The 71,126-nt window shown below is 47.3% G+C and overlaps 2 protein-coding genes across 5 annotated transcripts in view; one reads left to right on the top strand and one right to left on the bottom strand.

The window, feature by feature from the left end:
• The first annotated feature begins 1,566 nt into the window (after positions 1–1,566).
• On the top strand, positions 1,567–31,553 carry ZC3H12D (zinc finger CCCH-type containing 12D). 2 transcript variants are annotated; one of them, XM_046006489.1, is made up of 7 exons: positions 1,567–1,713; positions 1,897–2,088; positions 10,319–10,675; positions 20,060–20,199; positions 24,302–24,536; positions 27,055–27,161; positions 28,172–31,553. In XM_046006489.1, the coding sequence occupies exons 3-7, from the start codon at positions 10,371–10,373 to the stop codon at positions 28,975–28,977; spliced, it is 1,593 nt and encodes a 530-aa protein (XP_045862445.1). In that variant the 5' UTR covers positions 1,567–1,713; positions 1,897–2,088; positions 10,319–10,370; the 3' UTR covers positions 28,978–31,553. The 2 variants fall into 2 exon arrangements, with proteins under 2 accessions (XP_045862445.1, XP_045862446.1); XM_046006490.1 differs by lacking the exons at positions 1,567–1,713; positions 1,897–2,088 and having other exon boundaries at positions 9,759–10,675.
• Positions 31,554–66,392: 34,839 nt separating this feature from the next.
• TAB2 (TGF-beta activated kinase 1 (MAP3K7) binding protein 2) overlaps positions 66,393–71,126 on the bottom strand; it is an 89,734-nt gene continuing 85,000 nt past the window's right edge. For all 3 annotated transcript variants that reach the window (XM_046005553.1, XM_046005552.1, XM_046005554.1), the window contains one exon: positions 66,393–68,433. In XM_046005553.1, coding sequence (XP_045861509.1) covers positions 68,291–68,433 — 143 coding nt within the window. In that variant the 3' untranslated portion in view covers positions 66,393–68,290. The remainder of the gene's footprint in view (positions 68,434–71,126) is intronic.

Consider the following 71,126-nt stretch of genomic DNA (forward strand, 5'->3'; position numbering starts at 1 on the left):
TGATTAGTCGAGCAGGTTCAAACATCTTTCTTTCCATGGTGGGGGCGCCTCCGGTCCCTCTCCCCGGCACAGGCACTACTCTCCTGAGGTTGAGCACAAATAGGGATCTTTGTTTCATTGCCCAGGCTGAGCTGGTGGTCCGTGCACAGCAGGGTGGCCCTCGGCCCGATTCTCAGAGAATTCCCTCCTGGGTTGGCCTCCCCACCATGACCTCTGAGCTTTTATAGGACTTGAATAGAAAATCCCGTCTCATGTGTTACTCAGCATAAGGATTTTTAGATTTCTCCTAAAGTGTAATACCAGGAAAATGTTTCTTTCATGGGGAAAGCCCGCATACTTTATTCAGGATCTGACAGCGGAGAGGCCCCGGGTGACGGTGTAGAGAGAGTTCTTGGGGAGCTCTGCGGGCCTGGATTTCAGTCCTGACCCAACCCCTTACTGAGTGAACTCGGGCCAGTCGAGTTACCCTTTCTCACCCCAATGATCCTGTCTCAAAGCGGGAATAATGACCTCGAGGCCATCAGTGGTTGTGGGGCTAGGACGCAGCAATGGAAGGCTCCCAATACAATACTAATACCAGCCGTGGTTGTCCTTAGGAAGCGCGTTGTGCCAGGAAACTCAAAGCTGGAGCTAGTGCCCAGAGGAAGTGACTCTTTAAACCTAGGTTCTGATACCATGTTCAATTTTGTTCTAATCATTCTAAGTCATCTCTACCCTCAGTGTGGGGCTGGAACCTGCAGTCCTGAGATCAAGGGTCATGGAATCTACCGACTAAGCCAGGCAGGCACCCCCTGTTCTAATCATTTCTGATTGTACTTTGGTGGTGATGATCCCATTCCATCCATGTTTTAATATTCTAGACTGCCTCACATCTTCCATGGGAGACAGAAGGGGGATAAAGAAAGAAGAGTAGTAGGGGCGCCAGGGTGGCCCAGTCGGTTAAGCATCTGTCTTCAGCTCAGGTCAGATCCTGGGGTCCTGGGATCGAGCCCCACATCAGGGTCCCTGCTTGGCAGGGTGTCTCTTTGTCCCTCTCCCTCTGTCCCTCCCCCTACTTGCTCTGTCTCTGTCTCTTGGATAAATAAATAAAATCTTAAAAAAAAAGAAAAAGAAGAGCAGCAAATTCCAGTCAACTTGTACCATTCCTGAACTCTCAGATTCTAAACCCAGCTTGACCAGTTTATCCACTGGGCGTCCTCAGTCAAGTCACTTTAGAGACCTGTCACTGTTGGGAGTGGAGGTGGGCCACTTGTGGTGTGTGTTTTCTGCTCTCACTCTGACCCCATCGGGTCTCCCCTGATGCAGAAAACAGACGCCAAGTTCAGAGTGTGCTGCCCCTGGCCGCTGGCTGCAGATGCCCTAGTCAGGTGGGCCCCCGGTCAGGCTCCCCGCTCCGTGACTGGAGAAGCTGGTGCCACCCCATCCAGAGCCACATTGTGGACACTCCCCATCCTGATGCAGACGGAGGCCCATGCCCCGAGCCTGAAGGCTTCTGTGACTCATGTGGGACTCTGACATTAGGGCCAGGGTCCTCCTCCGCGCCCAGGTGCCTGAGCACCCCGAGCTGGTAGGCATTCCTGTTCTCTCCTGGACGCTCGTCACTCCTGCATGCTTTAGTTCTGTGAAGTCAGGAGCACTGACCCTCCTTGGGAGCACCTCGGAGCAGATGCTCTTCTCCGATGAAGGCCTGAGTGGAAATGTGGAACGGAAACTGTGAGCGCATTTGTTCTCTGAGTCTCTCCTGGCTTTCCTGTGCAGCCTGCCCGTGCCCTCAGAGAGATTGTTTTGCATGTGGTTGTTAAACTTTGATTCGGTGACTCATGCTGGGGCGAAGGCTTCACATCTGCCTCCCTCATTTGATTGCTTTTTTCTTTTCCTTTTTTTTTTTTTTTAAAGCTCAAAGCAAAACTACCTTGGCAGCTGAACGTGACTCTGGGGAGCTTTGGCGTGAAGTGCCTCCTTCTGGCTGCGTAGCCCAGCCTGGCTGCACTCCCCCAGCTTCAGTGACGCCTGGCTAACTGGGAGGACAGCTGGGGTGCAGAGGGGAACTCGAGCCCACCGTGGGGGCTGGAGCAACGCGTTCTGCCGGTGAGTGCCTGCCCAGCCATCAGTCATTGTGACAGGCCCTTTGCAGACTCGGGTCCAGGGGCGGAGGAGAGAGACAGTACTGGGGACAAGGGGCAGGTTGGAGGGCTGTTCTTGGATTAGCATTATTTTGAGTGATTTGATTTCCTGTGTCTTACATGATGTTAAGTATGCAGATAAAAAAAATTAGATGAAATCCTTGCTCATTTTAGCACAATTGTATTTAATTTCAAGAGGGCTTTCATAGGAGAAAGACTAATTGGAGGAACTCCTCAGTTTAAGGAAAAACTCCCGCTGGGATCTTTTTATTATTTTTTTAAATTTTTATTAAGATTTTATTTGTTTATTTGACAAAGAGAGAGAGAGAGAGATCACGAGTTGGCAGAGAGGCAGGCAGAGAGAGAGGGGGAAACAGGCTCCCTGCTGAGCAGAGAGCCCGAAGTGGGGCATGATCTTGAGATCATGACCTGAGGAGAAGGCAGAGGCTTAATCCACTGAGCCACCCAGCTGCCCATCCTGCTGGGATCTTTGAAGATATTTTAATTTTATGAAATCAGAAGATCTAGAATTTTCAGGCACATTTTCAAACTGTCTCAAGGCTCTTTAAAGCAAGTCTTAGACTAAATACTGATTTGTGGGTGTCTAGTTTCCTGGCTGATCAGGAAGATCTGGAGCAGCCCCAAGCCCCATCTCCCCCTAAAGGATGGCTCTGTGGTTTTCGAGAAGGCCCATGAGGATATGGAAATAAATAGTAATGGCAGGCACTGAAGACAATTTTAGCTAATTCCCTGTGGCTGCGAGAAACCTTAGCCATGCCTCTGGGATTATGAAGTGCCCTCCAAGTCCAGGTGATGCCAGCCCAGGAGTTCGGACACCTGACACGTGAATAGGGTGCGTGTGGAAGATAGTAGAGGGTGGTTTTGGGAAAAACTTTGGTTCAGAGCTGCCCTGGGGTATGGATCAGGGCTTGTGTGTATATACTTGTGTGTCTATCCAAAGTAACCTGTAGCAGTACAGAAGAGCAAGGGACAAGTTCAAGGAGAAAACAAAAGGCCAGTCCCCCCAGGCTCACAGCAGCGCTACTCACAATGGCCAAAAGGTGGCAGCACTCCAAGCATCCATCCACAGGTGAATGGGAGAAACACAAGGTGGTCTCTATACACGATGGAAAATTATTCAGCCTTAAAAAGGAAGAAAACTCTGACATATGCTTGCAACAGAGTGAACCTCGAAAACATTATGCTGAATGAAATAAACCAGTTAGAAAATGACAAATACTGTATGATTACACTTCTAGAAGGTACCCGGAGTAGTCAGAGTCATAGAGACAGAGTAGTTGTGGTTCCCAGAGGCAGGTGGGGGAGAGAGGGTGGCGTGTTAGTGTCTAATGGGGACAGGGTTTCAGTCTTACGAGATGAGAAAGTTCTGGAAATGGATGGTGGGTGATGGTTGCTTCATGCCACTGAACTGCACTCCTAGAAATAGTTCCTATGGTAAATTTTATGTTATGTATAATTTACCACAATTAAAAAAATTATAATGCCCTTTAAAAATCCCCCAAAATCCAGGCCCAGAACACAAATCTTGTGGGCTGAAGTTTTCGCCTGTGACTTCCCCAAAAATCTAACTGACGACTCCACTGACCAGAGCTGAACTAGAACACTGCACAGACTGTGTTCACAAGAGCTTTGTCCTCACCATGGGGGTGACTTCTGGTGGTTGTAATGTGCTGGACTGGTCTGGGGCTCACAGAGGTGAACGGAAACGCATTTGAGGGTCTAGGGCAACGTGATGAACGCACACACCCCGGGGCCCATGCGTGGGCTTGCCTTGTTCTGTGGCCCCCTGAGCAGCCCCCCGCAGCACCCTCTGGGCCAGGCCGTAACAGGAATCACTACCCTTGGGAGTCCAGTCCCTTCCATTAATTAGCTACAGGACCCTGGGTAAACTGGCAAGACTTCTCTTTTCTTTAGTTTTTTTATTTGCAGCATGAATCATGAAGTAGCCCATTTCCGTCTCCCACAGAGGTCAAGATCTCCAAAGTTAACATGTAAGAAAGCACCTTTTCACTATAAAACACTGGGTGCCTGTGAGCTGCCGGCTCTCTTCGCGTCTGATCTCTCTAACGTCCCTTCCTTCTCTCCTTCTTCAGTTACTTGTGCATTCTCCTCCTCATGGGCTCTTCCAGTCAGAGGTTAAGGACCTCAGCTTGAGCTGGCTGATTCTGGGAGGAACAGTTCTGCTCTGATTCCCATCCTTAGAAAGTTCTCCCACTCCTCCCTCCCTCTTCCTTCCTTCCTTTCCTGCTCTTTTGCGAGTCCACCTCCAATGCTGGATTCAAGGCGAACCCATCTCCATGGCTGCCTTGACCATGAATCACAAGGAAGTGCTGAGAGCACGTAAGAGCTCCTGAGGAGACTGAAGATTTTCACACTGTTACTGACTAATCATCTGTGCTGTTTGTGACTTCCAGTCAAGCTTGAGGAAGAAAACTGAAATGAAATTGTTCATACTTTCAGGACTTAAAAATAGAAAGGAGTAAGAAGCTGCTGGCAGTGTTGTAGCTCAAAGACCGGAGCATCTCAAGAGAAGGGTGGTGGCCTGAGGGCTGGGGGAGGCTCCTGAGGACAGACGCCACTACCCCCCTTCACCCCCACCTCAGGTTTCTTATTTAGAAAATTTAAAAGGAAATGAAGTTGGTTTTAAAATCTCAAGGGGGCAAAGAAAGCCTCTGAAGTAGGTGGATTCTTTCAGTTAATTTTGTGTGAAAACAGCTGCCTGTCCCACCCATAACCTTTCAAAAGTCTCCTTGGAAAAGGAGCTCTTTTGGGGCGCCTGGCTGGCTCAGTGGGTGGAGCGTGCAACTCTTGATCTTGGGGCTGTGGGTTCGAGCCCCACGTTGGGTGTGCAGGTTACTTCCAAAAATAAAATCTTAAAAAAAAAAATAAAAAGAAAATGAGCTCTTTTGGAACCTATGGGTGCTGTGGAGAGCTGCTGAGGACGGGGCCTCAATACGCCGCTCTCATTCCCTCAGCGCGGGTAAAAGCCCCAGGTCTCTTCCTTTTGAAAATGTTTATGATGCTGTCATACCAGACCACAGAGTTTAAAACAAACATGGACTATCCTTGCGGCTGTTACTTTGTGACTAAAGAGAAGTCACCCAGCTCAGCTATATTTTGTTTTTTCCACTTCGGTAGTAGTAAGATATTACCTCCATCCTGAACAGCTCTAAGTAACATGTCACTTTCGGCATCTACGTATTGTCAGTCTCTGCCTCTTACTGTATAACCTTGACCCTGGGCCATTCGGAGCCTTAGTTTCTTCACCTGTGAAAAGGGAAGGCTGTTCTCTCTCGTCTCCCTCCAGGCGTGGTAGGAAGTTGAAGGAAGAGTCTGTACACGAAGGCAATGTGGAAACACCGAACACGAACTGCTGTGTTCATGCTGCCTGGGAAGCCTTTTTTCTTTTTCCCTCTCTCTCACTTTCATTCCCTCTCTCTCTTCTTTCTCCCAGCCTTCCTCTCTCTTCCCTTCTCTGTCCTCTGGATCAAAAGAAGTGCCACCTGCACGCATAAGCAGGGAGGCGTGCAGGCGTGCAGGTGGGGGTGTAGCTGGGCTAGCAGGATTGGGAAGGACGGAGATGACAGCGGGTCAGGTCCGGGGCAGGAAGGGGCAGGCCTCCAGAAAGAGGGAGGAAGGGTCCGGATGAAACCTATGGGTCTTTCAGCGACAGTGAGCAATGCCTGGTGTGAGGCTAGCCTGCTAGGCTGGGTGAGGGTCCTCTTCCTCCGTGGAAAGACCAAAGCTAGACCCCAGTCTAAGAGAACTACTGTCCCGAGGGGAAGGACTGGTCCCGAGGGGAAGGACAGGTTGCTGTTCAAGGAGCAGAAGGTGAAGATGGACTAGAAGATCATGGCCAAGGGGGATGGGGAGAGGGCCAGGACTGGTGGAGAGGACCGTGACTCTTCTTCTTTTTTTTTTTTTTTAAGATTTTATTTATTTATTTGACAGAAAGAGAGATCACAAGTAGGCAGAGAGGCAGGCAGAGAGAGAGGAGGAAGCAGTCTCCCTGCAGAGCAGAGAGCCCGATGCGGGGCTCGATCCCAGGACCCTGAGATCATGACCTGAGCCGAAGGCAGCGGCTTAATCCACTGAGCCACCCAGGCGCCCCGACCGTGACTCTTCTGATTGAGAGCTATGACATTTAGTCTGTACAAGATGAAGGGATAGAAATCTCAGTCCGTGGACTAGCTGGATTAGTGTTGCGGTGGGTGGGAGTGTGGTGAGGAGGCCTCCCCAGGATCCCTTGGGAGAGATGCCACAGCTCTTCCCCAACTGGGAAAGCCAGCTGGTCCTTCATTGTCCAGTTCTGTGAAGGACTTTCTGGCCTTTCTTTTCCCCTCAAAAGAAGATAAGTCCTTTCTCACTTGAGTTGTTTTTTTGTTGTTGTTTGTTTGTTTGTTTTTAAGATTTTATTTATTTATTTGACACAGAGAGATCACAAGTAGGCAGAGAGGCAGGCAGAGAGGGAGAAGAGGAAGCAGGCTCCCTGCTGAGCAGAGAGCTTGGTGCGGGGCTTGATCCCAGGACCCTGAGATCATGACCTGAGCGGAAGGCAGAGGCTTAACCCATTGAGCCACCCAGGCGCCCCCTCACCTGAGTCTTGAAAGCACATTTTTTTTTCTATTTGAAAGGATTGTGCTTATTGTCATGATTTATGGCATGTTATTTACATTTTTGGTCTGTTTTCCTGAAAAGGTCAAGAACAAACTGAAATTGGACTGTATATTAGTTTTCATGGAACTGGGTCCCACCACAGTTCCTAGTGCCTAGAAGGTGATCAGGAAGTGTTTATGACATGAATGAATGCATGATGGATGGATGAATGGATGATCTAGGGTGCTGTGATGTAAAGCAGAGGCGGTACTTGTGAAAAACGTGCAAAAAGTAGAAATTGTCCAGTTGGGTGTAGAAGGGAGGGAAAGGGAAGAGTGAGAGGTGACCTTGAGATTCCTTCTTGGGGTCTGCGGAATGCCATTCAATGAGATGGGGACCCAAGAAAAAATATTTGAGGAGGGAAGATTATTTTCAGTTTTGGGAATTAACTGAAGAAAACTCTGTTGAACTTCCCAGTATACTAGCACTGTGCCAGGTGCTGGTGATTCTGAAGCACATAGGTGGGAATGTAGTTCATAGTTTCTTGAGATACAGATAAATGACACATCAGTGTGTTCTAATAGAGATGTGAGCAAAGTGTCTGGTAGACAGATGACCAAGCCACTCATTCTGTTTGCGAACTCAGGGCTGATGAGCTGAATCTTAAGGTTTGCCAAACCATCAAGAGCATTCCAGGTAGAGAGGAAAGCATATGCAGAAGCACGGTGATGAGAACCTTCTGGAATGCTTGGGGAGTGGGGAGGGATTCAGCAGGCTCAAAACAAAGGGCCAGGTGGGCCAGTGGTGGGCGGCATGTGGACCAGGGTCAGCACTGCGTGGGGACAGCTAGCAGGCTGCTCATGAATTTGGTGTCTTTCTTGTTGTCAGCATGGGGTCTGAAGATGTTTCTGAGGAAGGGCATGATCAGACTTGTTCTAGAAATATACTGTGGGCTACAAATGGTGGCTGGGCCAGATGGGGTTGTGGAGGGGGCTCATAGGAGTCTAGCAGTGAGTTAGGTATGGGATGGAGAAGAAAGGAGGGGAGGGATAGGGTGGAAGGGGGGAGGAGGGAGGGGAGGTGGGCAGATGGCGGTGAGAGTGGCAGGCTGAAGGAGGGAAAGACACTGTGCCTCTGTCCCAGGGCCTTGGGTGACATGTCTATGTGTCACCTCCATGGAACCATCTTCTTGGAAATAGCTACTGGAAAGCTCTGGATTTAAGAAGAAACTTTTGGTTTCAGAACTCCTTTTCACTTTTAATAACTATTGGGGATGCCAAAGAGCTTTCGTTCTTGTGGGGTTCTAGCCATCCATTGATAGGCACCCTATGAGAAACTAAAATTAAGGAATTAAACAATATTCCTTTACCTAAAATAACCATAAATCATTACATTAATACAAATGATGCATTTTTATGAAAAATAACTCTATTTTCCCAAAACGGAAAATGTGTAAGGCGACTGGTACTGATTTATGCTGTGCAAATCTCTAATATGTGGCTTAACAGAAAGGGGCTGGGTTTGCCTCTTGCCTTCTGCGGCAACATCACACCACACGTGCTCTCAGGAACACTTACTTCATGGTGTACTGGTAAGGATGAGAGTGGGGGGAAAAAAAAGCAAATAACCTTAGTGTTACTATGAAAACAGTTTTTACTTTGAAGTCTCCATGAAAGGGTCTTAGGCCCTCCCTGAATTTCCACGGACCACACTTAGACAAGCACTGAAGTAGACTCCACAAATGTTTGGTGAGTGATTCTGAGCTCCCCGGACACTTCATTGAAATAGCACGCATGTCATTTGCCTCACAGATTAATAACTCGGTGGTGGGGAGGGAGATGCCTGGTGCTTAGCGAGGTCTCAGCCTGAAGTGCAGCTCTGGACAACCCTCCCCCCCCCCACACCTGCTCAGGGTCGGGGGTTGTGAGTATGTGTAAGGGCAATGTAAGGGCAAGTAGGGAGCATGACTGGGAAAGCAGACTGCCTGGGCAGGACCGCATTGTCAAACACATGAGCAGAGACCAGAGAAAGAGCTGGACAGACTTAGAAGACTCAGGCCAAGTTGTAGGGCGTCAGGGAGAAGAGTTTCAGGAAGAGGTGGTCCAAAATGTTGTCCAAAAGTTTTGATTTAAAATGACATGCGAGGGTGTGGTCCCGAGCAGTTGAGAGCAGCGGAGAGTTTGCTTAAGGCCCTGGAAGCTGTTGTTGGATTCAGCTTGGGAGCCATATTCCTGCCAGAGCCGGTGGGGGGCCACTGAGTTGGGGCTCCAGCCTCTGGGGAGTGGCCCTGCAGAGAACGGGGAGCCCTGCTGAGAACCTGGTTGCTGCCGAGGGTGCGGGCAGGAGACTAAGGAGGGGAGGTAGGGCACCTGTGCTGCTGGGAAGAGGGCAGGTGACAGGTCCGGTGCGCGCAGGGGTGCGTTGAGCCTGATCTGTAACAGGGGCAAAGGGAAGGCAAGCTCTGCTTCCATCATCTAGCCGACAGTTACTCGCCACGTTCACTGGCCAAATCTGCATGGAGAGTCCGCTGGGCCAGGCGCTGTCCTCGATGCAGGGCTTACAGCAAGCCCTGGAATAGATACACCGGCACAGAAAGGGTTCCCAGATGCATTTTTAATAAGAAAAGCAAGTGGCTGAATACTCATCTATTTATGGAAAAACAGCCCCGCTAAGACAGTGTATGTGTGGATCTATTGGATCCGCAAGTCAGGGCATCGGAAAAGCACGGGAAGGATATGAAGAGCAGGAGAGGCAAGTGGGATTTGGAGTTTGTACGAAGAGACATTGTATCTTTTTATTTTTATTTGAGCATTGTTTCATTTTTCTTCACAGGAACTATAATTTCATGACTATTTCTTTCCTTTTTAAGATCTACTTATTTTAGAGAGAGAATGTGCACACAGTGGCGGGGGGAGGGGCAGTGGGAAGGGGAGTGACAGACTCCCCACTGAGCGCAGAGCTGGCCTCAATCTCAAGACCCTGAGATCATGACCTGACCCAAAACCAAGAGTTCAAGGCTTAACCCACTGAGCCACCTAGCTGTCCCTAACTCTCCTCTTCTTATAAGGACACTAGTGATACCGGATCAGGGATCACCCTAATGACCTCATTTTAACTTAATCAACTCTTTGAAGACCCTATCCATAAACAGAGTCACAGTCTGAGGGACTGGGAGATAGGGCTTCAGCGTATGAATTTGTGGGGGTGGGGCTGCTGTTCAGCGCAGGATGGAGTGACGGAGCCTCAGGAACATTCCTCTGGCCTGTCTGAGCACAAATGTTCCCAGCGCTGGGTGGTCTGCTCAGCTGCCCTCGGTGTCTCCGACCAGAGGGTCCTTGGTGGGGGGGAGACTAAAAGGGGGGGCTGAAGGCCTCAGAAGGTGCTCTAGTAAAAGCAGCACGATTGCATCTGCAGCTCCCCAACCACACTGAGCAACTGAAAATCCCCAAGGGGACCAGGCAACATGATTTCCTGACAGATAAGGCGGGGAGGGAGTGTGCAGAATTTGCCCTCAGTAACCCGACAGTCTCCAAGCCAGGCGGCTCGCAAAACACCTGATGGAGGCTTTTTCTCTTTAGCTCATGACCACGTGGCCCTGCCAGAAGGAACCGGCGGCCCAGCTGCCGCAGCATGGAGCGCTCAAGCAAGATGGAGTTCTTCCAGAAGCTGGGCTACAGACGGGAGGATGTGGTCAGGGTGCTGGGCAAACTGGGGGAGGGCGCCCTGGTCAACGACGTGCTGCGGGAGCTGATCCAGACCGGCAGTCGCCCCGGGACCGGTGAGGGCAGCGGGGCGCCCCTGCTCGTTCCCAGGGGCTCCTGCGCCGCCCTGGACTCTGTCCAGCGTAGGCCGGCGGCGGAGCTGGAAGAGGACTGCGGAGGCCCCGCCGGTTCCTTGCGACCCATAGTGATCGATGGCAGCAACGTGGCAATGAGGTACTTCCCTTCATCTTGTAGCCTCAGGGTTGAGGACGGTTCCTCTGTCCGGTGGTTTGGTCCAAAGAATTTTGGGGCTAACGGATGGGCTTTGACCCTGTTCCATCCCCTTGGTAGCTGTGCGGCCTTTAGTAAGTCACTTAACCTCTCTGAGCCTCACTTTTTCCATCTGTACTGTGGGTAAAAAACCTCCCTAGCTGTAAGACTTGGAGCTGCACCCAGTGCCTAGGACAGTGCCTGACAAAGATTAAGCCTTCAGCAGGTAATTCCTGCTTTCATGTCAACCCAGGGAGAGGCTCTCTACTGAGAAGGGCTGTGGGTAACCAGGGAGGAGCCTGGCATTGGGGGGTGGCAGATTGTGGCTTCTCAGCTGGAGTCTCCCTGACCAGCTGTGGGACTGGGAAAGTCACAGCACCTCAAGCGTCTTCTGGGATACAGGCTAATAGAGAGATAGCTGTGCAGCTCTCTCTCAGAGTAACTAGAACCAGATGGGAAAAGGTGCCTGAGTGGGAAGCCTTCTCCTGGGGGCTGCTCCTCACGGGTGGCTGGTGGTGCTGCGGTTCCCCAGCTGGTTTGAGACACGCACCTGTGGCCTGTGAGCTACAGACACAGTGGTCTGGGCATCTTTGTGTGTTTCTGCGACAAGCGTCTGACGCCTGCATGGCTACATTCAGCTTAGAGACAATCTCACAGTCTCAGCCACACTCCACGTGGGGCAAGGAGGAGGCTGTATTCATACAAGGGCAGTTTTGTGCTACGGGCTTGAGTTACAGGCAGGCAAAGGGCAGATCTGTAGGAAATCGGTCCCTCGTAGCTATAAACAGATGACTTCTCCCTTCAAATGCTGAGCCACTGGCTGGAACTGACAGAAGCTGTGTGATCCACAGTGCTGAATGAGTCAGGAGGGTGTCCGTCCTTTGGCTGACAGATCCAGTGGCTTTCCCCCGGGAGGCTGGGGAACTTGGCACTGCAAGACAGAAGTTCGGAATGGTTCCACCCAGAATGGCCCAGCTCTAAGTACTGTCCCTAGGGGTCCCGCTCCACATGTCCTGAGAGTATTGGGTCAAGACTGAGCCAGCCTGGTCACCCTGGGCTGGTCCTGGGCTCTCTGGGACATCAGCACACATGCTTCCGTGTAGGGACCTGACAGGTCAGCCTATGAAATCCTGCTTAATTCGAGATATCAGGGAGAGTTGGATGGACTTTTAAGAATTTTTAAGGTTCTGAGTGTCCTGGAAAGTCTGAGGTTGTGAGGGGGACCTGGCCTCCAAGCAGGACGAGTCCCCTCTCCTTCTGGAGATCTGTAGAAAGGAAGCTTTAAAGGTAAAAGGGTATTTCTTTCTTTTTTTTTTTTTCAAGATTTTATTTTATTTATTTATTTGACAGACAGAGATCACAAGTAGGCAGAGAAGCAGGCAGAGAGAGAGGAGGAAGCAGGCTCCCTGCCGAGCAGAGAGCCCAACGCGGGGCTTGATCCCAGGACCCTGGGATCATGACCCGAGCCAAAGGCAGAGGCTTTAACCCACTGAGCCACTCAGGCGCCCCTAAAAGGGTATTTCTTAAAGTGAAGACCTTTCCAGGCCTAAGACTGTACTAGCTCTGTGATCCCAGATCAGAAGAACGGCTGTGGGCTAGAAGGACTATGTCAGGTGCTACAGGAAAAGTGTGGGCAGGCTCTCTTGGGGAACAGACAGTTTTTAGAAATTGTTTTGATAGGGTGGTGCTGGAGGATTTTCTATTGATGAAAATCTCTGTTGCTGCTTGGAATTCAAACTTGAACAGCATCTTCTCCTTGTGTGTGACCATGATGCATCCCAGATAAACCCATTTATTCCTACCCCCACCTCCCACTGCTGTCATCCATTTAACCCCTTCATGCTCCATATGTGTGGGTGACAAATGAAAGCCATCATTTAAGCTTGTTATAAAGAGTGTGTCAGAGCTCTAATGCTTTCACACACTTGCTGCCTAAACAGCATCTCAGTCAACGAGCACACGTGTGTCTTTGTGAGGTCTCAGCGTGTGGACATATCTGTGCACGCACACATGTGTCTATACGCACACAAACATCCCACCCCTTTCCCCAGCTCCCTGCATCCTTAATTAGGAAAAAAGATACATTGCACAACCACCAGCTGGTGGGTGGGACTTGGTTTGCTCAGGGGCAAGTCTGGGAGATGCTGGGGTCTGAGGTCCTGCCCCATTCCCTGCTCCTTCTCTGACGACAGTGTCCTCCTACTATGTCCTCCAACCAACTCCCACATGACCCATGACCTTCAGGCTCCACCCAGTCCCAGTTGCAAAGGACAGATTTCAGTGTGGGGCTCACCCTTTAGAGGCAATGGGTAGTTTGAAACCCAACATAGTGTCTAGTTATGATCTGCTGATCTCAAAACTCAGTTAACCTCAGAAACGTGGTTTCTGAAAATTCTCCTTTCCTGAGGTTTTGTAGCATCACAGATTTGCCCATTCTCTGCTTTTGAAGAGGTTACAGCTTCATCTGCTGTCTGGCCCTGGAAGAAGTGGGGAAGGACTTAAAAGGCAGATTGGAGCACATGTCCTTGATGTCCCCAGGAGCCGATGAGAGTCTGAAGCTCTCAGTCCTGACCTCTAACTGAGACCTGCCCAACAAAACTCCCTTTGATAATGGAAAGTTCTATACCTGCACTGTCCATTCCGATGGCCACTGGACACATGGGGCTGCTAAGCACTTGGAATGTGGCTATTGTGACCAAGGAGCTGAATTTTAAATTTTATTTCTTTTGAGTTAATTTGAATTTAAATGCAAATAGCCACCTGTGGTGATTGCCTATGTATTGGACAGTACAGATCTAGCTTTTCAGCTGTGTGACCTCGGAGTGGGTCACCTGACGTTTTTGAACCCTGTTTATACAATTAAAAGGTTGGATGAAATCATTATCATTATCAACATCATCTTCAGTGGCTTTCCACCAGTAACATTCCAGGATTCAAGGTGATTATTTTATGCATTAAATGCCTTCTTCTTACAAAAGAATTTCTCTTCTGCAGAGGTTCAGAGAGGATAGGTTACTTACCCAAGGTCACAGAGCTATTAAGTGCCAGGCTCTGCTTCCAGAGCTCTTCCCAAAGTCCTGCACTTTCTCCCGCGCTGTGCAGATTTGGCTTTCCAGCCTTTGAAAACGTCTCGGAGTGGGAGACTGACCCCATGGACTTCTACTCTGGCGCCAGAGGCTGCCTGGGCAGACCAGAGCCCTTCCCAGGCAGGATGAGCCCTGACTTGCCTGCTGCAGACAGGCTCTGCTGGGTGCCATCACTTCCACACCAGGGGGCAGGTGGTCTTTGCAGGACCGGTGCCCAGGAAGTCTCTCCTGCTGCCGCCAGCCTGTTGGGAATATGTACCGAGGTTTGCGCATGTGCACTGAGCCGTGGTTCTGGTGGAGCCGCGCATAGACTGACTTGCCTGCACAGTCCCCGCACCTTCGAGGGGGCGTGGATGGGCCTGTGCACATGCGCACTCATGTCCATACTGGAGAGAGGAGGGTGTGGGCTCAGTGTACTCGAGGGCGTCGCACTTGAGCCTGAGGACAGGGTCCAGCAGGCTTTGAACTAGACGGTGGCTTTCGTGGACTGTGTGTTAAGAGCTATGCGGCTTCTCAGGGGCTGACTGCTGCCTCCTGGGTGGTGCATTCTGTAGGCAAATGCCGGAAAAGAGAGATTGGAAGGACTTCAGCTTCGGCGAAAAACCACCTGATAATTTCACATCCTCTTGCTGCTCCCAGACGAGGGTTTCATGTAAATGTGCCCTCATTTTGGGGTGCACAGGGCTTTTTGTTTGGGTTCTTATGTACATTTTTAAACTCTTGGAAACCTCAATAGAATCTGACTTATTCCTGGAGTCACTAATCTTCAGTGATCAGACCTCAGGCCTGCAAGGGGGTGGGGGTTCTTCAGCCTCCCCCCTACCCCGGTGGGTTACTAGTGGAGGCTGTCCTCCAAGGCTGGGGGCCACATCTGCTATGGAGTTCCTGAGTTGCCTCTGACCTATGCTGGCTAGGTCTGCACCTGTTTTTCCTTCTCTGAGATGAAGGTGCCCCTTCTTCCGGAGGCCACCCTTTCTCTTCCCCCTGACATGAGCTGGGGAAAGATCTTTTGGGGCAAAGGCTATAAACTCCAGGTTCCAGGTGTTTGCAGTTTAACCCCAAATAAGAAACGGAATGGAAAGAGTGGTGTGCCTTCACAGCTCATGCTCCGAAGGGACCATCACTTCTCTTTTCCTTTCCTCCCACCCTGCCACTGCCACCACACGCTCTGAGGGACGGTTCTGTGAGCTGCTGACTTCTGCAGAACCTCCTGGGCAAGAGACTGCGACAGCGATGAGTCGTGAGGTGGACGCCTTCCCGTAAAGGGCTGCAGAACCTGGCTGCCGCAGGCGGGATTGTCCTGCAGACAAATTCTGCCACAGGCAGATGCCCATTTCCCCTTACCACCCTCCCTTTATTCAAAACCTCTCTCCTCTGTCTCCTTTTCCCAGGGCCTGGCTCTCAGCTGCCTGAGGAGCTGGTTTGCAGTGAACGTTAATAAGAGCTAAGGTCCTGGGGCACTGGAGTGGCTCAGTGGGTTAAGCCTCTGCCTTTTGCTCAGGTCGTGATCTCAGAGTCCTGGGATTGAGCCTTATGTCGGGCTGTCTGCTTGGTGGGAGCCTACTTCCTCCTCTCTCTCTGCCTGTGTACTTGATCTCTCTCTCTGTCAAATAAATAAATAAAATTTTTTTTTAAAAAAGAGCTAAGGTCCTTCCCCCCAACTCCAGCCTTGTAACAGCAGGTGACTTAAGCTCTGAAAGAATTACTGTCTTGCTTCCAGGGGCAGGGACGGGGAGGGGCAGGAACACTTGGGATAAGAGATGAAGTGGAGGAGTTTGCAACCCCACAGGTCAGGCTCTGAGACCTGTCATCAGATCAGGGAATTGGGCACATTTCTTTGCTTTAGTTTCCTCAAGGGTATGGTGGAAGGACGGTCACTTCCTCAGGGGCTCCTTGTAATGATTGGAGCGCCGAGTGCCAAGTGGCCCGGTACATATGACTCCACAAATATTAAACATGAGCTCCAGGACGCATGAATGAAGGCTGTCCTGGTCACTAGTCTCTGAGGATCCAGCACAGAGCCTTGCTCACAAATCAATGTTGAGTGAGTGGAGGGCTGCGCAAAGGAGCAGGTGTTTTCGGCTTCTGCATTTTCATCTGTGTGCCGAGCGGTGTGGTCCTAGGGCAACCGTGGGGCTTTCTTGCCTGACTGGGAGCTCTGCCAGCTCATAGAGAGAGACACCCCCCCCCCCCCCCGCCCAACGCGGCAAGAAGGTGGTCCCTGCTTGTGGCTTCAATCCTGTCATGGGGCTTTCTGTGGTCAAAAATAGGGCAGCCATAATGGGGTTTTGAGGTTGGTTTAAAAAATATATATATATATACGGCAAGGATTGAACAATAATAGTCTCCACATCTCAAAAGAGACCAGAAGGCTCAGAGGGGAGGTCGGGGTGGGGTGTGTGGGAATCCAGTCCTGCAGAACCACGGATCTGAATGAAAACCCTCCATTCCAGAGACAACAGCTTGAGTGACTCTAGGGTTTAGTCCCTGACTTCCCTTACCTGGAGTCAAAGCTGGAAGGGAGAATACTTCTTAGGGAGGGAAAAAAGGCTATGAGCTGATGTGTGCTTGTTCCATCTTCTCCTGGACTTCATGGTATTTGTTGTCCTTTTGAAACTCTTGGCTAAGGGTTCGCCATCTTGGAGTCTTGTGTGAAAGAGGCCGTGGGACCCGTTTTTGCTGCACGAATCGGATGGTAGCACCATTCCTCAGTTTTTCTCTTCCTGAACTCCTGAGCTACCATTTCTTCCCCTCCATGCCCCCAGGAGGGCCCCTGCAGGCTGCGGTCCTGCCCATCACCAGAACTCATTGCCTTGCTCACCTTTGCCTCTTTGGAGGGACTGGGCTCAGCCTCATCACTGAATGGGGCCCCTCCAGCACCCACCCACAAAGGTGTGCAGTCACAGAAACAGATGGGAAGTCACAGAAAAGAGAGAACTCGAGAAACCATTTTAAAAGAATTGTGGCAGTGATATGTTTACTAGGGAACTGATGGAGGGGAGACCTCGTTGCCACCGACAGAGGCATGTTTGGAGATGGAGTGTCTTTAGTTGTTCACATTTCTGCTTAATGTACACAGAAAATAGACCTTTTCTGGGGAAGATGCGATCTCTTCCCTACCTGTTTAGGTAGCAGAGAGAGCAAACCTAAACTTAACAGTTTGTGATATCTCAGTGTCTTCTGCCTTCTGGATGATTTGGGGTTCATTTTCCTCTCCCCTGCTCTTCTCACAAATGGCATCTGGGGGCTTAGAGACCCGATATTGGCTGGGAGAGGGGGGTCTGGGACCCTCATTGGTCTCTGCTAAAGGGTGACTGGTCTGGCCTGGCCTGGCTTCTAGAAGGGTCAGCAGAGAAAGGTCATTGGTCCTGTTTGGCCTTTTGGGATGCCATCCTGGCTTACAGTTCTGTCCCCCTCCAGGGGCCTGTTTGTCCATCCCCAGGCCTCAGACAATCCACCAGGCCTGCGGGCATGCAAGGGATCCAGAAATGTTGCTTCCAGCTCAACTGTCTGTCCCTTTCCTCCAACGTATCCCAGTAGCCCCCTGGGAGGCTGCATCTGCTAAAACCAGGATTTCTCTGAAAAGCCTTTGGCCTCCTCTTCGCACCCATCCTGAGGTTTCTACCCTCAGCCCTCTGCTTCTGGCTCAGGGGGTAGAACAGTTGGGGAATGCAGGGGTAAGGGCCCTGGAAACGACCCCTTCCTTCTCCCTCCATCGCCTTTCTTTTTTCAGCTTCCGCTGGGGCAGAGGGACGCGCTGTCCATTTCCTCTTCTTTTCACCACAGACGCTGACATTTTTTCTCCCTACTGTTTGCATCAGCCTCCCAGCGGAGCCTCCACGGCCAGAGGGCTATTTTCTCTAAACCGGAAGACACTACCGATGTAGGACGCAAGGCCTGGTTCCTGATCATCACTGGAACCCGAGCAGTTCCGAGTTCTCCTTTAGTCTCTCCACAAAATGGAGATCGTGTTTCCAGAGACTCCTGTTCTTCTCTTGTAAACCCGGAGCTCTCCTGACCCCTCGGAGGAAACAGCAGGGCCCAAGACAAACTGCAGCATGAAAATCGGGAGACTTGTCCTTGTCTGGATGTAGGCGGGTTGCTGGAGACCAGGCTTCTCAGCAGACGGGGGTCCCAGTGACCCTCGGCTCTTTGAGAACCCATACAACTCTCCCCTTTGCCCCCTCTCCATGCCCCCAGTCACTCTGTTCCCTCTTTGGTCCCTAGGCATGCCGAGCCTTCCCTGTGCTGAAGTCTTTCTTTCTTTTTTTTTTTTTTTTTAAAGATTTTATTTATTTATTTGACAGAGAGAAAGATCACAAGTAGGCAGAGAGGCAGGCAGAGAGAGAGAGAGGAAGGGAAGCAGGATCCCTGCTGAGCAGAAATCCCGATGCGGGGCTCGATCCCAGGACCCTGAGACCACGACCTGAGCTGAAGGCAGAGGCTTTAACCCACTGAGCCACACAGGCGCCCCTGCTGAAGTCTTTCTAGCTCTTCCCCTGGGGCTGTTCCTCCTCTAGCTGCTCAAAGGACCTGCGTCTTCTTAGCCGCTCATGTACTCAACACATCTTTACTGACCTGCTACCCATCACTGGGCACCATGCCATGTGCTGGGAATTCAGTAGGGAGCAAAAGGAGCTTGTGATCTAGGAGGGGGAGACCTGTTCCTCCTAGGGTGGATGTCATCCTTCAACTGGGATTAGTCCCCTGAGGACTCAGAATAAGGGTCCGGGGATGCTTTCTTGAGGAAGTAGAGATGAAGGTGAGATCTGAAGGAGAATGAGGCATGGACCAGGCCAAGAGTATAAGAAATATCCGGTTCAAAGGTCCTGTGGTAGGCGTGGAGAAGGTGCCTGCCAGGATACAGGGCTGCAGGCTGTGCAGGTGGCTGGGCGGGAAGCAGAGCAGAGAGTGACCTCCCCTTGAGGCCAGGCTGAGTGGCACCCAGAGCTAAGTCTGATTCTTCAGTCTCGTTATCTCAGGTCTATCTGCTTGTCTCCCTCGCCAGCAAAACATCACTGACCTGCACAGACTCAGTCTGAGGGATGTTTTCAGACTTCGTGGGTCCCTCTGAGAAGCACTGGGCTGCCTCTTTCCTGTGGCTTGCACAATGCTGGCCTCCTCTGGTTAACTTCCTTGTGACCTGGTTGACCCTTTCTGTCTGTCCTGTGAGATTGCCCCATCTCCCCGTAACCAGCTCCTGAGTCCCAGAGTGCCCCCAGACCCATCTTCCAGGCCAGGCCATTCTCGCCATGCCATGGCTCCAGCCGCTGTGTGAGCACATCGCCCAGGACTCTCTTCTGGACCCCAGCTGTGTCCTTAGCCTTTCCACCCAGACCTCGCAGAGGCTTCTCCCCCTTGCTGTGTGTCCATGACAGAACTCTTTCCCTCCACACCCTGTCCTCCTCCAGAACTCCCTGGGTCAACCGGGAGTCCACAGCTGCACAAGCCAGAGGTCCGGAGGCCTCCTCAGAGCCTTCTTCTCTATCATCCTTTATCCCGTCAGTCACCACATTCTAGAGATTTTTCTCTTCTAAATATCTCTCAGGTTCACCTCCCCTTCTCCCTTCTCCGACACCACCCGTGTGGCCCACGTCATTATCTAGTTTTGCTGTGATGACTGTGACAACTTCTTACCTGGGACCTCACCCCCACTTTGCTCCTTTCCAATTAAGTGTCTGCTGTGCTACAGCTTTGGGAAACATACCCAGGATTGGATCACGTCACATCATGTGGACCCCCCCGTCTTCAAATCCTTCTATGGCTTCTCATTGGTCTTAGGGGAAGAAAGCCTTCAGGAAGGCACGCAAGGCCCTGCCTGGTCTTGGGCCTCCTCTCATGCTGCTCTCTCTTTCCTGCCTCCATCGAGGAGCATTTGGGGAGCACATTGGCCTCCTTACTTGGACTTGGGGAGCCCCAAAACACACTGACACCCCTCTCTTAGGACAAGAGCATTCTGCAGATGGCCACTCTCCTCCATCCTGTCTAGATCCTTATCAGCTTCAGCTGAAAAGGGGGTTCTTGTCTATTCCTCCTCAGAACGCACGTCCCTTGGAGCCCAGTGCCCTCTCCACATACGAACCATCACATGCTGCACGGCGCCAGTTAAGGGATGAACTGTTTGCAAAGAACAAACTATTTTTAAAATGCAGATTTCCCTGATTCCCTTTGATGAGGAGACTGTGATTCAGGATACTCCCAGGGGAAATCATTCGGGAACCCTTCCTGTGACTCTACAGATTTCTTTGTTTTCCCTTTGTAGCCATGGAAATAAAGAAGCCTTCTCTTGCCGGGGAATCCAGCTGGCTGTGGACTGGTTCAGGGACAGAGGACATACCTACATCAAAGTTTTTGTCCCATCCTGGAGGAAAGACCCACCAAGATCCGACACCCCTATTAGAGGTAGGTGTAGCAGGGATATGCTCATGAAGTACTGTCCGACTTTCCTAGGAAGTACTCGGGACAGTTAAAGTCAATTACCTACTTAGCTATTGGTGTGATCATGTCTGTCTTCCTCCCTGGACTGTAAGCTCCCGAAAGCGCTGACTGTGGATACTCACTGCCATAGCGCTAGCACCTAGCACAGTACCTGCCCTCCAGCAGGTGCTCAGTGCATAGTTGTTGAATAGACGAATAAACAGGTTTTTTGTCTTTTAGTGTGAAGGATTCAGTCCCCCAAATTATTGTGTGCAGAGGGAGAGGGAGAAGCAGATTCCCCGCTGAGCAGGGAGCTCGGCGTGGGGCTTGATCCCTGGACTCTGGGATCATGACCTGAGCTGAAGGCAGATGCTTAACCGACTGAGCCCCCCAAGTGCCCCTCTTTCAACCTTTTAACCAAAAACTTTTGGTGTTGTGTTTAATTCTGTCCATGGTCACCAATTACCGATTCTTCTTCTCTTTCAGATTCTCCGCCTTTCTTTCTTAAATGAAATGACACTCCTGTCTTAGGGATGAAGTCTTCGTAGACTATTTCATTTGTAATATAGACTCTAAAAAGTTCTCTTCAGTTCTGTGAATGCTGTTTATTTTTGAGGGGCCACTTCTCTTTGTTCACCACCTCCCCCCGACCTCTTTCTCTCTCTCCCTTTATGTGTGTGTGCTGTTACGTCTTCTCAAAAGTCTGGTGATTTTTTGATTGCCAGTTTTTATTTGTGGATAAAGAGCCAGTTTGGTTAGAGCTTAGATCCATATCCATGTGATTTCCTTGTGTTTTCTCCCCTGGTGTGTGGCTCTTTCCCGGAGCTGCGGGGCGGGCCATCAGTGTTGACCGGCAGATCTCGCTCGGGCAGACCCAGCAGGCAGGAGTCTGGGCAGCCCAGCCCATGTTCACTGCAATGCCACAACCACGATGGTTTTACTCGAGGTCAAAGGCCACACGGCAAACTCCCCCTTCCTAGTGACACCTCAGTTTCTTTATGGTGGTAAGGGTAGGGAAAAGGTGGGTGCAGCAGCCCCAGGAGTAGCTCTCACCCTGACTTCTGCCCTCGTCTCACTCCCTCTCCCCTGGCCTGAACGCTCTGGCCTTTGCAGGGAGAATGGCGCCCAATCCACTTCAGCCTTCTTTTTAATAGTTTCTCTTCTTAAACATTATTTTTTTAAGATTATATTATTTATTAGAGAGAGAGAGAGAGAGAGAGATAGTGACAGAGATAATGAGAGAGTGCAAGGGCAGGGAGGAGTGGGAGAAGCAGACTCCCTGCTGAGTAGGGCACCCCAGTGCAGGGCTTGATCCCAGGACCCTGGGACCATGACCTGAGCCTAAGGCAGACGCTTAACCGACTGAGCCACCCAGGCATCCCCTTCAGCCTTCTACACACATTCTGGACTGTGGCTCCCAATGTGCTACGGGGTCAATTTTAGTATACTGTGCTACGGGGTCAATGTCGTTTCCTGGACTTGCTGCTCTCCTGGTTTCTCTGCTGTTATCCTGGGTTTGCTGCTATTCCTTGGCCCATTTTAATGTGATTATGGACCCCCGCCCCGTTGTGTACTTCTTCATTACTGCTTCAGTGGAACCATGAGAAGGAGGTGGCGGTAAATACTTGTGTTCAGTTCTCTACCAGGAGCCAGTTAGCCCCAATCATTCTTTAGTGTCTGAACATGGGGAATGGCGGTTCTCAACAGTTGTGTGATATTTAAATAGAGGATGGGTGAAGGGTAGGGAAATCACTTTGGGGTAGGGAAGGAATTTTTAAACAAGTCATGACAAGTGCAAATCTTCAGGGAAAGATTCATAAATTTGCCTGTATTAAAATAAAAGCTTCTGCTCATTAGTGGATACCACAAAAACAAAAAAAATGAAAAGACAAGCCTTGAACTGGGAGAGGCCATCTGTCACACATTCCTGATGAAGGGTTACTGTCCAGAATCTACAGAGAGCTTCTCCAAATGAATAAGACAAAGACAAAGGACCATCAGAAAGATGAACTAAAGCATGAATAGGCCTTTCACCCAGGGGAAAACATAAATGGCCAATAAACATATGAAAAGATGCTCAATCTCATTAGTATCCAAAAAAATGCAAAATAAAACCACAGTAAGAGGCCACTGTACACCCACCAGATTGGCAAGCATTCAGAAACCTGAAAATGCCAAGCATTGACAAAGTTTACTAAAATGCTATTAGGTTGTAACTTGATATACCCACTTTGGAAAACAACTCGGCATTGTCTTGTCGAAAGTGCCTTTCCTTGCGACTCAGCAGCATCGCTCTTAGAGGTACGCCCTAGAGAAATCCTTGTACCTCTGTCCCCCGGGAGACTTACATGCAGAACCGAGAGCAGTGAACCTGTGGACACGGCTCAACCTCCCTGACACGACGTTAAAGGAAGAAAGCAAGTGCAGGAGAATATGTATGCGTGATTCCATTGTGTAAAGTCTAGAGGGTCCTGATCACCTTGAACATAGTCATTTTGGGGAATGGAAACCTACACATTTTTGAAAATGAAAGGAAGGGAATTATAAACACAAAGTTCTACACTTTGGGCTACTTTGAGGGGAGCAGCAAAGTGGGGAGGCGCTCACGGGGTGGGTGACTTCTCTGAGGGAGTGCTGCGCAGGTGGCTTTTAAAAAAGGACCCTTTGTACCCTCTACGCATTATGTACTTCTTTTTAAAAGTCTGGAAACCATGTCATGTAGGAAACGATGTCGACTTGAGGGAAGAAACAATTTGTGAAGGAGACGCTGATGTTCTTCCAAGTTCTGAGTAACTGTTACCGGTAGAAGGGATTTTCTTTGGCATGCCCCCAAAGGCACAGCTAAGGTCAAAGAGTAAACTTTCCAGGAATGTGGATTTTAGCTCCCATAAGAGACCTTGTGCTACGTGATATGCGTTCACTTCCCCACCTGTCTACCTGGGAACTGGATGAGCTCATCCAGTCTGCTCACAGACACTGAGGATGTGAAGGAGGACTCACTATCCTCATTTTATAGGAAATGCAAAATCTGGGGTTCAGAGAGGGACGAGGTGCTTACGAGTGGGACTGGAGACAAGAATCCAGGTTATAGGTGTTTTGTTTTTTTTAAAAAAGATTTTATTTATTTATTTGACAGAGAGAGAGAGGTCACGAGTAGGCAGAGAGGCAGGCAGAGAGGTGCGGGGAAAGCAGGCTCCCCACTGAACAGAGAACCTGATGTGGGGCTCCATCATGGGACCCTGAGATCATGACCTGAGACGAAGGCAGAGGCTTAAACCACTGAGCCACCCAGGAGCCCCCAGGTTATAGATTCTTTTTTGTTTTGTTTTGTTTTTAAAGATTTTTTCTTATTTATTTGACAGTGAGAGAGGGAACACAAGCAGGGGGAGTGGGAGAGGGAGGAGCAGGCTCCCCGCAGAGCAAGGAGCCCCAACACAGGGACTTGATCCCAGGACCCAAGCTAAAGGCAGATGCTCAATGACTGGGCCACACAGGCTGCCCCCCAGGTTACAGATTCTTAATCCCAGATGCCTCCTATTACATTCTTGGGTCCCTCAGAGCTGTGGTATGGGAGGCTCTATCCCGAAGGTGTCCCAAGCAGACCCCTATACCATGGGGAAGATGGACAGTGGCTCTGAGCTGTGGGCCCAGGCAGGAACCTTTCAGGGAGATTGCAAGTCTTCTAGAAACTGGCATTGCCAGGATTCCAGTTAAAATTCCAACGTCTTTCTCCAGAAGGACTCTGGTGTCTAGTGTGGCAGGGCCTCATGTCATGTAACCATCAGAAGGACAAGAGCTATGGCTTCACTGTGCCTTCTGAAGTGACTCTGCCTTGTTGAGTACCGTTCTTGGGAATCCTGTCATGACTCGGGTCCCCTTGACCCCAGGCTGCTGGCACACGCCTCTTAGGACCCCCCAGGTCCTCACTGAGCTGCCAGGCCGGGCCGTGGGTGGGGGAGGAGGCAGCTGGCTCAGAGAGGCTCCCTGAGCGGCCGAGCATGCTGGGGGTGTGAGGATGGATTTGGGGGTGGGAGCCCTGCCCCGGAAGCCGCCACATTCTATCTCCTGCCCGCCCTGTGGCCCCCAGAGCAGCACGTGCTGGAGGCGCTGGAGAAGCAGGCCGTGCTTGTGTACACCCCGTCCCGCAAGGTGAACGGCAAACGGGTGGTCTGCTATGATGACCGCTACATCGTGAAGGTGGCCTACGAGCTGGACGGGGTCATAGTCTCCAACGACAATTACCGCGACCTTCAGAGTGAGAACCCCGAGTGGAAGTGGTTCATCGAGCAGAGGCTGCTCATGTTCTCCTTCGTCAACGACCGGTATGTGGCGGCACAGGGGGTCCTGGTCCCTGGGGTAGGGGGCTAGGGTGACCAGCACAAAGCCACTCCAACCAGCCTAAGCCCAGGGTGTGGGTGGGGCTTGCAGTCACAGGCACATCACGTCAAAGGAGAGGGCACTCAGCCCTGGAGACGGAGTCCCCCCGGAAGTCACCCACTCTCCCTCCTGGGCTGCATCATTTCTCCCTGTCCCTCTGGCTCTCCTCTCTTTCGTGACCGCCTTTCCCCAGCAGGACTATTTTGTCCCAACTGTCTATGACCTTTCTGTGTCCATGCCCGCACACAGCTGACCTGGCACCGAGTTGCCCACAGGTGGGCAAAGCAGGAGCTGGGACACCATCAACATGTTGCTTTTATTTTTAAAGCATTTACGATTGCAAGCAAGAGTCCCGAAACAGGCATCCTGGGGGAGATCTGAACTTCATCGCACTTCCATCCACTTATTTTATATTTCTGTCTTGTTTTGTTTTTTAACTTTTGAATTGCATGTGGGACTCGTCTCCCTGGGTTGTGAAAATCTTGGAATTGAATCTGTCTCATTACCTGTTGGTTGAAAATTTCAAAAGAATCTAGATGGTTCTTCTGTCCCTGAGATTGGTTCCCCTGGGTCAGGTGAACTACCCAGCTCTAGCTGGGGGAGGGCGATGTCGGGAACACATGGTGAGAACCCGTTAGCACGTGCTGGGCAGGGGCTCCTGGATGGAGCTAAGGTGAGGAGAAAGCAAGGCAGATGTCCTCAGGTGTGCTAAAGGCCAAGGCCAGGAGCCCGGCAAGGTGGGCATGGGTCTGTGGCTAGCCTCGGGTGGGGAGGGCACAGCAAGCTGGGACATCGCTCCCACTTCAGCAAAGAGCTAGGGCTTTGGAGGCAGCAGGTGTGGTTTCAAACAGAGGCTTTGCCATTTGTGGGCATGCCTGTCCCTACTCCCACCCTCCTAAGCCCCAGGGAAGACATTTGCAAGCAGCTACCCCCCAGTAGCCCCCATGGTCATGTCCACGTACTCAGGGCCAGCGGTTCCCTCCATCCAGTTCAGGCCCAGAGAAATCTGGCAAGTCTGATAACAGTGGGTTCCAGAAAATCCTCACTGAGGTCTGATGGATCATGGCTGCCCTTGGCCTGGTGACAGCCCAGGGCCCCAGCCAAGTCCTTTTGATGCACTGGGCCCTGGTAAGGGCCTGTCAGAAGGTTCCCCTGACTGTCAGGAGGCAGAGCCTTCCTGTAGGAGAGGACGCCTGCCCCAGTGCCCCAGGCACGTCCATAGGGCCCTCTTGGCGCAGCTGGCCGTGGCCAAGGCCCGGCGGAGAGCGGAGGTGAAGCCTTTGGGAACCTCTAATAACCGTAGCGGGCGGCTCCCTAAGATTCTTGGTCAGCGCCCAACTTGGAGAAGCTGGCTCTGTAGCTGGGAAGCTGGGATCTGAGCCACAGAGGCTGCCTGGGCCTGGGGATTGCCCCGAACTGGGCTGGCCTAGTGTACATGGTCTGCACAGTGGGACTCAGTATGACCCTTGACTCTCAGAGGGACTCCAACGTATTAAAAACAGGCCCCCCCTTCGCCCTGCCATTTAGGGTCCAGAAGTCCTCTGGTGGAAACTTTGTATGACCTGGAAGTGCCGCCTGGAAATAGAACTATTCATATAAAAAATGGATGGGGAGGGGAGTTTTCCTTCTGAGGACCCTTTCCCTCTCTGAGCCGTGGGCCCACTGAGGATGCATTCCCTTCGTTGGGAAACTACACGCCAGGAAGATGGGAAGGGGCAGAGAGGGGGCAGGCTGGTATCATCCAAGAACAGGGCTGGGGTCAGGGAGCCGCACAAGCTGAGACCAACCCCAGAGCTCCCTGAGTTTGCCGAGGAGGGGCTGGGCCTGTCACCGAGGCTCTGTGTGCCCACCCCCCCCCCCCCCCGCCCGAGTCTGCTTCCTCACTGGCTCCCTGCTAGCATTTCAAACTCTATTAATATTTACTCCCCCACGAGCCTATGTCCAGAGCTGTGGAGCAACATGGGAGAAGTGGGATCTGAGCCAGGGCTCACAGACCCAGGGCTGTCTGCTGCCCCGTGGAGGTCTCGGCCCTTCTGTTGAGGTCAGTGGGAAAGCAGTTTAGAGTTGCTTTCAGACTGGGGCCCAGGGAATCCCTAGAGCAATGAGTGTTCCATTTCAGTGGGTCAGAATCACCTAGAAAGTTGTTATAATGCAGACTCCAGAACCACCCGAGAGTCCCACTAAGTAGGACTTGTGTGAAGCCGGGAGCCTTCGGTGATTCTGCGAGCTGGGCTAGGCCTCTCCTAGGGTCCATGAGACGCAAGGGTGATTCTGCTTTCAAATGCTACACACCCTCTGGGGAGTTCTCTAGAAGCAGCCCTGCATGGGGATCCCAGGCCAGCGCCATGCCTGGTGCTGCCATTCTTGCACCGGCTGGCTGGGGCCCACTCCCCATACAGGTGCCAGGGGTGAGTGCCTGGGGGGGGGGGGGTCCAGCAGTTGGCCCCTTGTGCTTGTTTACAGGTTCATGCCCCCCGATGACCCCCTGGGCCGCCGGGGACCCACTCTGAGCAACTTCCTGAGCCGGAAGCCAAAGCCCCCCGAGCCATCCTGGCAGCACTGCCCCTATGGTGAGTAGCTCCCCATGCCCCATCCTCCTGGGTCAGGTCCCATATCGAGGCAGCAGCCCGGGTTCTAGTCCGGGGTCCACGCCTACCCAGCTGTGTGACACTGCAGAGCTAATTCAACCTGTCTGGCCCGCGCACGCTGGCCTGGTTATTACAAGGATGGACAGACGTCATGGGTGCCGGTGGCACTGGAGGATTTGCGAGGGCCAGAGGCGGGGGTCCTCCACAGGTTAAGTCGCATCCAGGAAGCAAGGAAGCTATGTGTACCCCCAAACTCCTCCTCCTCAGTCCCTCCCCCTGGCACCCTGGCACCGTGTGTGGACAGCCTGCCCCACCATTTCACGGACTTCGGTCAATGCTATCCATTAAGAATTAAGGACTTTATCCCACAGCGCTTCTAGCCAGCTTTCACTAACTTGCTTTGGCAAGACTGTTGGGTTTTGTTTGCTGGTTTAACATCCCAGGTCTTGCTTCTTGTGTGATACTTAGGTGATACTCAAAGTCACTTCTTGTTAGAATGAAGGCGACCGCACATACATACATTCAGGTTGGCTCCTTTTGCTCCCACCCTCAGCAGGGTCCAGGTTTGGGCGATACATTACAGGATCACCTCTGTTAGCCTGTAGGGAGAGGGCAATGGTTCGCAGAAGGAATGAGGCCAGTGATGGAAACCGAGGCAGAACTGGAGGTGCGGTCTTATGCCTCCAGCAGCTGTTCCCCACCCTATCCCGAGGCTAGCCCCATCCACAGGGTCCCTGGGGAAGTGGAGGTCGAAGGTCATTGGATCTAGAGGTCTCAGTCCCTGGTCAAAGGGAGTTTCCACATCCCCAATCTCCCTGCCCGACACTGAGATTACTGGGTCCAGCGCCCTACAGCATTGGGGGTGGGGGGGGGAGTGGGGGAGCGTACCACACCCTCACCCTTCTAACCCGGACCCGGGCGCTTCTCTCCACCTCGTCGTCCTCCCGCCCGAGGTCTCACCCTGCCCTCTACCACTGCCCCGCCCCTTCCAGGCAAGAAATGCACCTACGGAGTCAAGTGCAAGTTCTACCACCCCGAGAGGCCGCACCTGGTGCAGCTGGCGGTGGCTGACGAGCTGCGAGCGCTGACGCGGGCTTGGCGAGGCGCGGAGGCGGAGCGGCTGAGGGGCGCGCGGGCGGCGGCGGCCGGGGCAGAGCATGCGGGGCCCCGAGGCGCTTCCGCCACGGCCTGGCCGGGGGCCCCGGAGCCCGGCGCGCGCAGTCTGCTCTCTGCGCGGCCGGCGGCCGACTTGGCAGCGCTCGAAGGCGGCTTCTCGCGGCTCGCTTTCAGCGACGACCCGGGGCTCCTAGGGACGCCTTCTCGGGACGCCGGCCTCACGCCCCAGCCGCGCCGCCCGGACTGGGTGGCGCGGGGACCCTCTCCGACCCCGGCAGCCCCGCCCGACCTCCCGAGCCCCCGGGTCCCGTCCGGCCCGCCGTCCCGGCCGCGCGGGGGGTACGTCCCCGGGGCCGCGCACAGTGAGCTGCTCCCCCAGCGCAGATGGCCCGCCGACGCGCGCGCCCTTCCCCCAGCGTCCGGCCGGTTCCCGGGCCGCTCGGCCTGGGCGGAAAGCGGCTGGGGCTACGGCGCCTTTGGGGGACCGTCGGGGTCGCCGCCTCCCTCCGCTCTCAGCGAGGCGGACGCGCGCGCGCGCGCGCGGATTGCGCTCTGCAGCATCTTCCCGCCGCACCAGGTGGACAGCGTCATGGCCCGGTTCCCCGCGCTCTCCGACGTCACCAGGCTCATCCTTCTCATCCAGAAATTCCAAAAGTCTGGTGCGCCTGTAGGAAAATCCTAAGGAACTCGCCAATGCCACCGCAAGTGATGTCCCAGCCCTGCCCTACCACTTGGGCAGGGCGGGTTGTCAGCCTGCTCCTGGGGCGAGCTGCTGTGCCTCCCCCTTTTCTTCAAAGATGGTCAGGGAAGCCAGCTTCCTCACCCTCAGCCAGGCTCCTGGTGGCACTCGATGACCCTCCCTGACACTGCAGGGCTTGCTGCTGGAGGTCAATAAGGTTGGCCCCTTCCGTGGAGGGAGTGATGTCTTATGTGTGGAAGTCTACGAGTCCCCCGACGGCTCCAAGGGTTTGTCTAGAACACTCCATGCCTGTTTTGACAAGCTGCAGCTGGAATCCACAAGTGGGTCACAAAGGCAATTTTATGGGTCACACCAGAAAGAGGAAATCTCAGAGTGCACTGCAAGTAATCAAGCTAGGTATGAAACTCCTGTTTGTTAGCTTCAGGTGGGTGCACCTGTATCCCCTTGGTACCCATGTAAACCTGAGGTGGGTCCGGGCAAAAGCTTGAAAAATCCTGGTTCATGGCCCTGAATTTTATTGTATCAAATCGCATTTGAAATATGTAGTCGGTTGGTTGATGGAGATATCGGCATCTGGAGGTTTTCAGATGAGCTGTTTCTTACCTCATGAGGGGAACCTAGAATTCTAGCCTTGATATGTGGGCTCCACTTATCACTCTGAGATTGCGATTGCTGGTCTGTGGGGGCGGGGCAGGGCCATGGTGTCCTGAGGGTCTGCTCCTGGGGCCTTCACACACACACACACACACACACACACACACACACACACCCCTTTCTTGACTCAGGGACTTCCCTCAGGGCATTTTCCAGCAAGCTCCTCTACTGACTGAGTTTTCTAAGCTGCCCCTCACACGTGAGCCAAGGCCCACTGAGTCAGGCAGGACTTGTGCCCAGGAACATTGAGGTGGGTCAGGGAAGAGCCGAGCTGTCCTCAGTCATGGAGGTTTATTGGCCCCTCCCACCGTTGCTGTTTCTTCCAGCCAGCTACTGCTTTGAGTTTGGGGGCAAAGGGACCCACCCATTTGCAATGGGCAAGAAATGAGACTGGGCTTCCCGAGTGTGGACCCTGTGTCCGCAGGGGGCCCTGGCATCTCTAGGGGGCGTCGGCCATTCACTCTGGGTTACAAGTCCAGTGGGGTAGGTCTTGGCTCATTTGCTCATGAGGGCCCTCGGTGGCTGGCCATCGGGAGAGTGTGAGGCACCTCCCAGTGGAAAATCAGCTCCCAACCCCCCAAAGTTTCCTGCAGACCGGGAGTGCAAAGGGAAACCCTTCTCAGTGCACCACTCAGCTGTGGGCATTGTTGGCACACACCAGGGTGTACCCCCGGGAGAGTCTGTGTCCAGCCCTCTAACTCACGGTCAATGCTGCCAGTGGTGATAGAGCGACGTGTGTGTCCCTGTGACCCCTTTCATCTATTTCAACCAGCCTCTTAGTGTGCTTCAGCCAGATCTGCTTTTTACTCCTTTTTCCCCAAGGAGGACACTGCACCCACAGTTGTGTCTTATTATCTGGGGACCTCAGTCCTGAAGACGGTCAACTGTTTCTGGAAAAATTGGATTTCCCTCCCGGAGTTTTTTTTTTGTTTGTTTTCTTATGGCAAGACAAGCTTTATGTTAGAGCTGCTTTTGTCGCTCCGATCTGTCTCCTGATGTGGCATTGTTGCAAGGCTGACTTACGGTTGGAAATGTTTAAACTGCTTCCTTTGAGGACAAGTTTGAGTTTAAGTAAGCTGTAAAGCTATTTTATTTGGTTCACTGTGATTAAGACAAGCACAAAAACAAGTGAAGAGACAGCACATTTCGGTGTAATCCCCTTTGGAATCTTTTCCGAAGTCTTGGTATGTCTTTATGACACAAATCATGGATGGACGGGTGAGTGAAAAGTTCCTGGTCACATAACTGTTACCATGATCCAAAAGTAAATCACTTTTCTCCATATCTGGACTGTTACCAAATTGTATATCATTTTCTCCTGTGTCTGCTTCTCCCCTCAGGTCAGGTTTTCACGTTCAATATTGTGGTTATGAAGACCATTGTAATGGCTGCTTTATGTGGTGTTATTCCTCTCTTGGGGGTCAGAGGCTGGAATCCACCTTTTCCAGGGGAAATAGCAAGGCCCAAGGCGAGGACAGGCCTTTGCTCAGTGGGCTGTTTCCAGGCACACGGGCTGCTTACCTGTTTGCCAGACTGTTAAAATCCTCCTTACAGAACCACAAAGCAATCTCACAAATGCCACTTTTTCTTGTGTCAACTTGCAGCAGAACCCTCGATTGCTCAAATCTGAGTAACTGGGTGCCGGACCGTGTTTTTGCTCATGCAGCTTTTCCAGAAGCCTCTGGAAGGCAGTTTGGGGCAGAACTGCAGAATATCGGGGGCTAAAGGGGTAGAAGCAACAGAAGTCACTCATGTCCTCATTGTTCCAGATAAAACAAACCCCAGCCCTCCGGATTTTACCTAGAACTCATGTCAGGGAGCAAAGAGCCAACTGCTAGTTGGTGCAGGGAAAGCTCCCCATGTCTGGGAGAAGAGTCCCTAGGGGGAGAAAAGCATAGTTGTGGTCAGGGGGAGGGGAAGATGCATGAAGGGATGGGGGATGGGAGAGGGGACTCAAGGAGCTGGAGTAACTACTTGAAATCACAAATCCCACCATGAGGGAATGCCCGGAGCCAGGACCAGCTATATAACTTGTGGGGCCCCCGTGTAAAATTAAAATGCAGGGCCCCTAGTTCAAAAGTGATCAAGAATTTCAAGATAGTTGATAGCTATCAATTCAACCAAGCCTGGGGTCCTTCTAAGTGGAGATGTCCTTGGGATTGTCTCCTGCCCATGAAGCTGCTTTGCTTGTCGAGAAACAAACCAGAGAACATTCTCCATAACCAGAGTGTCAGAGTCCAAGAGACGACGTGCACGCTTCATAGTTGGGGAATGCCACATGTGTCCGAGGCAGCTGCCTCAGAGTCCCTCAGGGACTGTCTCCTGCACCCTCCTGAGGGCTGAGTGGGCCTTCCTTGGCTTTCTTTGCCCACCTCTGCTGCAAGGGGCTCAAGAGGAGAAGTGGAGGGTCTTGAGCAAACCACATACGGGATGAGCTATGTCCAAATGAGGTCAGAAGGGGTAAATCTAACAGGGTAGCAAGTATATTGGTTTGTATGAGGGGAGCTCATGACTCACAAGCATGGCTCACATACCAGGAGGCAGGAGACTGGGGTGGGAGGTGGGTGGAAAGCAGCTTCGAGGTTGGTTGGAATTAGGGTCTTGAACCCTGTCAGGATTCTGTCTTTGGTTTTCTTCTGCATGTGGGATTATTCTCTGCTTCTCAGGTTTTCTCTACACAGTGAGAGCCACTCTGTTAACAGACCTAGGCACATACCCTTTCAGCTAAAAGATGTTCAGCCTCAGAAGAATTTTGGGAAGAGTCAATTGGCCTGGCATGGGTCATGCGCCTGCCCCTGGACCAGTCACCATGAGGCACTACAATAGGGGGCAGCTGGGTCTCATGCCTCCCTCCGGCTCCAATGAGGACACGTCCTGGGATTGTCAGCTTCTGCAGGGACCCACATGGTTGGTGGGGTGTCAGAAGGTTGAAGGGAAGGCAGAAGGTTTAAGTTTCCCTCAGAACGAAGAAGGGACACAGTGTCTGGGCGACAAAAAGAATACCCATGGCAATGTTCAAGTTTGGGCCCTAGGACAGGACTTAGGATGGCCCCACCCATCCCCTCCTCTAGCTCTGGTCCTGTCTGAGAAAGGAGCTGCTGTGTTTATTCTCTTTCTCGCTTTGTCAGGAAAAACCATGCATCTGCCCGTCCATAGACAACACAGCTTTGTGTGGTTGGGAGTTGGAGGGCCTGCTGTTACAGGGCCTGAGCTATCGTTGTGTTAATCTTGCCAGTCCCAGAACGAGGCCAGATGAGCACTTTGGTGGGAGACTGCCAAAAACCCCTGCAGGGGAGGAAGTGGCTCTTCAGAGTCAAAAGGTGACCTTGTTCCCTTTGCCTCTCTTCTGAACTGATGCCCACTAGAACTCGGGAAGCTCTGGGAATCGGAGCACTCAGCCCAACTGCTGGCAGCCAAGTTGAAAATAAGGGGTGAGGGCTTGACCCAGCTTGTAAGTACTTTGCTCTCAGTTCCTGGGGAAACAATGTCACCTCTCTGTTCTTATGGAGGAATGACACACCTATCCTAATGCCCAGGAAGCTGCTGGATAAACAAGCAGAAAGGCATGTGGGCATAACTCAGAGACCAGCTGAATGCCATTCATATTAACTAGCTGACTGGTGGACTGACAAACACTGACTGGCTGACTGACTGACTGACAGACACTGACTGGCTGGCTGACTGACAGTGACTGGCTGGCTGACTGGCAAACAGTAACGGATACTGACTGACATTGACTGACAGACACTGGTTGGCTGACTCATTGATACTGAATGACTGACACTGATACTGACTGGCTGGCTGACTCACTGACACTAATACTGTCACTGACTGACACACTTACTGAGTGACTCACTGACACTGACACTGTCACTAACTGACACATTGACCAACTCACTGACACTGACACTGTCTGACTGACAGACACAAGGGGACAGACACAGGCTGTCTGACTGGCAGTCATTAACTGGTACTGACTGAGACACTGACTGGCTGACTGACACTGACTGCACGGCTGACAAGGCTAAAAGTGTGGTTGACACCTGTAGCTGTTGGGAGTCATTACTCAAATAGGGTTAGCAAACCACAATAGTTTGGCCTTTATCCGAAGTCAAACTGATTCTTGAAAATAGTGTCTGCATGATTAAAACAAGTCATATTAAGCCTCCAAAAGTCAGTTTCACTGTTGCCATTCTTCTTGAGGTAGTTTATAGAGGCATTTCTCCCTCAAAGGAAGGATGGAAAGCACAGGATGGAGATGAGGGCCCTCTCTCTGCACCAGTGATTCCCCCCCACCCCGCCCCCAGTCTGGCCTCTTTTCCTTTCTCTGAGAACTTCCCTATCTCTCATTTTCTCAAAGCCCCTTCTTTACCCCAAAATCACCTACTGAGGGGTCCTTTGTGTTCCATCTTTCACTTGATTGTATGTATCTCCTTTGCTCTCTTATCCTCTTCGATCTCCTGCCCCCACCATTGTCCTCAAATTTCCCTCGGCTTCAAGGCTTCAAAGCTCTTCTCTTCCCGCTTCCTCCGCAAAGTCAGCCCAGGCCATTCTGGCACTTGTGAACCACCCTTCTCGGATTCTTCACTGCTGTCTTTTCCGGGGCTGAACATTTCCAGCTGCTCCAAGGCACCCTTTGGAATGATTTTGTTGTGAATGGTTATTTGTTGCTCTTTATCAAACTCTTTCCTTGTATTTAGGTTTCCACTTAAGACTATGCAAATTGGAAGGTTGGGACTGTGTCTTTAATCTTGTCTTGCCATCAGCTTTGAGGCTAGTCAGTCAGGACCAATGAGGTTATGTCACTGAAACAAAACAGTCCTGAATCCCAACAGCTAGGATTACAGAGTTGTGCGACATCATTCTCCATGTCCAGGATAGGTGAGCTGGAGCTGTGCGCGCAGAGACCCAGGCTGAGGGAGGATTTGTCCCCAGCTTCCAAGTGGCCTGAAGAAGAGAACATGCTCAGCTGTGCAGATTCTTAAAGCTTCCAAGTAGATATGGCATGGCAGCACCTAATTACACAGGCAAGAAAGTGCAATCCTCCTGTACGTCTACATGTGGTGGGCATCTTTGGAGAATGGCACCGTGATCCTTTGCCTGTGGTAGGCAACAGAGAAATATTTATTAATTGAAAACCTTGTAGGAAAAAAAGAGTTACACGAAGCATGGTACATCCATTTAATGAAATATTATAAGCCATTAAAATGATTTTGTCAGAGGATGTTAAGGACAGAAAATGTTGAGCATCTTGTCATCAGGAAAACTTGTCACCAGGGAAACACAAATCAAAATTTGATGAGATACCACCTCACACCTGTCAGAATGGCTAAGATTAACAATACAGGAAACAACAGATGTTGGCGAGGATATGGAGAAAGGGGGACCCTCCTACTGTTGGGGGGAATGCAAACTGGTGCAGCCACTCTGGAAAACAGCATGGAGGTTCCTCAAAAAGGTAAAAATAGAGCTACCCTATGATCCATTAATCACACAACTAGGTATTTACCCAAAGGTTGCAAAAATACTGATTCAAAGGGGCACATGCATTCCGATGTTTACAGCAGCATTATCAACAATAGCCCAGTTATGGAGAGAGCCCAAGTGTCCATTGGCTGATGAATGGATAAAGAAGTTGTGGTGTATATGAAGTATAAAGTAGATCATAAAAAGGAATGCACCACGTTTCTCTTTTGTTAAAAACACATGTTCTATTTCTAGAAAAGAAATTCTCTAAAATGGTCAACAGAGTATATCTGGGTGGTAGGATTATGATTTCAGCTGACACTTTCCTCCTTTTGGTCTTTACATATTTTTTCCTGAATTTTCCATAGTTAATGGTTTTTATAACAAAACAAAAATTCCTTGCTACACACCACTGCATTTTAAAAAATGCTAAACTAGGGGCACCTGGGTGGCTCGGTGGGTTGAGCCTCTGCCTTCGGCTTGGGTCATGGTCCCGGGGTTCTGGGATCGAGCCCCACATGGGGCTCTCTGCTCAGCAGGGAGCCTGTTTCCCCCTCTCTCTCTGCATGCCTCTCTGCCTACTTGTGATCTCTGTCAAGTAAATAAATACAATCTTTAAAAAAAAATTTTTTTTAATGCTAAACTATACATTCATTATAGAAGATTCAGGCACCTTGAATTGACAGCGTAAATCCTTCCAGACTTCTTTCCATACGTGCATGCATATTTAATTGAAAGAGTCCTCACGGGCTACAGCCTGGACAGCATGGGACTGATGTCAGTGACATGACAGGTGAGCATCAGGCTGGTTCTATGGCCAGAAAATCCGGTGCAGACCCTGGTTCCCGGGAGCACTGAAGGACCCTGGGAACTATCCCTCCAACCCCCACCCCCACCCCAAAGCTCTATGTCTGTCAGTTGCTGGGGGTGCTCTGTGGAAGACCTGTCACTCCGTGGCAGCCTAAGTCACACACACACACACACTAGGGATCCTCATGCTGCAGGAAGGGAGGCTGCCCTCACTGTGGGGAGCTCGGCCCCGGAACGTCCAGCTCTCATTGCTGGGGAGAGGAGGAAGATGGATGTTTCCCCATTCTGTTTGGGTTCTTGGAGTTGATTCAGCGCCAGGGAATTTTTTTGGCCAAGTCAAGTTCAAAATAACTCTTCACAATCTGTTGGGTGCAAATGCAGTTGATTTATGGCTTTGCTGACCTTTGATTCATTGGCAAAGCACTGCCTGGGGCCCTGGGGAGGTTTGCTTTTGCTTGTTTACCCAGGGTGATTTAGGGGGTCCAGTGCCAAGAAGGTTTTCCTATTTCTTCCACCCCAGGACCTGACGGCGAGGCCCCGGCCCTCAGGGCTCACACTCTAGTGGGGCTCCACCTCCGGTTTTCTACAGTGTGACAGTCATCTTTTGGATGCCCTAGACCACATGTCACTCAGTCCACTCAGTCTCTGGTTTTGAACACCTTTGAAGACACCCCGAGAAACTGCTCCAAGGGGCTTCTCACGCGGCACAAGGGCACCTCAGCCCAGCTTCTCCCCCATCTTCTCTGGGTTTCCAGTCCTCTGCTGAGGGGCTGCTGGGAAGCCAAATGAATTATCACGATTGATACTGATGGGGTAGCCTCCTTCCAGACTGTGAGCACAGCCAGGACCTGCAGCCCCTGCCATTAACAACTGGCAGATGTCACTCGAACAACTCTCAGAATAATTACGCCCGAGGAAGCCAGTTAGAGGACAAGATACTGTGTGATTCCATTGATATAAAGCTCTAGAAAACCTAAACTAATCTTGAGTGCCAGAGAGCAGATGAAAGGTTACCCGGAGATATGGGGGTGTGGGGGGGAGGGATTGACGAGGGACTGATCCTCTTGATGGAAGTGCTGGTTTCGTGGGTGTGTGCAGATGTCAAAACCCATCAATTGTGCATTTTAAAGCCACGTGGTTTATAGTATGTTAATTATACCTTAGTAAAGCTCTGTATGTATTATTATTTTTTGAGAGAGAGTGAGAGAGAGTGAAAGAGTGAGAGAGTGCTTGTGTGCAGGGGTGGGGAGGGGCAGAGGGAGAAAGAGAGAGAATCCTAAGCAAGCTCCATGCTCAGACCAGAGTCTGACATGGGGCTCAATCCCAGGGCCCTGAGATTGTGACCTGAACCAAAATCAAGAGTCTGAGCCACCCAGGCACCCCAGTGAAGCTCTTTAAAAGAAAAAGAAACCTGCTGTGTTCCCAGAACGAATTCTGGAGGGTTTGATGATGCTGCCACAGGCTTCCATCCTGAGTTGGCCCCAGCTTCTCCTCCTCATCTTTCTGTCCTGTACCGAGCCCAGCAGGAGGTGCCCCGTCCTGTCTAATGGGCCCATCTCAGCCTGAGGGGCAGCTGGGTGGGGGGAGGTCTTTGGAGAGACCCCAGGGCTGCTGGGCTTTCTCCCTGCACTACTCAGCTAACAGCTTTCTTTCCTCCCTTCCCTTCCTTCCTTCCTTTCAAGGATTTTTATTTATTTATTTGAGAGAGAGAGAATGAGTGTGGGAAGGGCAGAGGGAGAGAGGGAGAGGCAGACTCCCCACCGAGCAGGGAGCCCAATGCAGGACTTGATCCCAGGACCCGGAGATCATGACCTGAGCTGATAGCAGGCGCTCAACCAACTGAGCCACCCTGTCACCCCTCAGCTAACAACTTTCAAATGAAGATGTCGCTTTGGGGTAGTTTTGAAAGACTCAGGCTGGTGATGATTTCCAATGTCAAAGTGAGGAAGCAGTTTTGTTAGTGGCTTGCTATTGTGCCGATTTAGTGAAGTTATGAATGGCTGTGGGGAAGAAGGTCTGCTCCTCTCCTGGTGTTGCCTGTTTGGGGAACGGGTACTCAGTACTCCTCCTTCTGTGTGGAGTGTCAGAAATACAGGCATTTACTGGGTCAATTTTGTTCTCAGTCACATGTATGTTCTTGGACTTCAAGACATCCCAATGCCCGTGGAGCTGGTAACATAAACTCTAAGGTCTCGCATGGTCCGAACATGCTATGATCTTTCGACACTAGCCCTATCAAACACTAACATCTATGCAGCTCACCAACTTGCTTTGAAATGGGAAAGACCACTGCGTTCCGACCCCATGCCGTCTTCCCTACCCAGCTACAGAAATACTTCTTGCCAGAAATCTCAATTCAAATGTGGGACTGAGACATTATTTTTAAAGGACCTCAGACACTATCTTGGTGTTGCCCAGGATGCTGGGAGCAAACTTCTTCCGGATGCAAAGCTCAGCCCCCTTAACTCCAGGAAGAGGAGGAAAAGCACTATCTCTGAACTAGTCTAGGTATTCCTGGTTGCGGGGCAGTGTGTGTGTGTGTGGGGGTTGTTGGTGTTCACTGACTTCGGTCAACTGAGAAGGAAGCTCACCAAATATAAAAATTCTCCAGACTGGGGGTGCCTGGGTGGCTTAGTAGGTTAAAGCCTCTGCCTTCTGCTCGGGTCATGATCCCAGGGTCCTGGAATAGAGCCCGCATCGGGTTCTCTGCTCAGCGGGGATCCTGCTTCCCTTCCTCTCTCTCTCTGCCTGCCTCTCTGCCTATTTGTGATCTCTGTCTGTCAAATAAATAAATAAAATCTTAAAAAAAAATTTTCCAACTGAATACTTCATTCTCTTTCTTGTAAGAGCCTTTAGAAGAAAAGCTACCAAACCCAATGGAGTATTTCCTCCAAGAGCGCACGCAAGTACCGACACTGACCATTAGGTGTCACTGTTGCACACAACATGTACTGACCTGGGCTCCAGACGGTTGGCAGCGCGCCAGCAAGATCTGCCTCGGGCTTTCTGCATCATCCCGGGTTCCCAAAAGTCTAGCAGAGCCCATCCTGAGGCCAGTAATCAGTCAACCATTAACAATGATTATAAAATATAGGGAAAACTTACCAATGCTTTACACCTTGGCAGTTACAACTCTTTGTAATGTAAAAGAGCCAGTATTTGGAGCAACTGGAAAAGTAAATAAAATACACTTTTAGGGATGCTTGGGTGGCTCAGTGGGTTAAAGCCCCTGCCTTCAGCTCAGGTCATGATCCCAGGGTCCTGGGATCTAGTCCCGCATCTGGCTCTCTGCTCAGCAGGGAACCTGCTTCCTCCTCTCTCTCTGCCTGCCTCTCTGTCTACTTGTGATCTTTGTCTGTCAAATAAATAAATAAAATTAAAAAAATACACTTTTATGTTGTATTTTTAAATTCATAATAAACGATGTCAATGTGCAGGAAAATGACAGAGAATATTATAACAAACACTTGAATTGCCATTTTTGCTTCAGTGTTTTGCTTTGTTTTGAAGAAATGAAACATTGCAGATACAGTTGTATCCCTACTCCTTGCTCTCCAGAGACAATCATTACCTTGAATTTGGTGTGTATCCTTTCTGGACGATTCAAATGCCATCACTGTATTTATATGTATTCATAAACATTATATGGCATGGTTCTATATGTTTTCAAATCTTATGTAAATATTTCCATTTACATTGTATCAGCTGGCAAGCTGCTCTTACCCCCTCAGCCATTACTTTTCACTGTGGAGGTTTATTACTGTCCCTGTAGGTAGCTCTGATTTATTTATTTAAGCCACTGTTTTGTATTCCATTGAATCTCTACAACAATCCATTTATAAAAATATTGGCTGTTTTCAACTTTATTATCACTGCGATAAAGCTGGAATGACAATTCAAAAACAACTTTATGTAGGTATCACTCACATACCATATAGTTTATTTCCTTAAGGTATACAATTCAATGATTTTCTTTTTTTTTTTTTAAGATTTTATTTATTTATTTGACACAAAGAGGAAGAGATCACAAGTAGGCAGAGAGGTAGGCAGAGAGAGAAGAGGAAACAGGCTCCCCGCTGAGCAGAGAGCCCCATGCGGGGCTCCATCCCAGGACCCTGAGATCATGACCTGAGCTGAAGGCAGAGGCTTTAACCCACTGAGCCACCCAGGAGCCCCTCAATGATTTTCTTAAGTAAATTTACAAAGTAGTGCAACCATTGCCATAGTCAAGTTGACTCCCTTAAGACCCTGGTGCCCATTTATAGTTAATTCCCAGCCCAGCCTAGGCAACTACTAATCCACTTTCTGTGCAATGACTGTTCTTACACATGTCCCTGTACTCACAGCAAGACTCTCTCTGTCCACCAAAGAGGGCAGTTGCAAAGGCCATGGGAATATGTGTTTTAATTCTCAAATTCTGCCTCAGTGTGCACTGTGTGGTTGAGTCAATTACCACTCTTAACCAGTGGGGTGTGGACTTCTTCTTTGGCAACATTATTAATATATTTTTTTGGTCCATTTCTTTAGTTTTGTTCTTGTCCTTGTCAATCTGATTTTAACCAGATCATTGATTCGATTTGCATTTTCCTCATTTCTGCCTTTTGGTGTTGGGTTTTTGAGGTTCCTCTTCTGGGAATGCCTATTCCTACTTGTCTCATCTTCTACTGTATTACCTTTTTTCCTATTGCTTTTTAGCTGTCTCTTATATACATTGGGTAACTTTTTTTTTTTTTTTCAGTTTTATGCTTTGGAAATATTTTCTCCCCTTCTGTGGTTTATTTAAGCTCCAGGGACTTCTCTTGAACAGAAGTTGTCAATTTTTTTTTTAAAAGATTTTATTTTTTTTTAATTTATTTGACAGAGAGAGAAACCACAAGTAGGCAGAGAGGCAGACAGAGAGAGAGGAGGAAGCAGGCTCCCTGCGGAGCAGAGAGCCCGACGCGGGGCTCAATCCCAGGACCCTAAGATCATGACCTGAGCCGAAGGCAGCGGCTTAATCCACTGAGCCACCCAGGCGCCCCAGAAGTTGTCAATTTTTATGTAGTCAAATAATAACAATTTCTTAGTGGATTGTGCTTTTCATGTCTCATAAAAGGTATTTACCAATCCCAAGATTACAAAGATATTTTTCTGTATTTTCTTCTAAAAGTTTTAAAGTTTTACACTTCACATTAGGTCTTTAATCTACCTTTCATGGGTTTTCGTGTGTATCGAGAACATGTTTTCTCCATGTGGACACACTGTTCCTCTATCAAGCCCTACCCCGTGTCAAGCTTTTGTTTCTGGTCTCCCTATGCTGTTCATCCATACCTGTCCTAACACCGCAGCATCTCCATTATTATAGCTTTAGAGCAAGACCTGATATTTGAATGTGACTAAGCACTATGAGGGCAGGAATTGCTGGCTATTTTGTTAACAACTAGGTTCCCAGCTATTAAAGCTAGAGTATAGAATGGATGCTCAGTATTTGTCAAATGACTACCTGAATGGACGAATGATAAGGCAGGTCTCTTTTTCTCTCAATCTCTCTCTCTCTCTCTCTCTTTTTTTTTTCTTTTTGGTGTTTAGGAATGTCTTAGCTATATTTGGTCCTTAATTGTTCTGGATAATGTCAGGGTCAGTTGGTCAAGTTCTGTGAAACACCTTACTGGAAATTTTATTATAATTTTTTTTTCTGAGTTTGTGGACTAACTCGTGGAGGACTGACATCTTGGTGATACCGAATCTTCCCATCTAGGAACGTACCATAGCTCTAGATTTATTTACATTGCCTTTATCTTCTGTAGTGGCCGTGTCATTTTCTCCACAAGAGTATGTGTGCATGTGTGACTGAAATTATTCCTGGGTACCTCGTAGTTTTGTTATTATGAGTTGGTTCTTTTGTCTTTAATGTTGGTGTTATTTATATTACATTATATTTATATAATGATGGTGTTATGTTATTTATATTTATAATATATGTACAAGCATAAATTTCCTGAGTGCTTTGTCTACATCTATTAAGATGATTACATTTCCCCTTTAATCTGTTAATGTGCATTTCTAATTTTTTATTATTTTTTTTAATAATTTCTAATTTTTTAATGTTGAACCATCTTTGCATATGGGAAAAGCCAGTTATTTTTCTCTTTTAAGTGCTGACCAATAGAGGTTACTGTGATGATGACCATGTTCCGTTCTGTCCAAGAGTGTAGTCATTACACATATGTGGCTTTTGAGCATTGGAAATGTGGCTATGGTGAGTGAGGAATTGAACTTTACCTTTTACTTAATTTAATTATGAGTCTAAGCAGCCACACGTGGCTCAGGGCAGCTGTGTGTGCAGTGCTGGCCTGTAATATAGCTTTGGCTTTATCTTCCCTGTTCTCCTTACTAGAATGGGCCTTCAGGAAATGTGACGGAATGAGGCAGGACTATCATTTTCCGTAGGGAAATCTAAAAAAGCAACTGAAGCTGAACGTAAATCACGGTGCAGTGAAAAAGGCACATGCTGGCTGGGCCAGCCTCACCCCAGACACCGCCTGCTCGGTGCTCCTTCTCAGAACCAGGGGATCGGGTCCCATCTCACCAGAGCTGCACCACGCATACACCCTAACATTGATTATTACTTTCTCTCTCCCTTTTTTCCTTCTTTTGTTTGTTTCTTAAATTCTACATGGTGAAATGATACGGTATTTGTTTTTTTCCGACCGGCTTATTTAACATAATACTCTCCAGCTCCAACCATGTTATTTCAAATGGCAAGATTTCATTCTTTTTATGGCTGAATAACATCCCACTGTATATATACACCACTTCTTTTTCCATTCATCTATCATTGAACGCTTAGGCTGCTTTCATGATTTGGCTATTGTAGACAAGGCTGCTGTTAACACCAAGGGGCACATATCTTTTTGAATTAGTGTTTTTGTATTCTTTGGGTAAAAAGCCAGTAGTGTAATTATTGGATCTATGCGCAGCTCTGTTTTTCACTTCTTGAGAAACCTCTGTACTGTTTTCCACAGTGGCTGCACCAGTTTGCATTCCCACCAACAGTGCATGAGGACTCCTTTTTCTCCTCGTCCTTCCCAACACTTGTTTCTTGCATTTTTTATGTTAGCCATTCTGACTGGTATGAGGTGGTATCTCACTGTGGTTTTGATTTGCTTTTCCCTGATGCCAAGTAATGTTGAGCAATTTTTCATGTGTCTGTTGGCCATCTGGATGTCTTCTTTGCAGAAATGTCTGTTCATGTCCTCTGCCTATTTCTTGATTGGATTATTTATTCTTTAGGTGTTGAGTTTGGTAAGTTTTTTATAGGTCGGATACTAACCCTTTATCTGATACGTCATTTGCGAATATCTTCTCCCATTCTGTCAGTTGTCTTTTGGTTTTGTTGACTGTTAACTTTGCTGTGCAAAAGTTTTGATCTTGATGAAGTCCCAATATTTCATTTTTGCCCTTGCTTCCCTCGCCTTTGGCGATGTTTCTAGGAAGATGTTGCTGGGGCTGAGGTTGAAGAGTTGCTGCCTGTGTTCTCTTCAAAGATTTTGATGGATTCCTGTCTCATATTTAGGTCTTTCATCCATTTTGAGTCTATTTTTGTGTGTGGTAGTTTATTTATTTATTTATTTTTGTTTTATTTATTTGTTTATTTTTTTGAGGGTGCAGAGGCAGTGTGACTTCCACCAAAGAACGGCTTCTACATGCACTCTGAAAACCATGCACTGGACTCTGTTTAAGGGACACGGAGGCAGAGCCGAGACACAGCAAACAGGAAGCTGGTGGTGGGTCCCAAAAGGAAAAGGAATCCGTGTTCCCTAAGTCTCCAAAATAAGTAAGGCCGGAGGTAGCTCTAGGAGTAGGGGTACCAGCCATGTGACCATGGGGGGCGGGAAGAAGCAATTCCAGAATGGACCAGAGAACAACCCTTAACAGCCGAGGCAGCTTTAGTCAGGAGCAAGAGAGTGACAGCCCACGGGAACCCGTGGCAGGGAGTCTCCAGGAGGGCTGGGGAGGTGTTCACACCCTGCCAGGGCCCCTCCTGGGTGCCCAGCTCCCTCTCCCAGCACCTACAGGGATGGAGAGAACAGCAGCCCTGATATTTCAGACCCCTGAAAGAGAATTCTCTCTCAGACAGATGGCAAGGGCGAATAGAGGACAGAAGGGGACAGGGAGGGATGCCACGGACAGGTAAGGGGTGGGATAGGATGGACTGTGGAGGGGGAACAGAGGATACCGTGGACGCAGGAGAGGAAGGACCATGAAATGGTCCAGTTTCATTCTTCTGCATGTGGCTGTCCAATTTTCCCAACACCATTTGTTGAAGAGACTGTCTTTTTCCCATTGCGTATTCTTTCTTCCTTGTCTACTTTTGTGCCAGTACCATACTGTCTCGAAGACTACAGCTCTATAATACAACTTCAAGTCTGGAATTGTGATGCCTCCAGAGCTTTGTTTTTCTTTTTCAAGATTGTTTTGGCTATTTGGGGTCTTCTGTTGTTTCATACAAATTGTAGGATTGTTTGTTTTAGTTTTGTGCTAAATGCCATTGGGATTTTGATGGGATAGCTCGAAGTAGTATAGACATTTTCACAATATTAATTCTTCCAGTCCATGAATGTGGAATATTTTTCCATTTCTTATGTCATCTTTGATGTCCTTCATCAAGGTTTTATAGGTTCAGAGGGTAGGTCTTTTACCTTTTTAGTTAAGTTTATTCCTAGGTGTTTTTTTATATTTGGTGCCATTGTAAATGGGATTGTTTTCTTAATTTCTCTTTCTGTTGCTTCATTATTAGTGTATAGAAATGAAACAGATTTCTGTATATTGATTTGGTATCCTGCAATTTTACTGAATTCATTTATCAGTTCTAGAAGTATTTTGGTGGAGTCTCTAGAGTTTTCTATATATATAAATCATGTCATTTGCAAATAATGAAAGTTTTACTTCTTCCTTACCAATTTATATGCCTTTTATTTCTGTTCGTTGTCTGATTGTTGACTAGGACTTCCAGGACCATGTCAAAAAAAAGTGGAGAGCGTGGACATCCTTGTCTTGTTTCTTGTTACTGACTTTAGGGGAAAAGCTCTCAGTTTTCCCCCATTGGGTATGAGTTAACTGTGGGTTTTTCGCATAAGACATTTATTATGTTGAGGTATGCTCCCTCTAAACCAATTTTGTTGAGGGTTTTTATCATGAATGGATGTTGTACTTTGTCAAATGCTTTCTCTGCATCTATTGAAGTGATCATATGGTTCCTATCCTTTCTCTTTTTGATATCACCACGTTCTAATCTGCATTTTCCTGTTTACAGTGAAGCTTAGCTCTTCTCCCTTGAGCCTTGGTTGTTGTGTTTTCCATGTCTGAAAATTGCTTCTTCGTGATCTTTGCCCAAAAAGAGTCTCTTATCCCTCTAACCCATTCTTTACCCTTGCTGCCAGGGCAACCTTCTAGAAAAGGCGGTTCTGACCAGACACCCACCCTGTTTAGCACCTCTCGCTATGACCTTCGAGAGGGGCCACATTTCCTTCTTCTCTCTGAACCCCAGGCTGCCTGGACTTCTGTCAGTTCCTCAGATATGCCAGGTTTTCTCCTGCCACAGGGCCTTTGTGTCACCTTTCTGTGCTCATGCCCCACCCCTCCTCCAAACTCCTGAAATTCTGCAGGCTCAGAACAGCATGGAGCCTCAGGGTCCCTTCACTGGTCCCTGCCCTCCCGGCAGCTTCCCTCCTCCCGAGTCCTCCCACTCAACCCCACGAATCTGAACCCTGGGAGTCTGCTTGTCTTGTTTAGGGCAGGACAAGGCCCTGGACACACAGGTGCTAGATTTCTCCCCCTCCTTGTTTCCCTCACTAAACGGGTGCCACAGCTGCCCCATTACCTCAAGCTCTTACTGGATACAAGTGGGTCAGGGTTGGGAAGAAAAGATACCATTTCTAAATACATCAAGGCTGTAAGCTGTCACGAGATTTAAAAATACACATAACCACAAATATTCGCGCCAAAGCTTTCTGAGGTACCAGATGGCTTGCCATTCTTTTTCATGGCTAATGAAGACTACTTCTTCAGAATGTCATTAAAATCTCATCTACACTGTGTTTCACAACAGAAAAAACTAAATCATGGTGCTGTGTGATTAATACTAGACCAAGAGAGCCTGAAAAGATGCGACTTGGCTGACTGGCTCGATGTCCCCTCCACCCCCCGCCAGCTTTACTGAGACATTAGAACGTCGTGTGAGTTTAAGCCACACAGTGTGATGACCCCATTCTCGTATAAGGTGTGAAATGATAACCACAGTAGGGCTGGTTCACATCTCTGCTCCTCACATATTCACCCTTTGTTGTTGTGTGTGGTGAAACCATGAAGGATTTACTCTTCAAGCAACTGTCACGAGTGCCACACAGACCTGTAAACTAGAATCCCCACCCTGTGCATGAGATCCCAGATCTTCGTTCACCTCATAGCTGGAAGTTCGTGTCCTTTGACCAGCGTCTCCCCAGGTCTCTCCGCACCCTCCCTGGCGCCGCTTCTCAGCTTGGCTTTTTTAGATTCCACATGTAAGTCAGACCTTCTTCTAACTTACCCCACTTAGACCGACTCCTTGTTGAGTCACTTTGCTCCCCACTGGAAAGCAACGCTACTTGAGAGTCACTGACCGACCAAGGAGACAAAATGACTTAGCCAGTTGACATTGGTCAGATGTGGTTATGGATCCCCTGGAACTGGCACGAGGGGCACATGAATGAGTGACCATGGCGACAATGATGGAGGTTATACATATGTCCAGCAGAGAAACTGTCACCAAGGCCAGTGGAGTTACTGACTGCCTCTGACTTTCTAACCTGTCAGCACTGGAGGCCAAAGTCAAGTCCCTGTCGTGGTTTTGCTACCATCTCCTTGGTAACAAGTCAGCTACATCTGGCCCATTCCGTCACGGAGGGGCTAGTGGTCATTCTTCATAGAGATAGATATGCATTTTTGGTGTGGGTTGCCCTTTCCTTCCTGCCCACAGAGCTTCAGCCCCCATCACTGCTGGGGGCTTCCTTAATGCCTTACCCCTGAGCACAGAATCCCACACAGCTAACGTAAGACAAGGGAATCCTCTTCCCAGAGAAAGGGGTGCAGGAGCGGTCCTGGAGCGTGAGTTCGGCAGGGTGGTCACATGCCACACCACGCGGAAGCAGGGGATTTGGGGGAGGCCTGGGGAAGGACCCCTGCCTTCTCCGCAGACACACTGGCTGAGCAGTAACTTTGGGAAGGGACAGGGGCCACCTTCGGGAAGCAGTTCAGGCATTAAGTCAGAAACCTGATAGGGCAGTGTCCCCAGCAAGAGCACCTGGGGCTAGGAAACCGTGGGGGGACACAAGGGGCTCCACTCACCATGATCTCTCATGACCCCCGGAGGGTGTGTGCTTCCCCTCCCCCAACTTTGGGCCGTTCGGGGTTGCCAGTCCTAGCGAATCCCACTGACCTGTAAGATACTGCGGTGGCAGGGCACTTTGACCCCGGTGTCCGGCGACCAGCAGGTGAGGGGGCACCCTCCTGATCAGCGGAGGGAGGGGGCGTCGGGGTGGGGAGAGGGGACCAGGGAGGTCGTGTGTGTGGAGACCGGATGATCCCCGCTGTCGCCCCCGGGCCCTCTCCCGCGGCGGCGCCGCGCTGGTGCGCCCACGTCTGCCCGCCGCGCTCAGGGCGGCCAGGGAGAGGAGGTGCGGCGCCCCCCGCCCCAGCCAAGACCTGCTGGACTGCGAGGAGGGAGGCGGCAGCCCTGGGTGGGGGCGGGCAGGGGCGCGCGGGAGCGAAGGGACGGGGCTCTGCGGCGCGCGCGGCGGGCGGGTGACGGCGACAGGCGTCCTGGTCCCTCTGCGCCCGCACCCCGCCGCCCGGTCCGCAGGGGCGCTTCCCGCTGCCGCTCTCGGGCCCCGGCGCGGGTCCCCGGCTCCTCAGGCCCGACCCCCGGGGGCGCGGTGCTCCTCAGACGCTCCTTCTGCGGCGGCTGGCGGCCTCTCCGCCGCCCCGCCGGGACAGTGGGCAGGGCCCCTCCCGGCCCCGCCAGACTACGCCCCCCCACCCCGCCCCGCCGCCCCGGCCCTGGCCTGCCGCAGCCCTGCCTGGCCTCCCGGCGCCCAGGAGGCTGGGGCTGACCGGGTCGCTCCGCTCTGGGAAAGTGCTCCCCTTCGGCCGTTTGTCAAGGGGCTGATGGTCTGTAAAGAGATTTATGGGTGTTAGAACAAAAAGCACGCTCTGAACCGAAATCGATTTTGCTTTATGCAAATTCAGCACCCTGTTCTCGCTTTTTCTTCTGTGCTCTGGATCCCTGAGAGACTCGGTGAGGGATGGGCGCGGGGAGCTCGGAGCTTGGCATCTGGGAGCCACAGGCATAAAGGTCAACCCGCTGCGCTGTCCAGATGGCGAGGCTTACTTTATTGCAGTTGTTATTGTTGTCGAGGATGGCGGGGAGGGGTCTGAGTCAAGCTGAAGGCTAACATAGGTGGTGGGTGGGTGCCCCGCCGGAAGGCCTGTACTCGCTTGCCCTGGAGGTGATGGTTTGGGGCGGGGGGCGGTTTTCCAGCAGTCCCTCCTGGGATGCAGTTGAGAGGGGCTGCTTTGGGGGAGGAAGCTGATGGCTCCCCTGGGGCCCAGGACCCTCTCCAATGAACCCGTGGCTTCCTCCGCTTGGCATTCATGGCTTGTGATCAGCATCAAGTGCTTCGCAGCCCACCAACCCATGTTTGGGTCGTCTTTCGGCATTAATCAAAGATCTGAATCCTCTGCTCTACTAGTTTCTTTTGAACTGTGGCAGTATCAGCCCTGTAAGAGAAACGTTCTGAAGGGAAAACTGCGAACAGCTTCAACTTCTCTCTGCAAAGTTTTTTCCGGGTGAGCGATGTTTTTGACTTAAAAATGTTCCCTTGTAATTATGCCTCTGTGTGTATTCGTGCTTTTCTTCTGCTTGACTTCCTTTCTGTTTATTCAGCAGTTAGGAATCGTGCCACATGGGGCTCAGCTGAAGGAAGACGCCCTTGCGGTGTCCTTAGAAAGCAAGAACGAGGAACCCAAGTAAGAAACCGCACATGTGGTGTCCCCCATGTGGCATTAGCTGGGGAGAAATCCACTTTTTGAGATGCCTTCCAAACTCCCTTCCTTATTAAAGAGAATATTGGTTGAAAGACAATAAGAAAGAAAGAAAGAAAGAAAGAAGAAAGAAAGAAAGAAAGAAGAAAGAAAGAAAGAACCCTGATGTCAGATTTAGGAACTCATCCAACTTAAAGAAAAGAACATCAGATGCTGCTCTGCATACCACAAATGCAAGAGACAAAGAATGCAGCATTTGGAGTGGAATGGACCAGCTTTAGCAAGCTGTAAGGGCAATGCTGCGTACTTGCCTATTCCCCTTTCCCTCCCGCCTCGCCAACATCACCCCTCAAACCAGTTCTGAAGTGATTAAAAGCTAATTTCCAAGCATTTAGTAACATCCCTGGACTGATGAGGTTCTTTGCTATATCCCCAAAGCAGAAGCCAGAAAGCATTATGGTGTGTGGGTTTTCACTAAAGGTAATGTTGGCTCACTTGCAGAAATGTATTCTTCTGAAAATGAGCATATGCTATTTAAGAAGGAAGCTGAAAACAAAATATAACAAGACCACTCTCAGAACAAGTGGGTAACGAATAGAGAGGGGACATAAGGAGGAAGAAGCCACCATAGTCCAGAGCCTTGGGAGATCCCAAGAATAATGAGAAATTAAATTTTTAAATCAGTGTTAACCTGAGAAAGTAGGAACCTTTCATAGTTGTTTGGGATTTGTCAGCTTAAGATGCTGCATAGTGAGTGTAAGCAGAGATATTGACTTCACCTGTATGAGAATTACTAGAATTGAAGATGTATTTCAATGAGAACACACCTCCGACTGGGAGAACTGAAGGTGGGTAGCTCCCTGGAGAATTTTTTTTAATAGATTTTATTTATTTATTTGACAGAGAGAGACAGCAAGAGAGGGAACACAAGCGGGGGGAGTGGGAGAGGGAGAAGCAGGCTCCCCGCTGAGCAGGTAGCCCAATGTGGGACTTGATCCCAGAACCCTGGGATCATGACCTGAGCCAAAGGCAGACGCTTAACGACTGACCACGCAGGTGTCCTCCCTGGAGAATTCTACTTGGGTTGCAGAATTCAAGCTACAAGAAGGCCAGAGGCCATGCCTTGAGCGTGTCCGTTCCTGATGCTGGTGAGTTTCATGGACCTTCAGATGGTGGCTGTGGGTGGCAGCATGGCGCTGACCTTGGTGTGCAGATGGCACAGTTCACTTGACCTCTTCACAGTGCACATTTCACACTGAGCTCCCGAGGAGACCAAGATGACAACACAATGCTCCTCAACACAGACTGACCTCATGCAGTTGTCTTAATTCCACAGTGTTACAGTTGGAGAAGAAAGCCAACCAAATATATTTTGGTTCATCATCACCACTATGATAGAGAGGAATTGGTATATATACTACTAATAGGAAGTTGTAAGTCAAATATGAGTTAGCAAGAGTGTGGATAATGGAAATTCCCCAATAGGATAATGTCTGGGAGTCTTAACTTTAGCTATGACAAGGTTTTACCTTACACCTGATAATTACTAAGGAGCATCTAGTTGGTCATTTGTTTTGTGTTTCTGCTTTTCCATTTACCTGCCTTTCTCATGGTGTTCGTTCATCAGAGTGGCGGAAAGGTATTGGAATATATATCAGATGATTCCCCTTCTAAATCTTCTTTTAAAACAAATTTATCATTTTAATTTATATACTATAAAATACACTCATATAAATTGTATGATTTTTATGTAACAAATGCATCCATTTTTTAAAAATCTAAATTTTGTTAGTTAAAATATAGTACAAAATTGGTTTCTGGAGTAGAATTCAGGGATTCATCACTTACATGTAACACCCGGTGCTCATGATAACAAGTGCCCTCCTTAATCCCCATCCCCCATCTAGGCCATCCCCCAACCACTTCCCTTTATTGACCCTCAGTGTGTTCTCTATCATTATTACACTTACAGATTATTTCCCTCTTTACTTTTTTTCGTTTCTCCCTTTCTATATGTTCATCTCCTTTCTTTCTTCCTTTCCTTTTTTAAAAAAGATTTATCCATTTATTTCAGAGAGAGAGAGAGTACACAAGTAGGGGGTGGGGCAGAGGGAGAGGGGAGGCAGACCCCCCCACTGAGTGTGGAGACCCATGCAGGCTCCACTGGAGAAGCCAGAGATCATGACCTGAGCCCAAACCAAGAGCTGGATGCTTAACTGACTGAGGTACCCAGGAACCCCATCTGTTTTCTTTCTTAAATTCCACATACAAGTGAGATCATATGGTATTTGTCTTTCCCTGTCTGTCTTATTTCACTTAGCCTAATACCCTCTAGCTCCACCCATGTCATTGCAAATGGCAAGATGTCATTCTTTTTGATGGCTGAGTAATATTCCTGTGTGTGTGTGTGTATACCACATCTTCTTTATCCATTTGTCAGTCTATGGACCTCTGGGCTCTTTCCAGAGTTCAGCTATTGTTGACAATGCTCCTATAAACAACGGGGTGCATATACCCCTAATGAATTTGTATTTTTGTGTCCTTTGGGTAAATACCTAGTAGTGCAATTGCTGGATCATAGGGTAGCTCTGTTGAACCTCCAGGCTGTGCTCGAGAGTGGCAAAATGCATCCACTTTTAAAAATTAATTAATTAGATTGGAGGAGTCAAGATGGTGGAGAAGTAGCAGGCTGAGACTACATCAGGTAGCAGGAGATCAGCTAGATAGCTTATCTAAACATTGCAAACACCTACAAATTCAACAGGAGATCGAAGAGAAGAAGAACAGGAATTCTAGAATCTGAAAATCAACCACTTTCTGAAAGGTAGGAATGGCGGAGAAGTGACTCCAAAATGATGGGAAGATAGACTGCGGGGGGAGGGGCCGGCTCCAGGCAAGTGGCAGAGCAAGGGAGCACAAAATCAGGACTTTTAAAAGTCTGTTCCACTGAGGGACATTGCTCCAGAGGCTAAACTGGGGTAAAGCCCACACGGGGTCAGCGTGGCCCCTGGTCCTGCAGGGTCACAGAAGGATCGGGGGTGTCAGAGTGTCGTAGAGCTCGCAGGTATTAGAACGGGGAAGCCGGCTACAGAGACAGAGCCGAGGAATGAGCTCTCAGCTCGGGGTTACCTTGAACTGGTCGCAGGCTGAGTGAGCTCGGAGCGCAGCCGGAGGCCGGGGATACAGGAGTGATTGGGCGCTGTTCTCTGGGGGCGCACTGAGGAGTGGGGCCCCGGGCTCTCGGCTCCTCTGGGCCGGAGACTGGGAGGCCGCCATTTTCATTCCCGTCCTCAGGAACTCTACTGAAAGCGTTCAGGGAACAAAAGCTCCCGAAAGTGAACCCCAGTGGATTACTTAGTCCGGCCCCCCGTAAGGGCGGTGCAATTCTGCCTCAGGCAAAGACACTTGAGAGTCACAACAGGCCCATCCCCCAGAAGATCAACAAAAAATCCAGCCAGGACGAAGTTCACCTACCAAGGAAAGCAGGTTCAATACCTAGGACAGCAGCGGAATTCCAGAGGAGGAGAAAGCAAAGCACAGAACTCATGGATTTCTCCCCATGATTCTTTAGTCTTGCAGTTAATTTAATTTTTTCAATTTTTTTTCTTCTTCTGCTAATTTTTTTAAAAACTTTTACCCTTTTCTTTTTTAACTTTTTTTAACTAGTTTATCTAATATATGTATATATATATATACATATATATATAATATATATAGAATATATACATATATATAATATATATAGAATATATATATTCTTCCTTTTTATATTTTTTCTTTATTTGTTTTCTTTTTTAAATTTTTTCTTTTTTTTTTCTGAACCTCTTTTTATCCTCTTTCTCCCCCCCCACGATTGGGGGTCTCTTCTGATTTGGTTAAAGCGCATTTTTCTGGGGTCTTTGCCACCCTTTTAGTATTTTACTTGCTCCTTCATATACTCTTACCTGGACAAAATGACAAGGCGGAAATATTCACCACAAAAAAAAGAACAAGAGGCAGTACCAAAGGCTAGGGACCTAATCAATACAGACATTGGTAATATGTCAGATCTAGAGTTCAGAATGACGATTCTGAAGGTTCTAGCCGGGCTCGAAAAAGGCATGGAAGATATTAGAGAAACCCTCTCTGGAGATATAAAAGCCCTTTCTGGAGAAATAAAAGAACTAAAATATAACCAAGTTGAAATAAAAAAAGCTATTAATGAGGTGCAATCAAAAATGGAGGCTCTCACTGCTAGGATAAATGAGGCAGAAGAAAGAATTAGTGATATAGAAGACCAAATGACAGAGAATAAAGAAGCTGAGCAAAAGAGGGACAAACCGCTACTGGACCATGAGGGAAGAATTCGAGAGATAAGTGACACCATAAGATGAAACAACATTAGAATAATTGGGATTCCAGAAGAAGAAGAGAGAGAGGGGGGAGCAGACGGTATAAATGGAGAGAATTATTGGAGAGAATTTCCCTAATATGGCAAAGGGAACAAGCATCAAAATCCAGGAGGTGCAGAGAACCCCCCTCAAAATCAACAAGAATAGGTCCACACCCCGTAACCTAACAGAAAAATTTACAAGTCTCAGTGACAAAGAGAAAATCCTGAAAGCAGTCCAGGAAAAGAAGTCTGTAACATACAATGGTAAAAATATTAGATTGGCAGCAGACTTATCCACAGAGACCTGTCAGGCCAGAAAGAGCTGGCATGATACATTCAGAGCAATAAACAAGAAAAACATGCAGCCAAGAGTACTATATCCAGCTAGGCTATCATTGAAAATAGAAGGAGAGATAAAAAGCTTCCAGGACAAATAAAAACTGAAAGAATTTGCAAACACCAAACCAACTCTACAGGAAATATTGAAAGGGGTCCTCTAAGCAAAGAGAGAGCCTAAAAGTAGTAGATCAGAAAGGAACAGAGACAATATACAGTAACAGTCACCTTACAGGCAATACAATGGCACTAAATTCATATCTCTCAATAGTTACCCTGAATGTTAATGGGCTAAATGCTCCAATCAAAAGACAGAGGGTATCAGAATGGATAAAAAACAAAACCCATCTATATGTTGCCTACAGGAAACTCATTTTAGATGCGAAGACACCTCCAAATTTAAAGTGAGGGGGTGGAAAACAATTTACCATGCTAATGGGCATCAGAAGAAAGCTGGGTTGACAATCCTTATATGAGACCAATTAGATTTTAAGCCAAAGACTATAATAAGAGATGAGGAAGGACACTATATCATACTCAAAGGGTATGTCCAACAAGAAGATCTAACAATTTTAAATATCTATGCCCCTAACGTGGGAGCAGCCAACTATATCAACCAATTAATAACAAAATCAAAGAAACACATCAATAATAATACAATAATAGTGCTCGCTTCGGCAACACATATAATAATAATACAATAATAGTAGGGGACTTTAACACTCCCCTCACTGAAATGGACAGATCATCCAAGCAAAAGATCAACAAGGAAATAAAGGCCTTAAATGACACACTGGACCAGATAGACATCACAGATATATTCAGAACATTTCATCCCAAAGCAACAGAATACACATTCTTCTCTAGTGCACATGGAATATTCTCCAGAATAGATCACATCCTGGGTCCTAAATCAGGTCTCAACCAGTATCAAAAGATTGGGATCATTCCCTGCATATTTTCAGACCACAATGCTCTGAAGCTAGAACTCAATCACAAGAGGAAATTTGGAAAGAACCCAAATACATGGAGAATAAACAGCATCCTTCTAAAGAATGAATGGGTCAATCAGGAAATTAAAGAAGAATTGAAAAAATTCATGGAAACAAATGATAATGAAAACACAACGGTTCAAAATCTGTGGGACACAGCAAAGGCAGTCCTGAGAGGAAAATATATAGTGGTACAAGCCTTTCTCAAGAAACAAGAAAGGTCTCAAGTACACAACCTAACCCTACACGTAAAGGAGCTGGAGAAAGAACAAGAAAGAAACCCTAAACCCAGCAGGAGAAGAGAAATCATAAAGATCAGAGCAGAAATCAATGAAATAGAAACCAAAAAAACAATAGAACAAATCAACGAAACTAGGAGCTGGTTCTTTGAAAGAATCAATAAGATTGATAAACCCCTGGCAAGACTTATCAAAAAGAACAGAGAAAGGACCCAAATCAATAAAATCATGAATGAAAGAGGAGAGATCACAACTAACACCAAAGAAATACAGACAATTATAAGAACATACTATGAGCAACTCTACGCCAACAAATTTGACAATCTGGAAGAAATGGATGCATTCCTAGAGACATATAAACTACCACAACTGAACCAGGAAGAAATAGAAAACCTGAACAGGCCCATAACCAGTTAGGAGATTGAAACAGTCATCAAAATCTCCAAACAAACAAAAGCCCAGGGCCAGATGGCTTCCCGGGGGAATTCTACCAAATATTTAAAGAAGAACTAATTCCTATTCGCCTGAAAATGTTCCAAAAAATAGAAATGGAAGGAAAACTTCCAAACTCATTTTATGAGGCAAGCATCACCTTGATCCCAAAACCAGATAAGGATCCCACCAAAAAAGAGAACTACAGACCAATATCCTTTTTTTTTTTTTAATATTTTATTTATTTATTTGACAGAGAGAGATCACAAGTAGATAGAGAAGCAGGCAGAGAGAGAGAGAGAGAGGGAAGCAGGCTCCCTGCTGAGCAGAGAGCCCGATGCTGGGCCCGATCCCAGGACCCTGAGATCATGACCCGAGCCGAAGGCAGCGGCTTAATCCACTGAGCCACCCAGGTGCCCCAGACCAATATCCTTGATGAACACAGATGCAAAAATTCTCACCAAAATACTAGCCAATAGGATTCAACAGTACATTAAAAGGATTATTCACCACGACCAAGTGGGATTTATTCCAGGGCTGCAAGGAAGGTTCAACATCCGCAAATCAATCAATGTGATAGAACACATTAATAAAAGAAAGAACAAGAACCATATGATACTCTCAGTAGATGCTGAAAAAGCATTTGACAATGTATAACATCCTTTCCTGATCAAAACTCTTCAAAGTGTAGGGATAGAGGGCACATACCTCAATATTATCAAAGCCATCTATGAAAAAACCACCGCAAATATCATTCTCAATGGAGAAAAACTGAAAGCTTTTCCGTTAAGGTCAGGAACACGGCAGGGATGTCCATTATCACCATTGCTATTCAACATAGTACTAGAAGTCCTAGCCTCAGCAATCAGACAACAAAAGGAAATTAAAGGCATCCAAATCGGCAAAGAAGAAGTCAAACTATCACTCTTCACAGATGATATGATTCTATATGTGGAAAACCCAAAAGACTCCACTCCAAAATTTCTAGAACTTGTACAGGAATTCAGTAAAGTGTCAGGATATAAAATCAATGCACAGAAATCAGTTGCATTTCTGTACACCAACAACAAGACAGAAGAAAGAGAAATTAAGGAGTCAATCCCATTTACAATTGCACCCAAAACTATAAGATACCTAGGAATAACCTAACCAAAGAGGCTAAGAATCTATATGCAGAAAACTATAAAGTACTCATGAAAGAAATTGAGGAAGACACAAAGAAATGGAAGAATGTTCCATGCTCCTGGATTGGAAGAATAAATATTGTGAAAATGTCTATGCTACCTAAAGCAATCTACACATTTAATGCAATCCCTATCAAAATCCCACCCATTTTTTTTTCAAAGAAATGGAACAAATAATCCTAAAATTTCTATGGAACCAGAAAAGACCTCGAATAGCCAAAGGAATATTGAAAAAGAAAGCCAAAGTGGGTGGCATCACAATTCCGGACTTCAAGCTCTATTACAAAGCTGTCATCATCAAGATAGCATGGTACTGGCACAAAAATAGACACATAGATCAATGGAACAGAATAGAGAGCCCAGAAATAGACCCTCAACTCTATGGTCAACTAATCTTCGACAAAGCAGGAAAGAATGTCCAATGGAAAAAAGACAGCCTCTTCAATAAATGGTGCTGGAAAAATTGGACAGCCACATGCAGAAAAATGAAATTGGACCACTTCCTTACACCACACACGAAAATAGACTCAAAATGGATGAAGGACCTCAATGTGAGAAAGGAATCCATCAAAATCCTTGAGGAGAACACAGGCAGCAACCTCTTTGACCTCAGCCGCAGCAACATCTTCCTAGGAACATCGCCAAAGGCAAGGGAAGCAAGAGCAAAAATGAACTATTGGGATTTTATCAAGATCAAAAGCTTTTGCACAGCAAAGGAAACAGTTAACAAAACCAAAAGACAACTGACAAATGGGAGAAGATATTTGCGAGCAACATATCAGATAAAGGGCTAGTGTCCAAAATCTATAAGGAACTTAGCAAACTCAACACCCAAAGAACAAATAATCCAATCAAGAAATGGGCAGAAGACATGAACAGATATTTCTGCAAAGAAGACATCCAGATGGCCAACAGACACATGAAAAAGTGCTCCACATCACTCGGCATCAGGGAAATACAAATCAAAACCACAATGAGATATCACCTCATTAGCCATTTAGCCATTTAGCCATTAGTCAGAATGGCTAAAATTAACAAGTCAGGAAATGACAGATGCTGGCAAGGATGCGGAGAAAGGGGAACCTTCCTACACTGTTGGTGGGAATGCAAGCTGGTGCAACCACTCTGGAAAACAGCATGCAGGGTCCTCAAAAAGTTGAAAATAGAACTACCCTATGACCCAGCAATTGCACTACTGGGTATTTACCCTAAAGATACAAACGTAGTGATCCGAAGGGGCACGTGCACCCGAATGTTTATAGCAGCAATGTCTACAATAGCCAAACTATGGAAAGAACCTAGATGTCCATCAACAGATGAATGGATAAAGAAGATGTGGTATATATACACAATGGAATACTATGCAGCCATCAAAAGAAATGAAACCTTGCCATTTGCGACGACGTGGATGGAACTAGAGGGTATCATGCTTAGTGAAATAAGTCAATCAGAGAAAGACAACTATCATATGATCTCCCTGATATGAGGAAGTGGAGATGAAACATGGTGAGTTAGTGGGGTAGGAGAAGAATAAAGGAAATGAGATGGGATTGGGAGGGAGACAAACCATAAGTGACTGTTAATCTCACAAAACAAACTGAGGGTTGCTGGGGGGCGGGGCTTTTGGGAGGGGTGAGTGGGGTTATGGACTTTGGGGAGGGTATTGCTATGGTGAGTGCTGTGAAGTGTGTAAACCTGGTGATTCACAGACCTGTACCCCTGGGGATAAAAATACATTATATGTTTATAAAAAAATAAAGAAATAAAAAATTTTAAAAAATTAATTAATTAATTAATTTTTAGGGACAGTGAGAGCGTATGAGAGCAGGGCGGGGCGGGGGGGTAGGAGGAGAGGGAGGAGAATCCCAGGTAGGCTTCACACTCAGCACAGAGCCCAACACAGGGTTTGATCTCATGACCCTGAGATCATGTTCTGAGCTGAAATCAAGAGTGGGATGCTTAACTACTGAGCCACCCAGGCACCCCCAACAGCACCCATTTTTAAATGTTCTGACGAACGCATACACCCATGGAGGCTTGCCATCGTCAGGATGTGGAATGTATGTATCACCATGAGAAAGTTCCCTTGTGCCCCTTTTCAGGGAATCCTGGGCCACAGCTTCTGCTGGCCCTATAGCTTCACTCTTTCTATAATGTTATATAAATGAAATCATGCAGATGTACTCCTGTGTCTGGCTTCTTTCACTCAGCATAAGACACTGAAATTCACTGATATCATCACCCAGTACTTGTCCTTTTTAATGCTGAGTATTTCCAACAGAGAGGCTGTAATCTGCTCATCCCTTCACCTGTTCGTGGATATATGGGTTGTTTCCACCATTTGGCTGCTATGAATACAGCCTCTATCAACATTCACGGACTTACATTTTCATTTCTCTTGGGACCATTACCCAAATTATTTTCATGGCTCTTTTTACCTATCAAATCAAGTACACTCTTGACCTTGCTTTGCGGACTGGTTCAAATGACCTTTCTTTTTTCTTTTTTTTTTTTTTTTAAAGATTTTATTTATTTATTTGACAGAGAGAGATCACAAGTAGAGAGGCAGGCAGAGAGAGAGAGAGGGAAGCAGGCTCGCTGCTGAGCAGAGAGCCCGATGCGGGACTTGATCCCAGGACCCTGAGATCATGACCTGAGCCGAAGGCAGCGGCTCAACCCACTGAGCCACCCAGGCGCCCCTCAAATGACCTTTCACTCCTGTGCTCCCCTCTCAGCCAAGTGATGTTACCTGCAGATCTCCTTGGAACCCCTGTGGTTTCTGGCTCTGCCTGGGCTCACTCTGTTTTCTGCACTGTGGAACATCTTCCCCTGCTCTCGATTCCCCCCTATCATTTGAGGCCCCTCTCAGATGCCTCCCTTTCATAAATTGTCCGGGACTCCACCATTAGAAGTCATCTCTTACTCCATGGAGTTTGGACCCTCTGTGTTCAGCCCTTGCCTTATGTTCCGTAAGTCCCATGAAGTCCTGTGAAGTCATCACAGTGAAAAATGCCCAGATGCATAGAGAAGGATTAATTTAGGATGGATTGTTAACACTGCGAGGGAAATTAATGTTTAATCTCAAACATTAGGAAAAATGGTTCTGGAAAAACAACCGAATTAGCAAGTTCTAAGCCATTGCTCCTCGGGCAAAGACAGGGTGAGGTTCCCACAGCCTCTGGTCACGCTTTCATCAATGGATCCATTCATGACCTTGCTTTATATGTGTTTCTGTTTAATACATATTATTGGTTCACCAACACTGAACTCACTGGCCACAGCACTAGGATTTTACCTGAGCAAAGTGCATTTTCTCTGGAAGACCGGAGCCTGCTTGCTCAGGGATCATTTTCAACAGCCAAATCACCAAGAAAAAGCGCTCCAGTGTGAAAAGTGTGGCCCTGACCAGACTGTCAATATGGACCATTGTTTACAGCAGGAAAAGCTGAAGCAAGTAGGCAGGGCGTTGGCACTTGGTCTGACCTTGGCCAGGACTGTGAGCAGCGGGGGACTTGGATGTTGCACTGCTTGGCACACGTCCAATCAGGGCTGTAGTAAGCAGGCAAATTCCCAAGTGACAGACTCTGAGAACAGTGAGGACTGACCATGCGTGCACACTTGTGTCCCCTTTGTAAGCCCCAAGGTGGCCAGTTTCCCTCCCGGGTTAGGTAACATGCGGCCGGGTGACGGCAGGAATGCACTACCAAGAAGCATTTGAGGGAAATAACAGAAAAATACAGTTACACTGGGTCACCGAATTTATAAGGCGAACTTGAAACTTACTGCGTGTCTGCCACATGCCATGTGCCACATCCACATTGGGGGCAGGGTGCACGATGGTGAACACAGAACGAGACCTTGGCCTCACACATTAGGAAGAGATAGGAAGACTGGCAAATGAGGGAGAAATGTAAAGTGTTTCTTGAAATAGGAAGATGATTCTGGAGCCTGAGAGCTGATCACTCACTGTAGCCACCTTTGAATAAGTAGGAATAAACATCAGTTTGGTTAAAAGCAAGACTGGAGTGAAAGTGCCTGATGTGGAATTCCGGTCCCAAATTCTTACCTGCTGTGTGACCCTGGGCAAGCCACTTACTCTCTCTGTGCATCAGGTCCTCGTTTGTGAAATGGGAATGCCAGAACATCTACCGTTTGGGCTCTTCGGAGGGTCACCCTTGGGATTGTGTCCCCCGTAGTAAGTGCATGTTGGTCGTATCTAAAAAGATGCATGGCATCTGATTTATCTACTGAAGAACTAGATCCTGTCAGATCAACTTGATTATGTTTGTGAGAGAAGCAGAGAATTGAACGTGAAGTAGTTACTGCTACGTGGCTAGGAAAGCGTGGTTTAGCTGCTCAAGGATGTGCCGAGAAGAGATGTTCTGACCCCATAGGAGCGGACTGAACCGCGGTTGGTCCCGAGGCTGAGAATCAGCACGGCCATCCTGCTCAGCCCCTGCTGAGTGACATACAAACCTACTGGAAAAAATTGTCCAGAAATGAAGAGAAGAGTTGTTTTAGGATGGATTATTACTGTTGAAAGAGAAATTAAAGTTAATAAAAGTTTAAGTTCATTTAGGTTTTTATAGAACTATTAGAAAAAATGATTCTATAAAACAAAATAAAGTCAACAGTCAGGGTATACAAGCACTGATTGACTGGAAACGGACAAGAGCAAAGAGCAGGGGGAGTGACCGGAGAGGACCCTCCCAAGGTCAGCGAGGTTCCATGGAATCAGTCTGAAACGCGCAGGCAGGGTGCTGTGCTGAGTACCACAGTGGGAAACTTCCCCTGTGCCCTCAACACATACAGGAAAGCACACGACATGCAAGTGCCGGGAGACAAGCATGAAGCCCATTCTCTACGTGAATCAGGATGCCAAGGGTCCTACGTCCACCATAATTCATAAAACTAGGTTAGAGGAAGGTTGCCCCTACCTGAACGTGTCTGAGGAATGGCGGGAGGTAGTTATTCTGTCTAAAGAAGACAAAGCCGAAATGCTACTAAATTGCATTCTGACAATGCCGGGAAGAGTCTCTTTCTCGGTATCATGCCTGTAGAAAACTGAGAAGCTGGAATCAGTGAGAGTCATTACAGTAACAAAATCCATTTCCTTGTGGATGGATGAGTCTGTCAAAATGCTATGAAAATGAGAGCCTTGTGCAATTCCAAGGGGGTCTCAAGATCTCTGCACTGCGGCAAATGTACATTCCACGGCACAGATGCTCAGAGGGAAAAAAATGACAGTTGGTCTAAAGTTTTCAGTGATTCCTGCTTATTCTTTATGTCACTTGCCTTAGAATGTGGGGGCCATTTGTTTCATGTAATGTGAACCCATTGCATTTAACTGTAGGTTATTGATGGTTATGAATGTAGGAGAGAGGTTGTCGTGGAGAGAGAAGTAAAAGTGGTAAAGTTCAGAAACTTTGCTATATATTCCTGCCATTTGATATTCAATATACTTTGGGATGCTTCACAATCTTAACAGAAAACACCTATTATCATTCACTGCAAGGAGGTTGCACGTCTTGCTTCTAGTAGCCTTCTAAGATGTGTAGACTGTTCTATGATAAGGAGCTGGTTCTTCACTGTATGGGCTTGTGAAATAATTCTATTAAGAGCCGAAAAGGTAGTCATCAGTAAGCTCCAAGCCAATTTGTATAAAATGTGCGCTAGTCTCATGGTGTGCGTGATACAGGCAATCTTGGTGCCACACACCCAATTCACAAACACACTCTCTGCTAGTATTCCTTTAGTCAGAAGGCTGCCTTCTAACCTTTCTTGGGAAAGGGGAGAAGGTTATTACACCATGTTCATTCAATTGTCTTTATTCCTTTTTTTCTTGACCAGTTTTCTTAGGAAAATATACTCTCCCATGTCCCTCTGCTTCAGTTGTGATATTAAAAAAAAATTTCAGAGGTGCCTGGGTGGCTCAGTCAGTTAAGCCTCTGCCTTCGGCTCAGGTCATGATCCCAGAGTCCTGGGATCAAGTCCCGCATAAGGTTTCCTGCTCAGCGGGGAGTCTGCTTCTCCCTCAGTCCCTCTCTCCCACTCACGCTCTCTCTCAAATAAATGATTTCTTTTTCTTTTTTTTTTTTTTTTTGATCTTCATGTCTAAAAACATGAAGCCACTCACGGATCTGGATCCAAGAAAAGAAAAAATTTAAGCTTTGAAGTAAAATTGGATATACTGGAAACAGGAGCCTCCATTTCAAATGTCAATTCTGTATTTCCCAGAATATCTACAATGGTCTCTACTTCTCCACACTCTTGCAGAGCCACACAGAAGATAACTGAAACACCCCACTCATTAGTTACATTTACATATCCCAGTAGTATTGTGCTATATCCCGGTATTTCAAATGCAAAGCATTCCTGTTAGTTACTGGGCTGGGCTGGGAATCTTCAAATTATAATGTTGTTCCAATGGGAAAATACATAAAAAGTTCAAGATGGCCATGCCCATCCGTTAACTTGGAATTAAATGTTAGAAATGGCCCTCAAGAACCATCATCACCATCAACAATTACTGATTTCTTACTCTGCCTAGGGTTATTTATTGTGGAGACACAAAGGGGTGAATCTTAATACCTCCCCTGTCAGTGTATGAATGGACAGGTCAGAGCAGCAGTAAGTGCCACGTGGGCACAAAGTCTAGCAAGTGCCACAGGAAGGCACAGTTTGGGAAGGCCTCCTAACCTGGACCCATGTCCTGGTCCTTGAACGTTTAAACTTAAGCAGACAGAGGAAATGGGATGGACAAAGGTACACTGGTGGGGATGTGCAGGTTTAAGGGAAGAGACTAGGCCAATTTAGTTGGAAGAGTGTTCTGTTGGAAAGCAACAAACCATCCTGAAGACCTACGTGACACGGGCTACAGAATCTTACAAGTAAAGCCCGGTCATCAATGGGGAGATGATGATCTCTCAACAGGAGAGCATGGGCATGGTGTTCTCTCTAATCCTAGCGGCCCCATGCCAGGAGAGGGAAGAACCACTTAGAGCAGTGTGAGAAAGGCGCTAAGCACCAAGAAATGATGGGTGGACTCACAGGTGGGAGTGAAAGTCCGTTTTTCCCATTAGAAGTCTCTGGAAAGCATTTCCATGGTGAAAATACTACAGTATTTGTTCACTGCGCTATGAGGATCAATAAACTTTTGTCGCATGTAGTTGGGGGATTCCTGCCCTAAGGGGGGAAAAGGGAAGTTAAAAGAAAGGGATTGGTAGAGAGGCTCAAATGAAGTTCACCTTGGGCCAATTTTAGGCTTAAAACAAATATGCAAATATGCAAACACTGGAGTAAATCCTTTGAAGAAATTATTTATTTTCCTGGAGAAATAATTTGTTGTACTCCATCATAAAACATACATTCTTTAGATAGCTGGACATACAACAGAAAGATAAACACGTCTGATCCTCAGGCCAGCCCCTGGATAACTTTATAATCTTTGCAAAGCAACGAACCTTTTGACGTTTAAAGGCAAGAATTTAATCACAGCGACTGAAATGCCAAATTCTGGTCCACTGAGATGTCCCTAGACCAAGTTAGAGAAATAACAGCAAACTTACCGTTTCATTCACTGATACTGTTGAGAAAAATGCATCAAATCCCATTCATTGAAAAACATGGCCCGGTTTGAGGACAATGAACTTGCCAGTGAGAAGGGGTTGGCTCAGCTAGTTTCATATTCAGCACCCCAGTGAGGCGGGTTGAACATAATTCATAGTTACCTTCATTTAACAGGGCTGAGAAATAAAAGCAAAGAACTATCTTAGGGTTACAGGGCCTATCTAGGGAGATGCTTAAATTGTCCTGATTCTTAAGAGTTGAGTGGTCTCTCTAGGGAACCAGGTGCCATGGTGTTAGAAAGGCAAACACACTGAGTATAGAAATGATGAATCACTGTATTATACATCTGAAACTCATGGAACACCATATGTTAATGCCACCGGAATTTAAAAAATTAATAAAAGAATGCAAGTGCTTTCACAAACTTTCTAAATAACTAGGCGAGTTGGTGACTATTACAATGTAACATGGCAGTTCTATTTTTGAACATGTAATATAGGAAAAAATTTATAGTTGCAAAGACAACGCATTACCAAGCATTTTTGTATGATTACATGCCCTTAAAAACCAAAACCACCAAAACATACTGGGTAGGGGTGGGGGTGGGAACCCCACTTTACAAACATAAAGCTACAAAATTCTGTTTTCTTTAGAAGTCTTTTCTTTCAAGTTGCCTTATTTTCAGATGGAAGTAATAAAAAATTAAACTGCAGCCCTAAACCATTTCATCTTCAAATAATATGGCTATAATAATTGTGGTTTCTAAAAACTGGAGCCAAAAATATGTTCATTTGTAACAAAGAAATATAAGTATTTTGTAACATTATGAGGGAAACTATGCTAACAGCCAGCATGAAGATATTAAATCTGGAATGGCCCTTGGTGCCAGTACAGATCGAACAGTTATTTTCTAAGGCAATACAGCCAACTTCAATTCCTCATGGACTGGACATTATTACACCTTACGCCATTTGCTTCTTAAAGCCATCACTACTCACTGGACTGCCCCATCACCCTCCAGCTGGGATAGAGGTAATCGATGAAATGTTGGTGAAGTCTATTTATAATGCTTTGACTGAAATATGCTTGAAGTTAACAGCTAATAGTTTCAACTGTCCATGGATTTGATTTTCTGCACAACTTCAATTCTCCAATATAAGGTCAATTAATATTAGGCTGCAGATTGACCTAGATCAGTCATTTACAAAAGTAAACTGGAAATTATGGGGTGCCTGGGTGGGTCAGTGGGTTAAAACCTCTGCCTTCGGCTCAGGTCATGGTCCCAGAGTCCTGGGATTGGGCCTCAAGTTCGGCTCTCGGCTCGGCAGGGAGCCTGCTTCCTTCTCTCTCTCTCTGCCTATGTGTGATCTGTCAAACAAATAAAATCTTGAAAAAAAAAAACTGGAAATTTTAACAGAAAAATTAAATTTCGTTATTTCCCACCAAAATCTGCAATTCAACATGCACCTTTGCATGATGTGTCAGCTGTGATAGCACATACTGGCCTTTGTTCTGTTAACATAAGTTTCCTGAGAAGTCCTGGTTACGTGAACTAACAGCCCATCTCACCTTTAAACAGAGCAAATGTCCGTACCCAAGGATAATTAGTGATAAGAAACAGAAGCCCATTGTTTGATCTGAGGTTCTTCGACCCTGAAATTCTATTTTAGTGCAATAATTCCGGAAGGTGGTTTCCAGACCACCAGTCTCAAATTCCTTGGCAAATAGTATTTCTGTTCCACCAAATTTAGAAGACCAACAGAGGCAAAGGAGGGCTTTCTACAGTTATGACAGAGAGATCAGTGAATGCTAGTTGGCTTTTTTCAAGCTAAGAAAAGCCAAGTGATATTTTTGAAAACTCTTAATATAAAGGTTCTTTTCGAGAGAAGCACCACTGGGATCCACAGCACCTACACATTATGGAATAAATCAGATCTTAACTGAATGACTCCTCAGGCCAAATGACCCAAGGCGTCCTCGTTTCAACAAGATAAACTTAAAAAACTCAAAAAGAAACTAAAGGAAAACAATAACTATGAAAAAGCAATATTCGTTGTTTTTTTGTTTTTGTGTTTTGGCTCAGTTGAAATGTGGTCACTCTCTTTCATTAGTTAAAAGGCTTGGGGGAACTGAGAACAACAATCCAAGAAATGCAGCTGAATGCTAGGATGTCACGAGAAGACTCTAGAGGATGAGTTTTCTCTGATTTCAATTAGCTATCAAGTGTTCTGCTGGGGTATAACTTGTCTTCTAGCCCACAAACTTTTAAAAACAAGTCACAAAATCCACATTAGAATATAAGTTTTTTTAATTTTTATAAATAACTTATCTGTTACAAAGATAGTTTACCCAGCTAAATCACAAAACCGTCAACTCAAGATATCCAAATTACGTTTTATTAATAAAACAAGTAAAAACTGATTTATCAATCTTCACATAGAACTGCAGATGAAGCTGAAAAACAAGGCCTAGTTTTAAAACAAAATGCATCAAATGTAAGGGCTTTGGGTCTATGGTCTAATTAACTAGGATTGTCGTATTTCTTCCCATATACAAGATGCAAAGCCTGGAAGTCAAGGCTCTGTATAGATCACCTGTAATAATCCTGCTTATTTAAAAAATATCCATTTGCAGACATTTACAATGGGTGACAGTCAACATTATCTCCTCCCTTTTGCTACGTTTCAGCACTTCCCTTAGCCCCATTCTAAGCACTGACATATAATTTCATAATTCTGTTTTTAAAAGGCATACTGTTCCTTCTTCTTCTCGATTTCATTTAGTTATATACATTCCCGATCATCTGAATATTTATTTTCCTTATAAAAATATATCATCAAAATAAAGAGATGTTTGAGGTTGCTTCAGTGTTCAAGTTTGCTTGTTTTTCTTTTTTCCAGCTTTCCTTCGGTTGTCCTAAATATGACTAGCCTCATTTCATAAATACATATGATACTGCCACCAAGTCAGGTTTAGAGACGGACTGCCCCGACAGGTAAGTGTTTAAACTTCTCCCGGCATCAGGGCCATAGGTACTGCTGCTGTTGCTGGTTTTGAGAACCGTACTTTCCCCATAGTGATCTCTTGCAGAGGTTCTGTGGGACACCAGGCAGATGAAGCAAGCTTAACCTCGGTGCTCTGTCAGTGGGTTAAAAATACCTTTTGTTTCAAGCTTCCCTGTGGAAGGTCAGTGTGCTGCGCCACCCACTGCTGAAGTCGGCAAACAGAGTGTGACTGAGAGACCTATGGCTTGTAGTATTTCCTGCAGGTCAGCGTGCAGTGTCTGCACGTCTTCACAGAACATCGGCACTCAGGAGGGCAAAGTACAGAGTGAGTGGAGGAGAGTTATTTTGTGCACAGTTTCATTAATGCTTTTTTATTTTAAGGCATTGCTTCTCTCAGGTAAGGCTTAAAAAGGGACATGATCGTGCTTAATCACTAACAGGAGAAAAGAAAATTAGTTAACAAAAGACTATTACGCTTACATATAGAAATATAAGAAAATAATAAGAAAAGAAATCACTTAAAGCAGACTCGAGAGATCTGTACAGTAGGAAAAGCTTTGGGACATTTCACTGCATGTTTGTACAGACAATGCATGCTGCTTTCCTTTTCATCTTTAGACCCCAGATGCTGGCTTCACAGAGTGGAGACGTTTTCAGGGAAGACAAGGATGAGGCCAAGAGTACCACAGATTAACGAAGTTCTTCCCATATCCGTTGGCACTGTGCGGCAGCAAACAGTTTTTAAATAGTTAAACCTTGTTCCTTTTCTTCATGTTTGTAGTGTTTCACCGAAAGCTTTAAAAAAAAAAGCCATCGTTCTATTCCTTCCTCCTGTCAAAATTCAGTAGTGACATGAGGGGGAAAAGGTACTGGGCACACCTGGGCATGAATATACTGAGAATCATCCTCAATGGGCTACTGGTAACACTGTACAGGGTTAGGCAGCGGGCAACCAAGTCTCTCAGCAGATTCCCTTTCATGTGATCAATTTCAACTGCCCATGACATCAGACTGAGGTATTATTAGCTCTGTGGGTTGACATTTAACATTAGCACAACACCATCTCGTCACACCTTCAATTTGACAAAAATCCTACGTAGCAGTGAAACTTTTCCCCTGATGACAGACTACTTTCTGGAACTTCTGATGTGGTTTAAGAGCTAAAGGGCCTTCTGGCTCAGAAGTGCCTTGGCATCTCACACTGTTCACAACGGATTAAGGCTGGATGGTTTAAAAAAGTACAGGCAGTACAATTCCACTGAGCCCCCTCATCATCTTCTGTGTCTTGAGTCTTTGGTGTTTTGATGGTGGACCTTTGATCTGTAAGGAGGCAAAAGAATTGTCTTAGAAGCAAACAATTGCAAAGTCGTAAATTACTGGCACCTTGAAGCACCATTTGGACCGCACAGCATTAAGCAGCCTGTTGACCAATGAGCGTCCAGCGGACACTGACACCTACCCACCCAAGCTGGTGCTTCTCTGCTGGGGAACACAGACACAGACACGATGGGGTCACCTCACTGCCTCCTTTGGGGGAAAAGAGCATCATTTTCTCCAGTTGATAGCAGGAGAAAAGGGAAATCAACTCATATGGGAACCAACAGCAGATTCCCAAAATGACACGTTAGGACTATGAAAAGGTGTCCTACCACCATACTGACAGTAAGTCTGTGTCTCATTAAAGTTAGATTTTCGTTCTCCGCTGATGAAGAACTTGTATTTCTGTTTTCTACCAGGAGTGGACATTTTTGTTAAATATTCTCTATTTGCTAAAAGTGTAAGCTGTGAACAACACAAATAAAAATGGAAAGATGAGCTAATTTCTGAAATCTTAACTGTCTCTCAACAGTAGATTTGGAGAAGTTTATCAGTGTAAAAATTCTACTTTTGTTTCTCATTTTCTTTTAAAATCATATTTATTACAGAACAGTTAGAAAGAACCCTAGATGGAGGTTCGTGAGAATGGAGTTCTTCTCCTAACTCTGCTACTCACTTTCTTACTTTTCTCTTCTGTGATCTTAGATAAACCACACACCCTTCAGGTCTAATTATTTCCTATGAAGTGAAGCCACTGCAGCTTTAAGATGCCGAAGTTCCAGTGTTTGAAAGGATTAATGTATCTTAAATTTAAGGAATGATTACATTCCTCCAAGGTTGTGTCTAAGATGAAATTACATTTATGAAACTACTTTTTTGGAGGGAGGATCCCATTAGAAATTCAGGATAATATTCCTACAAATTAGTTTGGGGAGGTTTAAAGTAAAAGGAGCACGCACTGTTGGAGCTCTCAAGGTTTACAATGTAAAGACTCAAACTATGTTAAGACACTGCATAGTAATTTGCAAATTCCACCTACTCTACTGAGTTGGTAACTAATGGTATCTTTTCTGATAATTTAAAAGAAACTCACTATCTAGCAGGCAAAATAGAGGAAGTCAAGCTTTTATAACAAATGTAAAATAATTAAGTGATGTTTGGTATTCTGTCCCATTATTTTTTTAAAAATGTATATTTTAAAATTATTGGGGAGAGAGAAAAAATGTATATTTTGATATTGGAAAAAGAGAATAATTGTTAAATTATTTGACAATAATTTAAAATTATTGTCAAATAAATAAAATCTTTAAAAAATGAAATAAAATAAAATTTTTTTGTCTTTTTGATATTAGCCACCACTGATGTGAGGTGTTATCTCAGTGTATTTTTTTTTAAAGATTTTATTTATTTATTTGACAGACAGAGATCACAAATAGGCAGAGAGGCAGGCAGAGAGAGAGAGAGGAGGAAGCAGGCTCTCTGCAGAGCAGAGAGCCTGATGCGGGGCTTGATCCCAGGACACTGGGATCATGACCTGAGCTGAAGGCAGAGGCTTTAACCCACTGAGCCACCCAGGCGCCCCTTCAGTGTAGTTTTGATTGGCATTTCCTTTTATGATGAGTGATACCGAGCATCTTTTCATGTGTCTGTTGGCCATCTGCATGTCTTTGTTGGAAAAATGTCTATTTAAGTCCTCTGCCCATTTTAAAATTGGATTATTTGGGTTTTTTTTTTTTTTTTTGGTGTTGAGTTGTAGGAGTTCTTTATATATTTTAAATATTAATCTCTTATCAGAAATATAATTTGTGAATATCTTCTCCCATTCAGTAGTTGCCCGTTTGTTTTGCTGGTGATTTCCCAGCTATGCAAAAACTTTTTGGCAACTGCTTTTGTTTTCCTTGCCTGAGGAGACATATCTAGAAAAATGGTGCTAAGGTCAATATTCAAGATATTACTGCCTATGTTTTAAGAGTTTATGGTTTCAGGTCTTACCTATAGGTCTTTAATCCATTTTGAGCTTAATTTTATATATAATATATGTGGTCCAGTTTCATTCTTTTGCACGAAGCAGTCTAATATTCTCAATTACCTGAAGAGACTGTTGTTATTTTTTTTCCCCTCCACTTCCTTTGCTGTAGATTAACTGATAATTTAAATGTGGGTTTACTTCTGGGCACTCTAGTTTCATTGGTCTATGTGTCTGTTTTTGTGCCAGCACCGTATCTTGAAATCTGGGATTGTGATACTTCCAATCAAACAAACAAACAAGAAAGAAACTTGTTCTTTCTCCAGGTTGCTTTGGCTATTTGGGGGTTTTTTGGGTTCCATACAAATTTTAGGCTTGTTTGCTCTAGCTCTGTGAAAAATACCATTGGTATTTTGGTAGAGACTATACTGACTCTCGGTGTAGATTGCTTTGGTAGTACAGACATTTAACAGTGTCAGTTCTTCCATTTCATGAGCATGGTATATTTGTTTGTGTTGTCTTCAATATCTTACAGTTTTCGGAGTACAGGTATTTTTTCCTCCTTGATTAAATTTATTTACAGGTATTTTAGTTTTCTTTGATGCAACTATGAATGGGATTGTTCTCTTAATTTCTCTTTTGCTACACTGTTGTTAGTGTATAGAAATGCAAAAGATTTCTGCATATTAATTTTTGTGTCCTGCAACTCTACTAAATTCATTTATTAGTT

Source organism: Meles meles, chromosome 5 (genome assembly GCF_922984935.1).
Source record: "Meles meles chromosome 5, mMelMel3.1 paternal haplotype, whole genome shotgun sequence".
Taxonomy (NCBI): domain Eukaryota; kingdom Metazoa; phylum Chordata; class Mammalia; order Carnivora; family Mustelidae; genus Meles; species Meles meles.

Excerpts from the sequence above, each read along its gene's own strand:
- ZC3H12D (XM_046006489.1), top strand. The coding sequence starts at position 10,371 with ATGGAGCGCTCAAGCAAGATGGAGTTCTTCCAGAAGCTGGGCTACAGA. Across the intron at positions 24,537-27,054 it reads TTCTCCTTCGTCAACGACCG|GTTCATGCCCCCCGATGACC; the intron begins GTATGTGGCGGC and ends GCTTGTTTACAG. Across the intron at positions 27,162-28,171 it reads CTGGCAGCACTGCCCCTATG|GCAAGAAATGCACCTACGGA; the intron begins GTGAGTAGCTCC and ends CGCCCCTTCCAG.